Genomic DNA, 72,089 nt, shown 5'->3' with positions numbered 1-72,089 from the left:
TAAGTTTTGGTCCATTGCCTTTAAAGGGGTAAACTGGGATTGGTACATCCATTTAAGAGTAGATACATGTCGCCAGAACCCATCCCTCAGCGATTTACCAAAACAGTTGCGGGGTAACAGCTTTGTGTTGTGAGAATGCTAGATTTGTTGGATCACTGTTATCATGCAGTCATCAGAATAGATCACAGTTGTGTAGAATGAAGAACATAATGTTATGACTATAACTACTGTTCTCTGAAGGAGGGAAATGATGCACAACATACTATGGGGGGAGTCGCACTCTCGCGACTTCGGTTGAAGGAGCTAAAATCACGCCTGACAAGGCCAATTAAATCCACGCCTCGCTGGAAGCCTCGACTTCCACAGGTGATAAGCGTGAGGCTCGTAGTCATTACTTCAGTTTAATAACGCTCTTCACCGAGCCCAGAAATGGGCAGTGTGAGTCCAAACAGGTGTTGTACCTCGTTTCCCTCCTTCAGGGAATAGTAGTTATAATACATTTTATGTAGCACTTTTCATTATACAGATAATTTCAAAGACACTTAAAAACAAAAAACAAAAGTACATGTAGCACAATGGTCTTCAACAGAGACTGACGCATCCAGGGTACATTCAACTTCAGTGGGCTGCACATAGGCCAAGCCTACAACACTCTCCTGAAAGTCAGTCAAGAGCCTTCACTCTCCACCCACAGCGCTCTCCTCCGCCACGCTGTTCTCATTACAGTTATAGTCATACAGTTACGTTCCCTTTCAGTTAGTCCCCAAGCCACCCCCAATGGATACTAAACGAAACGGCCCATGGCAGACCACCCAGACCAGGGTGCAGCAGTCTGGGTATTGTGCACACAGCGCGCGGTCTAGTGACTTTCCCCTGTCTCAGCTGTAAGCAGTCTCCCTAGGCAGACTAGTTGCCTCCAACAACGTATCAATGCCACGGCATACGAGTCTGCAAGTTAACAACATCAATTTGGAATAGAGGAAGAGGAGGAGGAGTTGGGATGCCTGGCTTTCCCCACGTCACTACCTATATCCGTTCCCTAGTTAAACATTCCCGTGGATAGTACGACAACTGTCTTGAAACATTTTACAAGCAAAACACAGAGGGCTGCATTACCTAATTCAGGCACTGTTCAAATGAGGGAAACTGCAGGAGTGCAAACAGACTGTTGAAGGTGATGTTGGTGTGAAATTAAGCATTTTTTGTATTCCTTTAAGTAACCTTATGAGTGGCCTTAGGCTGAGCTTGTTAAACTAAAGGGAGTGTAACTGTGCTGTTACTCACTGTCCTGTGATTGTTTCCCCAACCTCGTCACGTGGCCCCAGTGACACCGTGCCGATGATCAATGTGGCCCTGGTGGTGCAGAGGCCACTCTGGTACTGAATGACGAGAAGAGCAATCTGAAGGCTGTGCTCAGTACCATCACAAAGCTAGACCTGGCTCACCGGTACAGCCTGAACTCACTTTTCAAACCTTCTATCCTGACCTAATTCTCGTACTTCTGTCATCCTTATCTTCTCCTTTCACTCTGGTAATTTAGCTACCTCAGCAAACCAACATCGTTTTTTCTATTTCTGAAGTATGTAAATAGTAAACAAAGGTGTATAATATATATATATATTTTTCTTAATGACAAGCCAGCCTGTATATCTGTTGTATTGTATTCCTAAACATTATATGCCATTATTCACTTTATTATTATTATAAGTGTATGTCCTATATCTGAAAGATATAAGAAAGATCAGGAAACTATATATATATATTTTTTTTTTTACATGTATTATCCCCTTATTTTAGGCTCTAAACTATCTCCATATACACTGAGTGTACAAAACATTAAGAACACCTGCTTTTCCATGTCATAGACTGACCAGGTGAATCCAGGTGAAAGCTATGATCCTTTAATGACATCACTTGTTAAATCCACTTCAAATCACTGTAGATGAAGGGGAGGAGACCGGTTAAAGAAGGATTTTTAAGCATTGAGACATGGATTGTGTATGTGTACCATTCAGAGGTTGAATGGGCAAGACAAAAGATTTATGTGCCTTTGAACGGGTTATGGTAGTAGGTGAAAGGTGCACCAGTTTGTGTCAAGAACTGCAAGGCTGCTGCGTTTTTCATGGTCAACAGTTTCCCATGTGTATCAAGAATGGTTCACCACCCAAAGAGTCAACATTGGCCAGCATCCCTGTGGAATGCTTCGACACTATGTAGAGTCCATGCCCCGACGAATTGAGGCTATTTTGAGGACAAAAGGGGGGGTGCAACTCAATATTAGGAAGGTGTTCCTAATGTTTGGTATACTTAGTGTATACCACCATAATTTTTTTAAAACTGGCACCCGGCTAACTTCAGACTAGCCTTGTGAGCGTCCTAGACCAAAACAACTGACATAGGGGCGGCAGGTAGCTTAGTTGTTAAGAGCGTTGTGCCAGTAACCAAAAGGTCGCTAGTTCTAATCCCCGAGCCGACTAGGTTAAAAATCTGTCGATACAGACAAAAGATGGCAGATCGGCTGTACCAAGTTCAGACGAGTCCTGTGACGCTTGTGGGGGTCGTAGAGCAAAACAGAGAACACCATCTCATCTTTCCATTGAGGGGACATAAAGTTTGTAGACCAAACCGGTCAGACACTAAAGACGTTGTCGTGGGAAGACCGATTTTCGGGATGTTTCATGGGTTGACGAACACAGCAGATGTCAGAGCTGGCAACTCTCACGCTTTCGCCGTGTGACACACGTTTTTGCCTGTTTTCACACGCACTCACTCCACACATCCAATTTCTCATGCAAAAAAAATCGGCCGAGACTCGTTCGTTCCTTTTTTCAAACTCCCCGACGGTAGATGGTGCTGATGAGCGCCACTGAACCATATGCGCTGCACCCCGAAGTTAGCGACAGAAAAAGTCAACAGGAGAAGAAACGGTCACTACCTCAAGAAGTCTGATAAGAAGCTTAGCTGAGACTAGGTATGTAACAATGAAATGTCGTCCAATTGAGTACTCACTCTCTTAAACTTTAAATCTTGAAAGAAATTGTTTGTTTGTGCGTGTGAACATGATTTAGTGTGGTGAATGTAAACTCAGCTGATTTCGAACAGGTAAGATGTATTCCAAAGAATTTAACATAAATACAGGAAATGTGTGCAATAGAAGTAGACTTGTGCAGACATTCACTGACCCCATGACAGAAGTGTACCTGCTGTTCTTCCAAGCCACCGTACCAACTTTCACTTCTTTCAACTTACTACTTCAGAGAGAGCAGTCATCAATATTTTTGTTTCATGATGAGGTGGGATTGGATTTTGCTGTTTTTTTTCATTCTGTGTTTCTTGCTGATATCTGCAGGGATCCTCTAAAACAGGTTTCACCTACTATTTTTGTAAATGTCTGTTATAGATGGTGAAATTCGTACGCAAGCTATGTTCCAAGTTTATGGTTCCAGCAGCTCTGCAGTGCCATGAGGAGCCTTGTGAAATTGCCTTTAAAGAAAAGGCAAACCATTTACCAGGTTAGTATTTGACTATTATTATTATCAAACACTGTGATATGTGATATTTAGCCTTGTACCTTATACCGATATGCTGTATCTGTGACAGGTAGAAAGTTGAATATTGGGTTCACAACCAGGGCTAAATTTAACAGATTACTCGACGAGGGTGACATCACACCACAGCAGGTGGATTCATTCCATGAAGCTGTGTTGTGTTTCCTGACAAGTGCTGTGGACTATGCACTTAAGAAGCTGCCACTGGAAGAGCCACTGATCAAGCACGCACAATTTGTAGATGTACGGCAAAGGGCTGAAAGTGACATCGAAGATGTCCTGTACTTTGTTGAAAGGTTAGTTTTTTTTCTCTAATTATTGTCTATCATCTTAGCTAAAATACCCTGTGTTTTATGATGAGGTGAGTTCACTCCTAAACTGCACATGTGATATTCTAATGTGGCTTCTCCTCAAAGATGTGTATGAACTGCTGCTGGTTGATGACTATATACCTAAAACGTAACAACTTGTAACTCTACATTCATAAATAGGTTTCCCCATCTCCTCCCATACCATGGGCCAGAGGAGCATGACCTTCTGGGTGAGAAGTTTCTAAATTATCAGACCATGCCAATGCTATCCCTGCAGGACGAAACTGAAATGGAAAGCTTCTTGGCTGAAATGGCAACCCTGAAGAATAAGGTAAACATTTTTTCCTTTTTTGACTTTCCTTTTGGCAGGTGTGGCTTGGCTACATCTGTTGCTTAAAATTGTTGCATGCATATATGTGTCATGCATGTTGCAAATTATGCATGTTTTTATCTGAACTTTGTTAATGGATCAACCTACAGTATACTTACAGTATTATTCAATCAAAAATCAAGGTATGTTTTTCCATTGTGTTTTGGTGCATTTTCCATAGGTGACAGGAGCCAAAGAATTCGAGAGGCTTGCTGCCGTCGCCAAGCTTGTCCTGGTGTTTCCCAATGCAAACGCAGATTCTGAGAGGGTGTTTTCAGTTGTGGGACTGAACAAAACCAAGAGAAGAAACAGCCTAGCATTGGATGGCACCCTGTCCTCAATAATGACCATAAAGATGGCCAATCTGGAGCCCTGCTTCAAATGGGAGCCCCCCTCCGATATCATCAAGGCCTCCAAGAAGGCCACAGGCCAGTATAACCATGCCGACAGATCATAGACAAGAGGGTCATTTGAGATGAGCCAGGTCTGCGCAGAATCGATCACCGGCGTTCACCGCCCAATGCATGCTGGTTAGATTTGTGTCTGACTTGATCCCGACTTTCTTTGACATCATGCACACGTGGGCAACGATAACCTCATGAGATCAAGGCGGCGGCAGTTCTGAGACGCAGGCAGTGCAATTGCTTTTCACCGACTGCAGGACCCAGGCGGACCCAGGACAAAATCTCACTCCAAGGTTTTTAAAAAAGTTGGCAGGTATGGATGTGGAAGGGCGACATCGGCGGATGCGGTGGATTGAGATGCACGCCATGCATAAAAACAGATATCTCTAGCTTAAACGGACAGATTTGTTATGGGGATATTTGTATTATGCTAATTTGATTTCCGTGGGGCGTGGATATCTACTCTAGGGAGTAAGTGAGAGGGGACTAGTCTGATGAAGGACTGAGTTGAAGCAAAGAGTTGTTAGCGTTGCACATTATTTAATTACCAACTTCAGCACTTCCTTTACCACCACATCATCCAGGCCAGGGATTGCCATTAGATTTCTGGGGATAGCTGAGATACGACCCCAACCCCACACTAAATACATATAGGGTATACAGAAGATAGCCCTATTTGGTAAAATATTATGGTAAGAACAGCTCAAATAAGCAAAGACAAATTACAGTCCATCATTACTTTAAGACAGGAAGGTCAGTCAATACGGAACATTTCAAGAACTTTGAAAGTTTCTTCAAGTGCAGTCGCAAAAACCATCAAGTTCTATGATGATACTGGCTCTCATGAGGACCGCCACAGGAATGGAAGACCCAGAGTTACCTCTGCTGGAGGATAAGTTCATTTTTTACTGTTTATCCATGTATGAACAGATGATCTCTGCATGTGTATTTCCCACCGTAAAGCATCGAGGAGGAGGTGTTATGGTGTGGGGATGCTTTGCTGGTGACACTGTCTGTTATTTATTTTGAATTCAAGGCACACTTAACCAGCATGGCTACCACAGCATTCTGCAGCAATACGCTAATCCATCTGGTTTGGGCTTAGTGGGACTATCATTTGTTTTTCAACAGGACAATGACCCAACACACCTCCAGGCTGTGTAAGTGCCATTTTACCAAGAAGGAGAGTGATGGAGTGCTGCATCAGATGACCTGGCCTCCACAATCCTCCGACCTCAACCAAATTGGGACAATTTGGGATAAGTCGGACGGCAGAGTGAAGAAAAAGCAGCCAACAAGTGCTCAGCATATGTGGGAACTCCTTCAAGACTGTTGGAAAAGCATTCCAGGTGAATCTGGTTGAGAGAATGCCAATAGTGTGCAAAGCTATCATCAAGGCAAAGGGTGGCTATTTAAAAAATCTCAAATCTAAAATATATTTTGATTTGTTTAACACTTTTTTGGGTACTACATGATTCCATATGTGTCATTTCATAGTTCTGATGTCTTCACTATTATTCTACAACGTAGAAAATACTAAGAATAAAGAAAAACCCTTGAATGAGTAGGTGTGTCCAAACTTTTGACATACTGTACATTATAATAAAGTGCCAAAATATATATATTTTTTTGTATTCGTAGATTTTCCATACACACAGAGCATACAAAAGTTAAAATCATAGTGGCAGTCATTTCTCATGCCATTGATTTGTGTATCACACTCCTTTCTGAGTTGAATATTAGCTGATGTCTGGGATGCTTCTCCTCTGCCCGCTTATTTTGTTGTCAGTGTTGTAGTTGTTGTTGCTGCTGTGACAGGAACATATTTTGGTTTGGCCCCAAGTCTGCCAACTGTACTCTACAATGTGGACAGGATAAAAATAGAGGTAGAGTTGTTATAACAACACAGACGCCATTCTCCATGAATGCTGCCATTGTGTTCACATATCAGCAACACAATACTGCATTTTCATGCATCTTTTAGGAGTAATGATTGCAAATGCATAAACAAAAGAGACTGCAGTCTAACATTGACAGTCCCTGGTGAAAAGGCCACAGGAGCAAAGGGAGGCAATTGGACCAATGATGTTGACATCTGGGATGCTGCTCCTGCTCCTGTCGTTGTTGTAGTGACAGGAACATATTTTGGTTTGTCACCAACTGCACTCTACAATGTGAATAGGAGAAAAATAAATAACTTTATAGCATCACAGCTGTCATTCTCCATGGTTTAGACATACAGTATCAGACCTGTAACATAACCATGTGTATTTAAGCATATTTTTGGAGGAATGACTGCAAATGCATATACACAAACTGTAGTCTGACCTTCATGATCATAAAAAAGTTGTTATGGTGATCAATCGCTTAATAGCGATCAATTCGTCTTGTACATAACTGATCTCTATTTTCGGAGTGCACTTGTACTTTTAAGTACTATTGTAAGGCCATGTACACTTAATAAAATGTAGCTTGCTGATAAACCACCCTGGCATGTCATATCAAATCATGGAACTAGCTATGACAACTAAGATACATTGTCATTGGTCCCCAATATTGGGAAATGTAAGCTACCTAACCAGCTACCTAACTACTTTTGCCAAGACTAAGCCGCAAGTACACTGTGGCTACACTGGGAGCAGTGACAGCAAAGCGATAAAACCTCAAAGTGTGGGGTGATGCCCAACTAGCCGCAGCACAAATATACTGACGGAATAGTAGCAATAATGTTTGGAGGTAACCCTCTAGCCATCAGATTGGCCCTCTCAGGGGCCAGGCCCATAGGAACCAAATCACTGGCTTTGCGTGCCAAACCTGCCCATGTGCCAGGCAAACAGGTCCCTGCGCAAAAGGCGAATTATCTCCACGAACCAAGGTTGCTTGGGCCAACGGGGAGCCACAAGAACAACAACAAGCCCTCCAGGTGCACCATCTCCACTTGGGCTGAACCAGCTCCACAGGGGGAATGTGTAAAGGAGGGTCGGAGGCCAGTGCATCTGTTCCCAATGAAGCGCTTGGGTCCCTCATTGAGCGAAGCAGACAACAATGCGTGCTTCCTCGCGATCCGTAAAGATCTACTTCGGCCCTGTCAAACATTTCCCAATTCTGGGAAACCACTCAGGGGTGTACCCACCATTCCTAAGAGAGAGGGCCCACCTGGATAGAAGATCTGCGCCAGAGTTGAGGCAACCGGGGACATGCGTCACCCGAGGTGAGAGCATGTGCGCACTGCTCCATAGCAATAGGGAGCACCAAAGTTAGGAGGAAGAGAGACCGAGTCCCTCACCGTCTGTTGATGCCACCACCGCCATAAATATTGCTGGTTCTGACCAGCACAAGCCGCCCGACAAGGCGGAGGAAGCGCCTGAGCTCCAGATACACCTTTAGGTCATTGATATGCAGTGTGAAAAAGTGTTTGCCCCTTCCTGATTTGTTATTTGTTTGCATGTTTGTCACACTTAAATGTTTCAGATAATCAAACAAATTTAAATATTAGTCAAAGATAACACAAGTAAACACAAAATGCAGTTTTGAAATGAAGGTTGTTATTATTGAGGGAAAACAAAATCCAAACCTACATGGCCCTGTGTGAAAAAGTGTTTGCCCCCCCTGTTATAATACAACTCAACTGTGGTTTATCACACCTGAGTTCAATTCCTCTAGCCACACCCAGGCCTGATTACTGCCACACCTGTTCTCAATCAAGGAATCACTTAAATAGGACCTGCCTGACAAAGTAAAGTAGACCAAAAGATCATCCAAAGAGCTGCAGGCCTCACTTGCCTCAGTTAAGGTCAGTGTTCATGACTCCACCATAAGAAAGAGACTGGGCAAAAATGGCCTGCATGGCAGAGTTCCAAGACGAAAACCACTGCTGAGCAAAAATAACATTAAGGCTTGACTCATTTTTGCCAGAAAACATCTTGATGATCCCCAAGACCTTTGGGACAATACTCTGTGGACTGACGAGACAAAAGTTGAACTTTCTGGAAGGTGTGTGTCCCATTACATCTGGCATGAAAGTAACACCGCATTTCAGAAAAATAACATCATACCAACAGTAAAATATGGTGGTGGTAGTGTGATGGTCTGGGCCTGTTTTGCTGTTTCAGGACCTGGAAGACTTGCTGTGATAAATGGAACCATGAATTCTGCTGTCTACCAAAAAATCCTGAAGGAGAATGTCCGGCCATCTGTTCGTGACCTCAAGCTGAAGCAAACTTGGGTTCTGCAGCAGGACAATGATCCAAAACACACCAGCAAGTCCACGTCTGAATGGCTGAAGAAAAACAAAATGAAGACTTTGGAGTGGCCTAGTCAAAGTCCTGACCTGAATCCTATTGAGATGCTGTGGCATGACCTTAAAAACCCTCCAATGTGGCTGAATAACAACAATTCTGCAAAGATGAGTGGGCCAAAATATTTAACACGTTTTTGGTTACTGCATGATTCCATATGATTTATTTCATAGTTTTGATGTCTTCACTATTGTTCTACAATGTAGAAAATAGTAAAAATAAAGAAAAACCCTGGAATGAGTAGTTGTGTCCAAACTTTTGACTGCTACTGTATATATATGGCCTCCGTTCAATACAGTAAAATGGGCCAATGTACTATGTACAGTCATACTTCATTTGGATAGTCTATCTGTAGATGCTCTACAGATGGTCATACTATCAACAAACTATCTGTTGATAAGCAACTGCTTGCCAAGGTTACGGTTAGGATACGGTTTAGAATAAGGGTTAGGGTAAGTGTTAAGGTTAGAGTTAGTTCTAGGGTAATGGTTAAGTTTAGGGTTAGGATAAGGGTTAAGGTTAGCGTTAGTGCTAGGGTTAGGGTAATGGTTAAGTATAGGGTTAGGCTAAGGTTAAAGGTTAGGGTTAGAGCTAGGGTTTGTAGATAGTTAGTTGAAATGTTACTGATAGTTTGTAGATCATCTACAGACGGACTATCCAAATAAAGTTTGACCTACTGTACTTTAGATTAATTAACAACCACTGTTTTATTAAATCGATTCAATTCAGAAAACTTCTATTGAACGCTATTTTGATTGGAAAACATTTCGACAGTGAAAGTGAGATGAAAATGACCTGTTTCTGGGATTAATAATACACAGTGTGTCAGGTAATAATTTAGAAATTGCCAAAATCAGCGTTGTGTGACAGTATGGTCCTTCATTTTGATTGACAAAACCAGGAAGTGTGTGTATTGCTGTCAAATACCGCTATGGCAACTGAAGTACACTCTGAAATATGGACTAGCTGACAGCCATTGATGTGCCCTGTCAAGACTAGCAATTTTAGGTACTGCGTGAGCTCAGTTGCTCATAATAGAAATGAAGTGCTGTTTGGTGTACTAGCAATTATGTTGGTCATGACATTACCTACTGAAATCATTTTAGGAAAATGTTGACAGAACATGGAACACATTTCAGGATGGAAGGGAGGTACTGGACCATGTACAGTGGGGAAAAAAGGTATTTAGTCAGCCACCAATTGTGCAAGTTCTCCCACTTCAAAAGATGAGAGAGCCTGTAATTTTCATCATAGGTACACGTCAACTATGACAGACAAAATGAGAAAAAAATATCCAGAAAATCACATTGTAAGATTTTTTATGAATTTATTTGCAAATTATGGTGGAAAATAAGTATTTGGTCAATAACAAACAAGCAAGATTTCTGGCTCTCACAGACCTATAACTTCTTCTTTAAGAGGCTCCTCTGTCCTCCACTTGTTACCTGTATTAATGGCACCTGTTTGAACTTGTTATCAGTATAAAAGACACCTGTCCACAACTTCAAACAGTCACACTCCAAACTCCCATATGGCCAAGACCAAAGAGCTGTCAAAGGACACCAGAAACAAAATTGTAGACCTGCACCAGGCTGGGAAGACTGAATCTGCAATAGGTAAGCAGCTTGGTTTGAAGAAATCAACTGTGGGAGCAATTATTAGGAAATGGAAGACATACAAGACCACTGATAATCTCCCTCGATCTGGGGTTCCACTCAAGATCTCACCCCGTGGGGTCATAATGATCACAAGAACGGTGAGCAACAATCCCAGAACCACACGGGGGGACCTAGTGAATGACCTGCAGAGAGCTGGGACCAAAGTAACAAAGCCTACCATCAGTAACACACTACGCCGCCAGGGACTCAAATCCTGCAGTGCCAGACGTGTTCCCCTGCTTAAGCCAGTACATTTCCAGGCCCGTCTGAAGTTTGCTAGAGTGCATTTGGATGATCCAGAAGAGGATTGGGAGAATGTCATATGGTCAGATGAAACCAAAATAGAACTTTTTGGTAAAAACTCAACTCGTCGTGTTTGGAGGACAAAGAATGCTGAGTTGCATCCAAAGAACACCATACATACTGTGAAGCATGGGCTTGGAAACATCATGCTTTGGGGCTGTTTTTCTGCAAAGGGACCAGGACGACTGATCCGTGTAAAGGAAAGAATGAATGGGGCCATGTATCATGAGATTTTGAGTGAAAACCTCCTTCCATCAGCAAGGGCATTGAAGATGAAACGTGGCTGGGTCTTTCAGCATGACAATGATCCCAAACATTTCAAGGTCCTGGAGTGGCCTAGCCAGTCTCCAGATCTCAACCCCATAGAAAATCTTTGGAGGGAGTTGAAGGTCCGTGTTGCCCAGCGACAGCCCCAAAACATCACTGCTCTAGAGGAGATCTGCATGGAGGAATGGGCCAAAATACCAGCAACAGTGTGTGAAAACCTTGTGAAGACTTACAGAAAACGTTTGACCTGTGTCATTGCCAACAAAGGGTATATAAAAGTATTGAGAATCTTTTGTTATTGACCAAATACTTATTTTCCACCATAATTTGCAAATAAATTCATAAAAAATCCTACAATGTGATTTTCTGGATTTTTTTTCTCCTTTTGTCTGTCATAGTTGACGTGTACTTATGATGAAAATTACAGGCCTCTCTCATATTTTTAAGTGGGAGAAATTGCACAATTGGTGGCTGACTAAATAAATAAAAATTCCCCCACTGTATGTCACACCAAAAGTTGCTAGGTCAAAGCAGGTAGCCTGGTCTCAGGTCTGTTTGTGCTGTCTTGCAAACTCCTATGATCATGATCTGGGACCAGGCAAAAAAAAACAGGGATTCAGAAGACTAAACGCTTTCTTCTTAATCTTGAGTTAATTAATGTACAGTGAGGGAAAAAAGTATTTGATCCCGAGCTGATTTTGTACGTTTGCCCACTGACAAAGAAATGATCAGTCTATAATTTTAATGGAAGGTTTATTTGAACAGTGAGAGACAGAATAACAACAACAAAAATCCAGAACAACGCATGTCAAAAATGTTATAAATTGATTTGCATTTTAATGAGGGAAATAAGTATTTGACCCCCTCTCAATCAGAAAGATTTCTGGCTCCCAGGGAGTGCTCCTAATCTCAGCTTGTTACCTGTATAAAAGACACCTGTCCACAGAAGCAATCAATCAATCAGATTCCAAACTCTCCACCATGGCCAAGACCAAAGAGCTCTCCAAGGATGTCAGGGACAAGATTGTAGACCTACACAAGGCTGGAATGGGCTACAAGACCATCGCCAAGCAGCTTGGTGAGAAGGTGACAACAGTTGGTGTGATTATTCGCAAATGGAGGAAACACAAAATAACTGTCAATCTCCCTCGGCCTGGGTCTCCATGCAAGATCTCACCTTGTGGAGTTGCAATGATCATGAGAACGGTGAGGAATCAGCCCAGAACTACACGGGAGGATCTTGTCAATGATCTCAAGGCAGCTGGGACCATAGTCACCAAGAAAACAATTGGTAACACACTACGTCGTGAAGCACTGAAATCCTGCAGCGCACGCAAGGTCCCCCTGCTCAAGAAAGCACATATACAGAGCCATCTGAAGTTTGCCAATGAACGTCTGAATGATTCAGAGGAGAACTGGGTGAAAGTGTTGTGGTCAGATCGAGCTCTTTGGCATCAACTCAACTCGCCGTGTTTGGAGGAGGAGGAATGCTACCTATGACCCCAAGAACACCATCCCCACCGTCAAATATGGAGGTGGAAACATTATGCTTTGGGGGTGTTTTTCTGCTAAGGGGACAGGACAACTTCACCGCATCAAAGGGATGATGGACGGGGCCATGTACCGTCAAATCTTGGGTGAGAACCTCCTTCCCTCAGCCAGGGCATTGAAAATGGGTCGTGAATGGGTATTCCAGCATGACAGTGACCCAAAACACACGGCCAAGGCAACAAAGGAGTGACTCAAGAAGAAGCACATTAAGGTCCTGGAGTGGCCTAGCCAGTCTCCAGACCTTAATCCCATAGAAAATCTGTGGAGGTAGCTGAAGGTTTGAGTTGCTAAACGGCAGCCACGATACCTTAATGACTTGGAGAAGATCTGCAAAGAGGAGTGGAACAAAATCCCTCCTGAGATGTGTGCAAACCTGGTGACCAACTACAAGAAACGTCTGACCTCTATGATTGCCAAGAAGGGTTTTGCCACCAAGTACTAAATCATGTTTTGCAGAGGGGTCAAATACTTATTTCCCTCATTAAAATGCAAATCAATTTATAACATTTTTGAAATACTTTTTTCCCTCACTGTATATCTGAAGTGCGTATCTGAAGTTTGAATTCAACTGAGACTGCCATTCATTGTAAATGCATTAATCTTGTAACCTAACGCAAGAGTAATTCTGATGGAAAATCTAGCTGGTGTGATGAGAATCATCGAGGTAATTCTCACTGTCGGTATGCGTTAGAATGCATATAGATCACATACTGTATTTAGAGAGAAAATAATTGCTCCCGTGTTGTTTTCTGCACACACCTATCTATTTGAAGCATCATTTGTATTCATCACCATGTGATCAGTGTTGAAAGCAATTAATTGTTGTCAATTTTTAAAATGAATGACTCGCATGAAGGAATTACAACTAGATGTACCAAATTACCGCCATGAAAGTTGTGAAGGAGAAAATTACAGGCTCTGTATTAAGGATAACGCATATACTGTCTGCATGCCACCCACTCTCCAAGAACTCAACATCATGCTCTCTCGATGCCAGAAAATCCCAATCCAATCGGTTGACTCACAACACATTGAATAATTTGCATTCATTGAATCGCATTGAACTTGGTGACTCAGTGTACTGTTTCAAAACCCCTCATTCATTTTCTGTACAAACTGCCTTTGATACACCATGTGGATATGGTGGCCCGACAAAAAAAAAAAAAAGATTACTGGAAGAAGGTGAAGCAGGACCCCAGCAGCTTCATCATGGACAGATAATGGAGGTGGATAGGATACATACAATAGCTTATAAGTGCAAAAGATCTTGCCTATGTATTGTAAGATGACAAGTGAAACATGAGTCAGATGGAGAGGCATGGGGAAAGTCATGTGCTCTTAAGGTGGCCAAGAGGACTTAAGACAAGTAAGTTAAGTTTGGTTCTGTAGTTAGCAGCAGCATACATTGTATGGCAGTCATGTTTAATATTTTCTTAAGCTACCTTGTCTCTTTAGAGTCGGGAACAAGATCAGATTTCTAGCAGAGAAAACAGAGAAGGCAGAGCAGACACTTTCTCTCAAGGGAAGAATATGAGTTTAGGGAGATGTAAAATTAGGCTACAGCTAACCAGAACGGCTAGAATCATGCTCTCTGATGGGAAATCTCAATACAATCTGTTCACTCATGACTTGGAGTGAACTGAATTATTTGGATTTATTGAATTACATTGTACTTTGGGCTTAGTTTGCTCTTCTTGAATAAGTATTAGATAGCTCTGGGCTACTTTTATTGGAATTTCTACAGAAAACAAAAACCTTATTTTGACAGAATATGACTAAGAATAATAAAATAAGAAAACAAACAAATCAATAAATACACCTTAGGTCACTTTGATGATCCATGCAAAGCTTCTGGGGCATTATTGTACTCACGCACATACAGTAATAACTGTTCAACAATGACATAATCATGATACTTACTATTTGGCATTCAATGGATATGCGCTGTGGTCTGTATACAAAGTGCACTTTTGAACCTATTATTCAAACTACCTTCATTGATAGAAACAGTTCAAATGAGCATGGACATGATTAAGTTTATGCTTAAGTTTATTATTAAGTTCAAAAGTGCTAAAGGTGAACATTATTAAGTTCTAAATATCAGCATTGGATGTGAATATTAAAATGTGTATAAAGCAAACTGGGAATATTGTGCTCAAAGGTTAGGTCTCTATTATAATATGTCGCTATTTTAAACCTATGTTGACCTTCTGAAATGCAATCACTCCATATTACCAGAAAGAAGAATGAACATGTCATTTAATCATGGCGTCTTCAAACACATTCGGGTTTTATCTCCACTTGCAGCTGGAGCGCCACAAAGGCTTAAAAGATATTGCTTTGAAAGACACTTATTGCCACACATTTCATTCCTCCATATCTCCTACAGTATATGGCCTCACTGAGACCGGACCCAGAAATCTAGTACAAACAGTAAAACTGTAATGGGGATATATATTACTAAATAAATTAGTTTTTAAAAGTCATACACACACACTCGCCGACACACACCCATGCACACACGCACACACGCAGGTATTTGAACAACCTAGCCATGTACATGCATAAATCAGTGCCTTCCACTGAGATAAAATATTTGATTTATATTCCTTGCTGATATAGAAAACCCAAGGTATGAGAATGGTAATTATAAGTAATTTCTCTGCTTTTTTATTTGTTCTTCTGTTCAAGCATACATTGTACTATTCCAGTTCATGCTATAATGGGGAAGAAGTCTAACTAATTTGACCCACTGTGAAAGAACTTAGAACATGATTCACCGATAAGAAAGTGCTTAGTAATAGCAACTAACAGTTGGACTAAATTCATGCCAAGCCGGGCCACCTGGCATATTAGAGCTAAACAGTAGAAATGTAACACATGCCCACCTACCAGTTTTGAGTACACTTTTTTATATTGCCTTTGAAAACTGAATTGACAGTAGCCTACTGTGTTATGTAACTTATGTCAAGGCCTATCCATTCATCCATACACATACCAGATACAAGGTCGCTAAACATAGGTTGTTCTAACCCTATATTTACTTCCAACAATAGCTTTGTGAGTGCTTCCAGGACATGTACTTGTCGATGCTTCAGGTAACACCCTCCGGTATACCTTGTTCAGGGAATTGAACACAATTGTAGGCCCTACAAACACTGTTTCTTCTCAACAGCTATTGTGTAAAGGGAAATCTATGTTATATCTTCCCCCTGAGGCCCTGCAACATGATTCACTGCATGTGTTGTTGATGTAGAAGTTGGATAACTAGGTTAGGGGTCATTATGTTGCCATGGTATTCTCACCTTTTATAACTAGCCACTATCGCTGTCTAATATGTAGATTGGAGTGCACTGGCTCACCTCTTCATCTTATTGCCCAGCCGCTATGGACCCCCAATTATGGCCATTTTGACAGACTAAAAACAGATCCATGGTAACAGGTGTTTCTCCCTGTCCTAGCTCTCTCGGCGGAGGTGCACACCTGTGTCGGAAAAGTGACGTGTGGGCTATTACGCAATACAGATGGTCCCCGCGGATCAGGCAATCTCCGGCCCTGTCATAAATGTTTATACAATCTGTCACTTCTACTCTCTGCAGTGCCTCTCCCCATTTACAAAGGTACTGGCCCCCGGCCCCCTTCCAGAGTATCCTCCCCAAGCTGGTGCCACTTCCTTTAGCGTTTGCATAACGTGTCCTCTTGGGACGCTGACGATGCAGCTGTACACTCAAGTCTGGAGTACTTCAGTGTTATCCTTTGCGTTCAGGATCACCTTCCTTCCTTATTTCTCCGTGGCTAAGCAGATCTAAAACGTGTGAAGTTTGACTCTCTTTTCCACTTTAGCACTCATAGCCTCCAAAGCCCTTCCAAGATTGTTGGGGATGATGGATTTATTTTCTCTCTACCGCACCACAATGCAACGATGGGTAAATAACCTCTCGCTATACCCACAAAGAGGTGAAGCTGTGAATATGTTGGCTGCACAGTCCTCCCTATACATCCTTCGCAAATGACCCAGGTTATACCCCCCACCTTTTACCTTGTTTTTACAGTAGATTGTATAAATCATCATATTCAATTTGCCACAATGTCTATTTTGATAGGTACAGTAAGTGCATCGTTGTGGCGTTACGTAAACTAAACTAGGTTTTTGCATGCCCTTGACTGTGATGCAGTACAGGACCAACTGTTGTCTGGCATCTAGCTGAAAGCTTTGCAGCCCCAAGGGGATTGGCTTTTCCATCAAACCATCAGCATAGGGAGAAGACTAGTCTTGGTTAAACCAGAACTAAAATCTGACGTCATTTTGTCAGATGCTCGACTAGTCTGTCCACGATAGATTTGGAAAAGACTAATCTGCTAGTTGGAATTTACTCAAAGCCAATCTATTTAAATCATTTCATGTGAATTATTTCATGTGAATTATTTTATGAAAATGTTCACCAATTGAAAAGAAACAATAGCACACACGAGTCAAAGTACTCCAGCATTTTGGGATTTGTGTCACGAATTCCGCAGAGACTGCTCCTCCTCCTTGCTCGGGCAGGCTTCGGCGTTCGTCGTCCCCGGAGTACTAGCTACTACCGCTTGATGTCTCGATGTTTATTTGGTCTTGTCTTGTTAGTGCACCTGTTTCGTGTTATGTATTGATTAGGTCACCTATAAGTTTCCTTTAGTTTTGTTTGCAGTTGTGTGTGATTGTCCGCCTGTCCGTTGATGTATGGTATTTGTTCTCGTGTTGATAGTGTATTTACGCATTGTATGCGTAATCGCTCGCCTCCAGTGTTTGAGGCCCGTTATTTTGTATTGTCTTGTTGACTAGTAAAGTCGTTTTGACTGAGCTTCTGTGTCCTGCGCCTGACTCCAACACCACATCCACATCAGCTTGTGACAATTTGAGATCAAATGTTTCTAATGAGGCGACAGTACAAAATGTCACCTTTAATTTGAGAGTATTTTATATCGGTTTTACCGTTTAGAAATGAAAGCACTTTATGTATGTAGTCCCCCCCTTTTGAAGTAGTTTTTTTTTACCATAAGTATTTGGACAAATTCACTTATAATATCAAATCTAATTTTATTTGTCACTTTATTCAGGTATAAAAGGTGCAGCAAAATGCTTGTGTGCTAGCTCCCACAACATTGCAGTACAATAATCAATATCAATAATAAGAAGTCAAATAAAACATTTAAATACCATTTTTAAAGTAATAGAAGAGGTAGTATGCTTAGTAACACCCGGATATGTACACAATAGGATATACAGTATTGATTATGAATGTGCCATGTCGAGTATGAGTGTATTTACAAATATAAAGTGGGTAGTGTCTTGGTCACGCAGTTAAAAAGTAAATACTAGAGCAGCAGCATTGACTGTGTGTTTGTGTGTGTGTTTATGGGTGGGTGTGCGTGTAAGTGTTCTTGTGTGTAAGGGTTGGATGTGTGGACAGACAGTGCATATAATCTTTAAGGTGCAGATAGTCTCTAGGGTGCAAATAGTCTCTAGGTACAGGTCTGTGCAGGTAGACAGCTGGGGTTAGCTGTTCAGAAGCCTGATGGCCTGGTGGTAGAAGCTCTCTCGGAGCCTGTTGGTCCGAGACCCGAAGCTCCAATTCTGCTTGCCAGATGTAAACATTCTGGTAAATTATGTTCATTTCTTGTATTCTCACCATTGGAAATACACCAGTGGGAGGCTCCTCAGAAGAGGGAGGGGAGGACCATCCTCCTCAGTGAATTTCATAAAAATTAAAATATTAAAACATTTAAAAAGTGATCATTTTTAGATAAAACTATAGAAAATATATTCACATCAACAAATAATTTAATAAAACACGCTATTTTGCAATGAAGGTCTACAGTAGCCTCAACAGCCCTCTGTAGGTTAGCACCATGGTGTAGCCAGAGGACAGCTAGCTTCCAACCTCCTCTGGGTACATTGACTTCAATACAAAACCTAGGAGGCTCATGGTTCTCACCCCCTTCCACAGACTTACACAGTAATTATGACAACCTCCGGAGGACATCCTCCAACCTATCAGAGCACTTGTAGCATGAACTGACATGTTGTCCACCCAATCAAAGGATCAGGGAATGAATCTAGTACTTAACGCATAAGCTACAGCTAGCTAGCACTGCAGTGCGTAAAATGTGGTGAGTAGTTGAATCAAAGAGAGAGAAAGACAATAGTTTAACAGTTTCGAACAAAGTAATATAGTAAAAAATGAAGGAGGAGCAAGATAGAGAGAGAGCTTGCTATAGTTTGTCATTTTATTTTCACTTTCACTTACTTAGCTAGCAAATGCAGCTAGTTTAAACTACTCAAACACCCAGGCTCAAACAGACGGATGCTATGTTAGCTAGCTGGCTATGACTATCCAACACTGGAACTCTTCCAAGTCAAGGTAAGCTTTTGGTTTTACTAATTTATTGCCACCAGGGCCTACCGGTGTAACTGCTAAACTGCTTACTGGCTGTACACTGTACTGCATGATTGTATCGTTTACTAACCCGTTAGTTATATTAGCAATGTTGACTATGATGTTACTTTAGCTAATATGGTGACAATGTAGCGTGTGTGTAGCGATGATGATATGAAAGAATGGCTTGTAAAGTTGTTGTCACGGTTTTCAAAGCCAGAACCCAGAAGCAGACCAGGACAAGGTAAGTTGAAACAAAGGTGAGTGTTTATTTAACAGATCCACGAGTGATGCTGAATAATCCAGGGAACAGAGCGGGCGGCGTGGATGAGTTGTTGAGGGTGCAGTGGTAGGTCCAATAATGGCTCGGCAGCCGCCGACCATCAGGCAGAGGTTGGGTGAAGGTTCCGGACGAGTGACTGCAGATGGAACAAAACGGAGGTAAGTACACAACAAGCAAACAAGGTGCAAAACAACAAAACTAACGCTATATGCTCTAAGGCTGATCCACTGATAAACATACTGTTCATGGCTAACGATCCGGCAGGGAATGGATGTTAGGTCAGAGCCTAAGAAGGGTGATGATCAGGACCAGGTGTGCAGATTGCTGATGGGATGCAGGTGCGGAAATCATGAGCGCTCCCGCCTAGCAACGTCGCCCGGCAACCAGGCAGGGAGCGTTCCAGAACCCTCGGGAAACTGGAGATCCCGAGCAGAAAACTAACAACCCAGACAGGAACCGACTCAGACTGCAGGGTTCGTTACAGTTGTTGTTTTTCCGCCTGGTCACAGACAGCTGATATGCTGTGCATTGAAGTCCACAAGAGAAGGAGAGTGTGTAGATGCGAGAAGGAATACAATGAGCTGTTTATATATGCCTATGAAAGTGAACGGTTGACGCATGAACAGGGGTGTATTCATTCCGCCGATTCTGTTTAAAAACGTTTATTTTTCATGGAAGCAAACGGAACAAAACATACCTGAATTTGTCCAATAGAAACTCTTATTTGCAACTGTTGGACTAATGAAACCGGGATTCATCCGTGAAGAGCATACTTCTCCAGCGTGCCAGTGACCATCGAAGGTGAGCATTTGCCCACTGAAGTCGGTTACGACGCCGAACTGCAGTCAGGTCCAGACCCTGGCATGCAGACGAGCTTCCCTGAGATGGTTTCTGACAGTTTGTGCAGAAATTCTTTGGTTTTGCAAACCCAGATGATCCCGCAGCTGAATAAGCCGGATGTGGAGATCCTGGGCTGGCGTGGTTACACGTGGTCTGTGGTTATGAGGCCGGTTGGACATACTGTCAAATGGAGTCAACTTATGGTAGAGAAAATAACATTCAATTCTCTGGCAACAGCTCTGGTGGACATTCCTGCAGTCAGCATGCCAATTGCACATCTGTGGCATTGTGCTGTGTGACAAAACTGCACATTTTAGAGTGGCCTTTTACTGTCCCCAACACAAGGTGCACCTGTGTAATGATCATGCTGTTTAAAAAGCTTCTTGATATGCCACACTTGTCAGGAGGATGGATTATCTTGGCAAAGGAGAAATGCTTACTAACAGGGATATAAACAAATATGGAACATTTCTGGGACATTTTATTTCAGCGCATAAAACATGGAACCAACACTTTACATGTGCACTTTATATTTTTGTTCAGCACGCTTGACTATAAAGTACCACCACAAGTCTGTATACCAGACATCTTTCTCAATACAAATACTTTAAGTAAAGCTGTCGAAGATATTCAGCATTTGTTGGTGAAGAGGTACCAATCCAAACAGGAGATATGAATCCCAACTCCCAATTCAGGGAAATATCCCCTAATGACTTCAATGCATGATTTGCGAATGTATCTCAAGGGTATCAGCCAAACTGCCAACTGCAGCCCAGCTGGCATTGGATGAGGTTTTGAGATGGAAGATGAAGAGAGCGAGATCTGACAGCAAAGCAGACCAGCCTCGATGCAATCCTAAGTGAGCATGTGTCCAGTGAAGCTGGCTCACCAGACAGAATTCTAATGAGTTGCCATTGGAATGGCAAGGCATTACACAGAATACATGACTTCTCATACAGAGTGAGAGATTACAGTAAAGTAGTTGGCAGGGCCGTGCACATACCTTTGATGGGGCAGGTGTTCAAAGAAGAAAATCCCCCCCCCCCCTTTCATACATTTCACCGTTATTATTTTTTTTTTACATAGGCCTTTCTTTCAGCAAAAAACGGCTTAGTTAAAAATAACCACTACTTATTTGCTAGAACCACTCCTGGGGTGTGTAGGCTAAATCAGCTGATCATCACTAACTTAGGCTAGATAGAATCAGCTAGTTACAATGCCTTCAGAAAGTATTCACACCCCTTGACTTTTTCCACATTTTGTTGTGTTATAAAGTGAGATGAAAATGGATTTAATTGTCATTTTTTTGTCAACGATCTACACAAAATACTATCATGTCAAAGTGGAAGAAAAGTTTGAACATTTTGTAAAACATCTATGAAAAACAAAACACTAATATATCTTGATTACATAAGTATTCAACCCCCTGAGTCAATACATGTTAGAATCACCTTTGGCAGTGATTACAGCTGTGAGTCTTTCTGGGTAAGTCTCTAAAAGCTTTCCACACCTTGATTGTGGAACATTTGACCATTATTTTTATAAAGATTATTCAAGCTCTGTCAAATTGGTTGTTGATCGTTGTTAGACAAACATTTTCAGGTCTTGCTATACGTAGATTTTCAAGCAGATTTAAGTCAAAACTGTAACTCGGCCACTCAGGAACATTCACTGTCTTCTTGGTAAGCAACTCCAGTGTAGATTTGGCCTTGTGTTTTAGGTTATTGTCCTGCTGAAATGTGGATTCCTTTCCCAGTGTCTGGTGGAAAGCAGACTGAACCAGGTTTTCCTCTAGGATTTTGCCTGTGCTTAGCTCCATTCCGTTTCTTTTTATCCTGAAAAACTCCCCAGTCCTTAACTATTTCAAGCATACCCATAACATGTAGCCCCGTGTAGCTCAGTTGATAGAGCATGGCACTTGCAACGCCAGGGTTGTGGGTTCGATTCCCACGGGGGGCCAGTATGATTTAAAAAAATGTATGCACTCACTAACCGTAAGTCGCTCTGGATAAGAGTGTCTGCTAAATGACGTAAATGTAAATGATACAGCCACCACTATGCTTGAAAATATGGAGAATGGTACTCAGTAATGTATTGGATTTGCTTTGCCACATATTTTACAGTATTACTTTAGTGCCTTGTTACAAACAGGATGCATGATTTGGAATATTTTTATTATGTACAGGCTTCATTCTTTTCACTCTGTCAATTAGGTTAGTATTGTGGGGTAACTACAATGTTTTTGATCCATCCTCAATTTTCTCCTATCACAGCCATTAAACTCGAACTGTTTTAAAGTCACCATTGGCCCTGAGCGGGTTACTTCCTCTCTGGTAATTGAGTTAGGAAGGACGCCTGTATCTTTGTAGTGACTGGTATTGATACACCATCGAAAGTCTGAATAATAACTTCACCATGCTCATAGGCATTTTCAATGTCAGCTTTTGTAATATTTTACCCACCTACCCACCACCCTGGTCTTTGTGGTTGAATCTGTGTTTCACTGCTTGACTGAAGGACCTTACAGATAATTGTATGTGCGGGGTACAGAGATGAGGTACAGCAGTCATTCAAAAATCCACGCAACTTAGTATGCGAATTAAGGAAATGTTTACTCCTGAACTTATTTTAGGCTTGCCATAACAAAATGGTTGAATACTTATTAACTCAAGACATTTCAGCTTTTCACTTTTTAAATACATTTGTAAACATTTCAAAAAACATAATTCCACTTTGACATTATGGGGTTTTGTGTGTAGGCCAGTGACAAAAAAATCTCAATTTGAGCAATTTTAAATTCAGGCTGTAACACAACAGAATGTGGAAAAAGTCAAGAGGTGTAAATACTTTCTTAAACCACTGTAGCTAGGCAATGCCGTCAAAACAAGCTAACTAGTCTTCACTTGATTTGAAATTGTTCAGCTACTGAAAGAGGCAAACTGCTGTTGCCCCTTACCTATCCCTGACCATGAGGAAACACATTCTAGAAATCCGTAATTAACCTACTGGCAGTATTCATTACGAACTCACCACCCGGCATAGGTGGTAAGCTCATGCATGCGACGATGACAAGCGCAGCAACGCACTGCCGTGCTCGTGGTGTCAGAAGGGTGGGAGAGGGGACTTTTTTCTAGATAAATGAGTTCAAAAGAAATTATGTAGTTTGACAGGCAATTTGTTGCATTTAAAGTGTATTTTACAGCAAAGCATGCTGCTGAATATGTTTAATGGATATACTGTACATATAGACTTTAGGATCGGTTTATCTGTACATATAAACCTTCTCCCAGACTCATGATATATGTTAAGCTCTGTCTAATGGGAAGATTCTCCACAAACGACCTTGAACAAAATCTTGATTTTCCCACTGTGAAGATTCATCGATGGAAGCTACAGGGGACTGAGGCAAAACACATTCCTACTACGATTTCATGGGGAAAAGCATAATTCTCCACTTTGTAAGCCATTACCTATGGTGAGGAGTAAACACTTACTATTAATGTCACACCACTCACTGTAGGTGTAAAGTCTGTTATTTTCTTGCTTTCTAGTCTTAGGTTACATAAACAAAGGAAATTGTGCAGTATAAAGGAAATCGTGTGTCTCTAAAGGCGTCAGCATGCTTTGGTTTGGCTGGCGCCAAGCCGAACTCGGCTAGGCGAAATGATCGCATGTGCTCGCATACTCCCTTAAAAGACCTTGGCTTGAAAAACAAGAAATAAAAAGGCAATAGTACTGTTTGTCCATCTTGAAATACCTAGCAAAATAGATAAATCAAGAAATCTGTAATTTATTTTGACGTTTTTGCTTAGTCGTGCAATTTTACAACTAAGATGTTTGGTGCAGTATTATTTTTAAGTGAAAAAATGTGCATGAAAACTAGTCAACTAGTCATCTCTCATTAAATAAATACATGACACTTCAATTTCCTGTTTCAGCACTGACCGCCCCCAAAACACATCAGTTTTGACAACTTCCAACAAAACAAATTGGTTGCACTGTTATCCCAAGAAATCCATGCCTCTAGCTCGACTCATTGGAGATGATGCTCACCAGGTGCAGTCTGCTTCGTTTAATCTCTGTTACTGTCAAAAGGCCTACAAAGCACTTTGAAGTACATATAAAGGCATTTATTTATAATTTATCCAGGTGATCCCATTGAGATAAAAAAAAATGTCCTATGTTAAAACAATGAGTTTGTAAATGAGTGAGTCAGTAAGCAATGACAATGGCCCATTTAACAAGATGTGGGACCCAGTTCAAAGCATGGAACAGGTAATAGGGTGAAAGAGTACAAATGTGAACTATGAACTTTCTGCTGTGAACTTTTGATCTTGATTCTCTGCACTTTCTCCATTTATTATTCTTCCTCTGAAAAGTTCAGCTTTGGCATTGGATTTTCACATTGAATCTTTTGATCCATAAAAGTATAACCCATCTTTCATTAATGCAAGGAAGCTATAGAATGTTCAAAGGCAATGGATCTGAATACAAGCCTCGGCACCAGGGGCATGATTCCCTTCGAGACTGTCCCCCTCAATTGACTGTGGGCAGTCCAAGCACTGATGGAGGCGTGCTTTGAGATTTTTCCAATCAGTGGACAAAGTACTTAATGGCACGGGATATCTAGGCAACTGGAGAGCAGAGAGACTTGTATCAATAGAGGGGATGGAGGGAGATGATTGGATGATACAACTGTCGTTGCCATCTTTCAATGGTGGCTTTTCTGCAAAAATACACAGGAAAAAGTACATAAATCAGAGCGTCCTGAGCATCCTCAGTATGAATTGGATGTATCCTAGATCAGCACTCCTACTCTGTGAGGCTTTGTGAATGTGGGCCGGTATCATTGAGTGCCCTCTACTTATGTGTGGAAATGCTGCTTTACACACTGCCGATGCACTCATTTATCAAACACGCTGACTTGCCCTACACGCTGACTTGCTGCTTTAAAATGAACATTAAACATTAAATGAAGTGTAGATCCATTTTAACTTCATTGTCCCATAGTTTGAGTTAATCCTTTTTTGAAGGCATAACACTATTTTGACAGGAATTCATTTTTAAAGTTAAAGCACTTGGCTAAGGTACGGGGGAGCATAGCAAGGTTATTATATTTAAGTACAGTCTTCTTTCCAATGTCATGTCTCATGCTCAACAGACAGTAGGAAATAAAAGCTGAATGCGGATATGAAAAATAGAAACTTTGCCTTTACAAGTTCGACAAGAAAAGCATTTTGCTGAAGCATTTGATCAGTATTTGTCACGGTTCAGACAGACGACCAGAGGACCACAATTGCGTCACACCAGAAAGTTTATTAAAACTTAAGGGAAAAGGGAAGTAGGGAGTGAATGAAGGCTCCAGGGGTAACAGGGATCCCGTCCAATGTGCTGGGTCTGTGCCCCCCCCAGTGGCAGCGATGCGTCCTATGAAGCCGGTGGTGGGTGGTCCAGAAGTCCTGGGGGGGGGAGACACAGACACAACAGGGCGGAATGAAACAAGGCAGCAGTACAGTTCAAGGGAAATCCAAAATACGTAGTAGCAAGGCAGAAGGCTGGTCAGAGTTACCGGGATTGAAGAGTAGTCAGGAGTCGTTATGGCAGAAGCAGGTCTGGATCTCCTGGGGCAGAAGAGTATCCAAAAATCAGGCAGGTCCGGGGTCACAAAACCAGGGTGAGCCAGAAGCGCGAGCAAACAGGTTCCGGGTGTGAGCTTTGCAGACGATCTGACACCGGAGAGCTGAAAGACAGGGCCTTAAATACTGGGAGAGGTAGTGGGTAATGCAGCGCAGCTGGCAGAGTAATTAGAGCAGAGCAGAGCAGGGACAGGTGGAGCTAGTTAGGCTGAGTAGAGAGAGTGGTGAGCAGAGTGGAAGAAAATTAAGGTGGTAACCCGGTGGAGTGAGAGGCTCATGACAGAACCCCCCCCCCAAGGGACGGCCCCAGAAGTCCCAAGAGCAACACCACGCCGGGCGGGAGGAGGGGAGCCGGAGGAGGGCTAGAACTCCTCCGAACGGTCCGAGTGAACGTCCTCATCCTCGGAGGAAGCCGGAGGGCCGTGGTCGGGAGATGGGACAGGTCCCGAGACAGGATCAGGCACAGGACAGGAAGCCGAGCGGGCAGGACGGTTAGGGACCCCTCTGGGGCGGCCCCTACGGATTGCAGGTTGATCAGGATGCCGTTGGTGGAAAGCGGTGATGAGAGTCCTATCCACAATCCGACTAGCTGGCACCCAGGTCCTTTCCTCAGGTCCATAGCCCTCCCAGTCAATGAGGTACTGGAGACCCCTACCCCTCCGTCTGGACCGAAGCAGGCGGCGGACGGTGTAAACCAGACCACCATCGACGAGCCGTGGAGGAGGAGGACAAGGCGCAGCAGGGACCAGCGGACTCTCATGGATGGGCTTAATCTTAGACACATGGAAAGTGGGGTGCACCCTCAGGGAATTAGGCAGTTGGAGCCGGACAGCAGTTGGGCTAATCACTCTTATAATAGGGAATGGGCCAATGAACCGAGGTGCCAGCTTCTGCGACTCCACCCTGAGTGGCAGGTTCTTTGATGACAACCACACCCTTTGACCAACATGGTAGGTGGGAGCAGGAATTCTCCGACGGTTGGCCCCGGTAGTGTAGCTGGCAACGGATCTGAGGAGTGTGGCTCGGGCTTGTGACCAGGTGCGGCGACATCGACGGGCAAAAGCCAGTGCAGATGGGCAAGTAACCTCCTCTTCCTGGCTGGCAAATAGAGGAGGCTGGTATCCATAAACACATTGGAAAGGGGACATACCGATGGCAGAGCAGGTCAGAGAATTGTGTGCGTACTCCACCCATGTCAATTGCTGCGACCAGGAGTGGGGGTTGCGTGAAGTCATGCATCGCAGTGCCTTCTCGAGCTCCTGATTAGCCCGCTCTGACTGCCCATTGGATTGGGGATGGAATCCGGAAGTCAGACTGACTGTGGCTCCCAGCAGGTGACAGAACTCCTTCCAAAAAGCGGAGGAGAATTGTGGACCACGGTCAGAAACTACATCCCTTTGGCAGTCCGTGGATCCGGAAGACGTGTTCCAGGACCACCTGGGCGGTCTCCTTGGCGGTTGGGAGCTTGGGGAGGGGAATGAAGTGTGCCATCTTGCTGAAACGGTCAACTATGGTAAGAATGACGGTCATGCCACTTGAAGGGGGCAGCCCCGTGACAAAGTCAAGGGCGATGTGAGACCAGGGACGTCTGGGCACAGGCAGGGGCTGCAGCAATCCGGCTGGGGGCTGGCAGGACGACTTGTGTTGGTTGCAGATGGGGCAGGCTTGGACGAATTCCCGTACATCCTTTCTCAGAGAGGGCCACCAGAACCTCTGGGCGAGCAGGTTGTAAGTGCGGGTGGAGCCAGGGTGACAAGCTAGGCGGGAGTCATGTCCCCACTGAACGACCTGGGACCTCAGGTCTTCGGGGACAAAAAGGCGGTCAGCTGGGCAAGTGCTGGGACCTGGCTGGTTACGGAGAGCCTCCAGCACCTGTTCCTCAACAGCCCAGGTCAGAGCTGCAACGATGCAGGGACTTGGCAGAATCGACACAGGGTCCTTGGAGGGGGTGTCATCCTTCTGGAATTGACGGGAGAGGGCGTCTGGCTTGGTGTTGCGTGATCCAGGCCGGTATGACAGAGTGAAATTAAACCTGGTGAAGAACAGGGCCCAGCGGGACTGCCTGGAGTTCAACCGTTTGGCCGTGCGGATGTACTCCAAGTTCTTATGATCGGTCCAAACGAGAAATGGAATGGTGGACCCCTCCAGCCAGTGACGCCACTCCTCCAAGGCAAGCTTCACAGCCAGCAGCTCACGGTTCCCTATGTCGTAATTGCACTCAGAGGGGGACAACCGACGTGAGAAAAAGGCACAGGGATGGAGCTTCCTATCCTCCGCAGCCCACTGAGAAATCACAGCACCAACTCCCACATCCGAGGCGTCCACCTCCACAATGAATTGCCGGTCCACATCAGGCATCTGGAGGATGGGAGCGGAGGTGAACCTCACCTTGAGGGTACTGAAGGCCTTGTCGGCTGCTGGGGTCCAGGTGAAGGGTTGCTTGGTGCTGGTTAGAGCAGTGAGAGGGGCAGCAACGGTACTGTAGTTCCGGATAAACTTTCTATAGAAGTTAGCAAACCCCAGAAACTGTTGCAGCTTCTTTCTGTTCTCCGGAACTGGCCATGAAGTGACTGCTGATACTTTGGCAGGATCCATTTGGATACTTCCCTCTGCCACTATGTACCCCAGGAAGGCCACTGTCTTGACGTGAAACTCACATTTCTCTGCCTTGGCGTAGAGGGAATTCTCCAGAAGACGATGAAGGACTTGCTGGACATGGCGGGTGTGTTCAGACAGGTTTCTGGAGTAGATTAAGATGTCATCCAGGTAAACGAAGACAAACTTGTTTAACATGTCCCGCAGTACATCATTCACTAGAGCCTGGAACACAGCAGGAGCATTGGTGAGACCAAAAGGCATAACCAGATACTCGTAGTGGCCTGTTGGTGTATTGAATGCGGTTTTCCATTCATCTCCCTCCCGGATCCGCACTAGGTGGTAAGCGTTTCTGAGATCCAACTTGGTAAAAACAGTGGCTCCCTGGAGCAACTCAAAAGCAGAGGTGAGCAGAGGCAGAGGGTAACGGTTTTTCACCGTGATGTCGTTGAGTCCCCTGTAGTCGATGCAGGGGCGAAGAGATCCGTCCTTCTTCCCCACAAAGAAGAAGCCAGCACCAGCAGGAGATGAAGATGAACGGATTAATCCTGCGGACAGAGAGCCATTGATGTAGTCCTCCATGGACTTTCTTTCAGGAGCAGACAACGAATAAAGACGACCCTTTGGAGGGGCTGTTCCAGGGAGGAGGTCGATGGCACAGTCGTACGGTCGGTGAGGGGGCAGAGATGTGGCTCTTGCTTTGTTAAACACCTCTCTGAGACCATGGTAGCATTCTGGGACATTGGAGAGGTCAGGAGCGGAGTTAGTAGGTACTGGCCGAGGGGGTAGTGCGGCAGCAAGCAGGCAGGTTCGGTGGCAGTCCTCTCCCCACTCCCTGATCACCCCGGTCACCCAGTCGAGCTGAGGGTTGTGCCGGCGGAGCCATGGGTAACCCAGGATGAGGGGTTGGCCTGGAGAGGGGAGCAGGTGAAACTGGATAGTTTCTTGATGGTTTCCGGACAGACCCATCGAGACCGGGGCCGTGACATGAGTGACCGATCCGAGTAAGTGTCCGTCCAGTGCCCGGGCAGGAATAGGAGGTGTCAAACGGAGGTTCTCCAGTCCCAGTTGGCGTGCCAGCTTGATGTCCATTATGTTGGCTTCGGCGCCAGAATCCACCAGAGCAGCCAGGGTGTGAGTTGAGTCAGAGAGGCGGAGGTGAACTTGCAGCAGGGGTTTGCGGTCGGAGGACTGGATGGTCATTGAACTCAACCGGACTCCCCCTATGCCCGGTGAGCTTCGGCCCTTTAAAGGGCAGGTTACCACACGATGTCCATCACCTCCACAATAGAGGCAGAGGTTTGAGGTGAAGCGGCGCTGGCGCTCTGCAGGAGTGAGAGAGGCTCGCCCAATCTCCATAGGCTCAGACTGATCAAGCTGACCTGGGTGAGTGGCAGTAGATGACAGGAGCCCAGTCGGATCTCTCCGAATGCCGGTAGTAGGTGGACCTTGGCGCCCCCTCTCACGACGACGGGTCTGTATCCTTCTGTCGATCCTGACAGTCAGTGCGATGGCTTCATCAAGAGTGGAAGGCAGTTCATGGGAGACCAACTCGTCCTTGATATAGTCAGCCAAACTATGGAAGAACGCGTCCACCAACGATGGTGTGTTCCAAGAACTTCGTCTAGCCAGGGTTCGGAAGTCGATGGAATGGTCTGCGACTGTACGTCTGCCTTGTCGAATACTGAACAGTTCACGAGACGCCTCTGCGGTTGGTGAATCCAGGTCAAACACCTTCAGCATCTCCTCAGCAAACAGGTCGAAGGTTGCACATGCGGGGGTTTGACGTTCGAACTCTGCTGTTCCCCAGAGTCGAGCTCGGCCCGTCAGGTGAGTGATGGCATACCCAACTTTAGCCCCCTCCGTGGCGAAGGTCCTTGGCTGCAAGGAGAACTGAAGTCGGCAGCTAGTCAGGAATGGCCGGACCTGGGTTGAATCGCCGTTGAACCGCTCGGGGTTTCCAATCTTGGGTTCCGGAGCAGCGGCTGCAATGACCGGGGCAGGTAACTCGGGGGCAGGGCTGGTGGGCAGACTGGCTGGGGTAAGGTTGGTGAGGAGTTGAATGATCATGGCGAGTTGTTGTTGCTGCTGCTGGAACTGCTGCTCATGCTCATCGGTTTCCATGTCGGGGAAAGTGTGCGCTGAGTCCATAATGGTCAGATCGTACTGTCACGGTTCAGACAGACGACCAGAGGACCACAATTGCGTCACACCAGAAAGTTTATTAAAACTTAAGGGAAAAGGGAAGTAGGGAGTGAATGAAGGCTCCAGGGGTAACAGGGATCCCGTCCAATGTGCTGGGTCTGTGCCCCCCCCAGTGGCAGCGATGCGTCCTATGAAGCCGGTGGTGGGTGGTCCAGAAGTCCTGGGGGGGGGAGACACAGACACAACAGGGCGGAATGAAACAAGGCAGCAGTACAGTTCAAGGGAAATCCAAAATACGTAGTAGCAAGGCAGAAGGCTGGTCAGAGTTACCGGGATTGAAGAGTAGTCAGGAGTCGTTATGGCAGAAGCAGGTCTGGATCTCCTGGGGCAGAAGAGTATCCAAAAATCAGGCAGGTCCGGGGTCACAAAACCAGGGTGAGCCAGAAGCGCGAGCAAACAGGTTCCGGGTGTGAGCTTTGCAGACGATCTGACACCGGAGAGCTGAAAGACAGGGCCTTAAATACTGGGAGAGGTAGTGGGTAATGCAGCGCAGCTGGCAGAGTAATTAGAGCAGAGCAGAGCAGGGACAGGTGGAGCTAGTTAGGCTGAGTAGAGAGAGTGGTGAGCAGAGTGGAAGAAAATTAAGGTGGTAACCCGGTGGAGTGAGAGGCTCATGACAGTATTATGTAATCACTGGGGATTTTAGCATGTAAATCTTGGTGGGGCAAAACATTTTTTTTTGTTAATGCATGCCAGCAAAGCCACTACACAACACAACATTAAACAATACATTAATTGCATTATAGCAGTGACAAACTGGGCACCCAAACTGTTAGTGCCTACATAAAGCTGTCCCAACAGCAGAGCCTTCTTTTCAGCACCATGGAGTGAATCCTTACCACTGCTACACCTGGCTATCAGCGGATCCTTGTCTGGCAGCGAAACAGTTAATACAGCCTCATTTACTGCCTTTTTTTTAACATAGCTGATATGGTTGACTTGCTTAAACAAATGTGGTTTCTACTGACAATTGAGATGTACAAACTATGGCATAAGGGAACGACGAGCGGATAAGAGGCAATCCAAGCTAGGACAGACGTAGTCAATATAACTATTTGTTCAGCACTTTTGAAATGTACAGCGAAGGAATTCAGAACATGGGCCATTCTTTCAGTATTCTCCCTGTACACCAAGTCATAACTGTAGGATAAATAAAGGGGGCATATATGAAGACAATGAAAGCTCTTACAATATTCAATGGTTACATTTCTCTAAAACAGGCTATAGGCTACATGCGCACCACCAAGTCAGAACAGTAGGTTATGAGCGGGAAAGGGACCAAATTATTAGGGTGAGGTGCCTGGGCTACTACCAGCTTACTACACAACATACACTTAGTATTACTTTGTTGGCTACAGTATAGATATCTCCCTGGCATATTACATAATTAATGCAGCAGCATACAATACATTTTTGGACTCACATTGTTGTGCTGTGCTCACTTGAACAGGAAGGTGGCGCGGCGGTCCTTCTTGTGGACTCTAGAAAGAGGCCCGAGTTCCCGACTTCGAATTCCGAGTTGGATGACCGTTCAAAATTATTTTCCGTATTTTCCCAGTCGGAGCTAGTTTTTAGAGTTGTCTTGAACTCACTGATGTCTGAGATTTCCCAGTTCCGAGTTTCCAGTTGTTTTGAACGCGGCAGAAGTCATGCTGGATTGACAGTATGGCCAATGTATTCAAACTTTACCAATTGGATATCCAAAATTGGGTAGAAAAAGGGGGTAAAAAAAAAAGATTAAACATTCACATGCAATGCAATGGGCCAGAAGATATGATCTTGTCTCATCGCTGCAACTCCCCTACGGACTCGGCGAAGGTCGAGAGCCAAGCCGCACTGCTTCTTGACACATTGCTCGCTTAACCCGGAAGCCAGTAGTACCAATGTGTCGGAGGAAACAACTTCGAATTGATGACCGAAGTCAGCTTGAAGGCGCCCGGCCCGCCACAAGGAGTCGCTAGACCACGATGAGTCAAGGAAATCCCGGCCGGCCAAACCCTCCACTAATCCGGACAATGCTGGGCCAATTGTGCACCGTCCCATGGGTCTCCCGGTCACGGCCGGCTGTGACACAGCCTGGGATCGAACCCGGGTCTGTAGCGATGCCTCTAGCACTGCGATGCAGCCTGGGATCGAACCCAAGACTGCAGTCGAGCCTCAGCACTCATTGTTGAATTTGCAATTTCGAACTTGTGTAATGTTTGTCAAATGGCCGATGAACACCGATACGTTTTATCTATATTTTATCTTCATATGACAAGGATTGAAAAGGATTTGCCAGTAGGTTGTCGACTTGATTCATGATTATGACTACTTGTCTAGCTTGCTAGCTAAGATTTTGAAAGTATGACGTTGACATGATCAGTCCAATCAAAGCTATGGTAGATATAACGTGATTTGACGTCATTTTATCTGTGGCCAATGACCTTGAGCCTTCTTGGATGGGCACTTCTAATCTAAGTCCATGGCAGCACCCAAGGGTCTTGAATTTTCTAGCTCTACCTGTAGATTTTGCTGTGACGTAGTGTCACCATGAGTGACAGAACACTGAGCCAAACACGGCGCAACTAGAGAGCATTACCAACTCCTACGCTCATTATTCTCCGCTGGCTGCCCCACCACCACAGAAAGTACTGAGCTAGGCTGAAACACCTGCATATATATGTTTATATGCGGCTTTATTAACTCAATTATTTATTTTTTGTACATTGTTTGCAAACTGATATGTGACACGTATTAATGCCAAAATACAATATAAAACAGGCATTTTTATTTTATTTTTTAAGCTAAACAGATGGGGCTCTGCCCCACCTGCCCTGAATGATGCGTCGACACTGTATGTAATGTCCATTAATTGTGGTCAACATGCCAGTTGAGTGCAGTGGTTTCTAGAACCTGAGAGGGGATAAAAATGTTATCCCCTCTCAGGTTCTTGAAACCATTGCACTCAACTGGCATGTTGACCAAAATTACAATTTTAGAAACTTTAGATGGATTTATTGGTACAGCTCAATAGGATTCTGCCTTCATTGTCCAATCCTACAGTAGTATCATTATATCCCAAAAAGCACGAGAGAAACCCATCAGAACTGAACTACGCCTTTGTCCCGGAAGTAAAGCATCCACAATGTCTGCTGTCCTGACATACACAACATATCACGATTAGCTGGGAGGTTTTGAAAGTGCAGGGTCATGCAAGTACTTCTCAAACTATTGTGCCTCATTACTAAAGTTATTTACATAATACAAAAGGAGGGGACTTTAATCCTAGGATTGAACCCGAGTAACAATAGTTTGTCCCTGTGGTCCTCCTATTCAAAAGTAGCCTAGACGAGATAATATAATAATAATATAATATGCCATTTAGCAGACGCTTTTATCCAAAGCGACTTACAGTCATGTGTGCATAAATTTTTACGTATGGGTGGTCCCGGGGATCGAACCCACTACCCTGGCGTTACAAGCGCCGTGCTCTACCAGCTGAGCTACAGAGGACCACCAGATAGCTGCTATAGCTACACAGATTCTGAAGTGAGTTATTCCTCGATTCGTCAGTCTAACAAAAGTACAAAAAATACCCATTGCCATATACCCTCAAAAGAAATGACAAAAATTCTCATTAGTACTAATTTCCTGTTTGTTTACATGTTAATAAAAAGTGAATTTTGTGGATTCAGAAGCAAAGAGCGAAAATAGCACAATTCACCTTTCATTAAGCTTGAACAACTATTACATATTGCCATGGGAGAAATAATCAGGTTCACTCTCCCAAGTTTCAATTCAAACTACACTGCTCAAAAAAATAAAGGGAACACTTAATCAACACATCCTAGATCTGAATGAATGAAATAATCTTATTAAATAGTTTTTTCTTTACATAGTTGAATGTGCTGACAACAAAATCACACAGAAATTATCAATGGAAATCAAATTCATCAACCCATGGAGGTCTGGATTTGGAGTCACACTCAAAATTAAAGTGGAAAACCACACTACAGGCTGATCCAACTTTGATGTAATGTCCTTAAAACAAGTCAAAATGAGGCTCAGTAGTGTGTGTGGCATCCACCCAGACCTGGACTAAAGCATCCGCCAACTCCTGGACAGTCTGTGGTGCAACGTGGCGTTGGTGGATGGAGCGAGACATGATGTCCCAGATGTGCTCAATTGGATTCAGGTCTGGGGAACGGGCGGGCCAGTCCATAGCATCAATGTCTTCCTCTTGCAGGAACTGCTGACACACTCCAGCCACATGAGGTCTAGCATTGTCTTGCATTAGGAGGAACCCAGGGCCAACCGCACCAGCATATGTTCTCACAAGGGAAGGGGTCTGAGGATCTCATCTCGGTACCTAATGGCAGTCAGGCTACCTCTGGCGAGCACATGGAGGGCTGTGCGGCTCCCCAAAGAAATGCCACCCCACACCATGACTGACCCACCACCAAACCGGTCATGCAGGAGGATGTTGCAGGCAGCAGAACGTTCTCCACGGCGTCTCCAGACTCTGTCACGTCTGTCACATGTGCTCAGTGTGAACCTGCTTTCATCTGTGAAGAGCACAGGGCGCCAGTGGCGAATTTGCCAATCTTGGTGTTCTCTGGCAAATGCCAAACGTCCTGCACGGTGTTGGGCTGTAAGCACAACCCCCACCTGTGGACGTCGGGCCCTCATACCACACTCATGGAGTCTGTTTCTGACCGTTTGAGCAGAAACATGCACATTTGTGGCCTGCTGGAGGTCATTTTGCAGGGCTCTGGCAGTGCTCCTCCTGCTCCTCCTTGCACAAAGGCGGAGGTAGCGGTCCTGCTGCTGGGTTGTTGCCCTCCTACGGCCTCCTCCACGTCTCCTGATGTACTGGCCTGTCTCCTGGTAGCACCTCCATGCTCTGGACACTACGCTGACAGACACAGCAAACCTTCTTGCCACAGCTCGCACTGATGTGCCATCCTGGATGAGCTGCACTACCTGAGCCACTTGTGTGGGTTGTAGACTCCGTCTCATGCTACCACTAGAGTGAAAGCACCGCCATCATTCAAAAGTGCCCAACACATCAGCCAGGAAGCATAGGAACTGAGAAGTGGTCTGTGGTCACCACCTGCAGAACCACTTCTTTATTGGGGGTGTCTTGCTAATTGCCTATAATTTCCACCTGTTGTCTATTCCATTTGCACAACAGCATGTGAAATGTATTGTCAATCAGTGTTGCTTCCTAAGTGGACAGTTTGATTTCACAGAAGTGTGATTGACTTGGAGTTACATTGTGTTGTTTAAGTGTTCCCTTTATTTTTTTGAGCAGTGTATATATAGACACACTGAACAAAAATATAAACTACATTTTCAATTATTTAACTGAGTTACAGTTCATAAGGAAATCAGTCAATTGAAATAAATAAATTATGCCCTAATCTACGGATTTCACACAGCTGGGCAGGGTTACAGCCATAGGTGAGCCTAGGAGTTCATAGGCCCACCCATTGGCGAGCCCGGCCCAACCAATCAGAATGAGTTTATTACAAAAGTGATTTATTACAGACAGAAATACTCCTCAGTTTCATCAGCTGTCCGGGTGGCTGGTCTCAGACGATCTGCAGGTGAAGAAGCCGGATGTGGGATCCTGGGCTAGCGTGGTTACACGCGGTTGTGAGGCCGGTTGGATGTACTGCCAAATTCTCTAAAATGACGTTGGAGGCAGCCTATGGTGGAGAAATGAGCTGTGCACTTTGGGTTGTTGTGCAGTTGGAAGGTGAACCTTCACGCCAGTCTGAGGTCCTGAGCAGGTTTTCATCAAGGAGCTCGCTGTACTTTTGCTCTGTTCATCTTTGCCTCAAACCTGACTAGTCTCCCAGTCTCAAGGATGGCCAATTCTTGGGCCGACTCTTTTCTCCGTGTATATCAATAATCAATGATGTCGCTCTTGCTGCTGATGACTCTCAGATCCACCTCTAAGCAGACAACACCATTTTGTATACATCTGGCCCTTCATTGGACACTGTGTTAACAAACCTCCAAACGAGTTTCAATGCCATACAACACTCCTTCAGTAGCCTCCAACTGCTCTAAAACACTAGTAAAACTAAATGTATGCTCTTCAATCAAATGCTGCTGGCACCCGCCCACCCGACTAGAATCACTACTCTCGACGGGTCTGACCTAGAGTATGTGGACAACTACAAATACCTAGGTGTCTGGTTAGACTGTAAACTCTCCTTCCAGACTCACATTAAGAATCACAATCCAAAGATAAATCTAGAATCGGCTTCCTATTTCGCAACAAAGCCTCCTTCACTCATGCTGCCAAACATGCCCTCGTAAAACTGACTATCCTACCGATCCTTGACTTCAGCGATGTCATTTACAAAATAGCCTCCAACACTCTACTCAGCAAATTGGATGTAATCACAGTGCCATCCGTTTTGTCACCAAAGCCCCATATACTACCCACCACTGTGACCTGTACGCTCTTGTTGGCTGGTCCTCACTACATATTCGTCGCCAAACCCACTGGCTCCAGGCCATCTATAAATCACTGCGAGGCAAATCCCCGCCTTATCTTAGCTCATTGGTCACCATAGCAACACCCACCCGTAGTATGCGCTCCAGCAGGTATATCTCACTGGTCATCCCCAAAGCCAACACCTCCTTTGGCCGCCATTCCTTCCAGTTCTCTGCTGCCAATGACTGGAACGAACTGCAAAAATCTCTGAAGCTGGAGACTTATCTCCCTCACTAACTTTAAGCATCAGTTGTCAGAGCACCTTACCAATCACTGCACCTGTACACAGCCCATTTGAAATTAGCCCACCCAACTACCTCATCCCCATATTATTTATTTCGCTCATTTGCACCCCTAGTATCTCGATTTGCACATCATCTCTTGCACATCTATCATTCCAGTGTTAATACTAATTGTAATTATTTTGCACTATAGCCTATTTATTGCCTTACCTCCATAACTTGCTACATTTGCACACACTGTATGTATATTATTTCTGTTGTATTTTTGACTATGTTTTGTTTTACCCCATATGTAACTCTTGTTTTTATCGCACTGCTTTGCTTTATCTTGGCCAGGTTGCAGTTGTAAATGAGAACTTGTTCAACTGGCTGCCCTGGTTAAATAAAGGTGAAAAAAAATAAAAAAAATAAATGGAAACAGGTTGCACCTGAGATCAATTTCAAGTCTCATAGCAAATGGTCTGAATACTTACGTAAATAAGGTATGTTTAATTTAATACGTTTGCTAATATTTCTAAAAAAAACATTTTCGCTTTATGAGGTATTGTGTGTAGATTGCTGAGGATTTAAATATTTAATCCATTTTAGAATTAGGCTTTAACGTAACATGTGGAAACAGTCAAGTGGTCTGAATACTTTCCGAAGGCACTGAAATTGTTTATTCAGTATAGATAATCTGAAGAGGTACACACTCACCATTTGATTTTCAGGTAAAACCATTAAGACTGAAAGGCAGCAGTTTTTCCTCAAATTATGCAGTAGATTACCACACCATTTAAGGTTCCTGCTTTCCCCACTAGGTTCCTTTCAAAGTTAAGTGCTCAAAAACTTGTGGTTGTCAGGTATTTTATTCAAACATGTTCCAAATAAAGATGAACATTAAGATGACATTTTCATAAAAATCTAACTCACACATTCATGGCAGAGTGCCACAGACGACAACACCATAAATATTTATTTTCAGTACCGTATAAACATTGTGCAAATTATAAATACATCTTCCCTCTATAACATTCAGAATGCCCTTGAATTTGTAAACTATTGAACAAGAGCTGAATCCTCATTAACCAGGTGATGAGGTGCTCCATTAGATGTACGGACAAAACAGAAGGACTATCAGAGACAAACATACTTCATCATCCAGGGCCCTGTTCAGGAGGGTGTAACATTACAGAATGTTCAGATAATATATTCCTATCTAGAACAGATATTGTCTGAGATAGAATAGGTGCTCGTGAATCAGCTCTGTCCATTACCTTTCCATCGGCAACATTCAGAACATGTCACCTCACTGAATACACCCCAGGTCTCCTCCAGGAGGGCCATTCCTGTATAACGCTGCCACCTAGGGGGTACATTGATTCTCTGTTCCACTACACATTGGAGAAGGCCGTCAGCAGTGATCCAGTCAGGACAACACAGGAGGCTAATATGAAGATTAAACAGTTTACCAAGCCCTGAAAAGACAAGCATTAGTTAATACAAATATATGATGGCATGTCACACTGGAAACAGTGTCAAATTGGGTTGGCACAGGGTATCCATGATGCGAGCTGAATGGTGTTGTAAAAGGGGGCGTGCATAATTAGAGCAATGCGATGTAAAATATCCGACATGGGGTAAGCTAATCAGAATTAAATTAGATGATACACTGAATCAGCTGGTGTCAAAAAGGGATGGGATGAGCAGATACTTCAGAGTAAATGGGCAAAATCAGCACAGCAAGATTTGTTTTACATTTGGAAATTCTAGGGCAAAATCTTAATATTTAGAAAATTAAAAGCAGAGCTTGATTTTGTCTGCCTGCAAAATTACATAAAAAGGTTGAGAGAGTTCATACTTCAATTTCAGTAATTGTCAAGTGTGCCTTGTTCCCAGAAGCTGAGGCTGTTTCTTAGACTAATCAATCCACTAAATTTGCCGGGATACTTACTTTGACTTCTTTGAAAACCAGACTTCCCCACAGAGCTGCGACTAAACCATTACCCTAGAGGGAAAGAGGAAAACATTTTGAATTATGTTAATTGAATTATGTTTATTGAATGATAGGATGACTTACACCTTCTCATGTTTACAAAGCACCATTGTCCGGTTCTCTCCATTTAGAATTACTAGGAATGGTAGCACATTCAAGAAACTGACAAATGGCACAAATTATATTCCGTAAGAGGATATGACCGAATCTCAATCTCATAACCTATACACAGACATAAGCATGTGTGCTACACAAAGTATGAGTAATCTAGCAATGATACACAACATGACCAAAAGTATGTGGACACCTGCTTGTTGAACATCTCGTTCCAAAATCATGGACATTAATATGGAGTTGGTCCCCCCTTTGCTGCTATAACAGCCTCCACTCTTCTGGGAAGGCTTTCCACTAGATGTTGGAACATTGCTGTGGGGACTTGCTTCCATTCAGCCACAAGAGCATTATTGAGGTTGGGCACTGAGGTTGGGTGATTAGGCCTGGCTCACAGTCGGCGTTCCAATTCATCCCAAAGGTATTCGGTGGGTTTGAGGTCAGGACTCTATGCATTCCAGTCAAGTTCTTCACAACCTATTTTTGTATGGATCTTGCTTTGTCCACAGAGGCATTTGTCATGCTGAAACAGGAAAGGGCCTTCCCCAAACTGTTGCCACAAAGTTGGAAGCACAGAATCGTCTAGAATGTCATTGTATCCTGTAGCGTTAATATTTCCCGTCACTGGAACAAAGGGGCCTAGCCCGAACCATGAAGAACAGCCCCAGACCATTATTCCTCCTCCAACACACTTTACAATTGGCACTATGCATTCGGGCAGGTAGCATTTCCTGGTATCCGCCAAACCCAGATTAGTCCGTCAGGCTGCCAGGTGAAGCGTGATTCATCACTCCACAGAACGCGCTTCCACTGCTGCAGAGTCCAATGGCAGTGAGCTTTACACCACTCTAGCCGACGCTTGGCATTGCGCATGGTGATCTTAGGTTTGTGTGCGGCTGCTCGGCCATGGAAACCCATTTCATTAAGCTCCCAACTAACAGTTGTGCTGACGTTGCTTCCAGAGGCAGTTTGGAACTCGGTAGTGCGTGTTGCAACGCGCTACAGCACTCTGCGGTCCCGTTCGGTGAGCTTGTGTGGCCTACCACTTAGCGGCTGAGCCATTGTTGCTCCTAGACAATTCCACTTCACAATAACAGCATTTACAGTTGACCGGGGCAGCACTAGCAGGGCAGAAATTTGACCAACTTACTTTTTGGAAAGGTGTCATCCTATGACAGTGCCACGCTGAATGTCACTGAGCCTTAAGGCAATTTGACTGCCAATGTTTGTCTATGGAGATTGCATGGCTGTGCACTACATTCTATATACTTGTTAGCAACTGGTGTGGCTGAAATAGCAGAATCCACTAATTTGAAGGGGTGTCCACATACTTTCGTATATATAGTTTATGTCAGGAGGCATCCCAGAAGTGTACTTACTGCACTGACAATGGGATAGGTGACCACGGCACTAAGGTAGTTGTTAGCCAGAAACCAGCAGTAACTGGCCAACGTCCACATCAGACCTGACAAAAAGCCTGAACATAGGAGGAGATTTAGCGACACCCTACTTAACATTCTTTACAAAATCATATCATATTGTACATGGCATTATCAATCCCAGCCCAATTCTTTAACCAAGTGTTTCCCAACTCCGTTCCTCAAGTACCCCCAACAGTACATATTTATGTTGTGGCCCCGGACAAGCACACCTGATTCTACTTGTCAACTTATCATCAAGCCCTTGACAAGTTGAATCAGGAGTTTTTGTGTGCAGCTACAACAAAAATGTGTGCAGAGTTCAGGAAAGGGAGAGAATTAGAATGCATGGTGGTATGATTTTTGAGTGGAGAGTGAGCACCTGGCAGGATGGCTCTGGAGAACACCCTGGGTCTGTTCCTCATGGCTGCACAGTAGATGGAGAAATACACCATGCTGGTGAGGAAGATGCCACAGCACGTGGCAAACACATAGTCAAGATCTAGGGGGGGAAAGGACATTAGGTTGACGACAGAATTTATGTAAACTTAGCACATTGTTGTTGAGACCAAACCCTCTTCAGCATTACACATAGGCTACTGAGTTTAATGTGTGACTGGGTACTGTCTGTAGGACCCGCTAACCTAGCACCTCACCGTATAGACTGGCTCCGTAGTAGATGCTGTCGTGGACCGACACATGGCTTTTGATGTAGAGGATTGGAACAAAGGACGCCCCATACAACAGGCCTGCTACAACGGACAACAAGCAGCCTCTAAAGATGTCAAAAGGGTGGTAAGTGAGTTTCTATGACCACATAGAAAATTGCAAGACATGTAACTAAGTTATCTGTAATTTTCCATGTCTTGAGTAAGCCCATGTCCAAAAGGCCAAGAACTTGTCAAGTCAAAAGGAGTAAGCATGTCCAAACATGTAACTAGAGCCAAAATCAATTGACTTAAGCCCAGCTCCAACTATTCAATTGTAAAAGCAAAGAGAGCATGAGTGATTAAGAGGTGTACTCACACACAGCGTTTTCTCTTTTCTCCTATGACATCCACCCAGCACTCCGAAGGCCCATAGCCACCAGAATTCACAGTCTTAAGTAGACACCAAAATAGTCATTAGTCAGTTGAGTACACGATATGTCAGCACAGCTGTTACCCACTGACATCTCAATGCAAACGCTAAAAGACATCTCTGGAGTTGTGACAAGTCTATCCTGTCTAACTTTCACCTCACTGTTATTTCTAGAGAGCTGTTACAATAAGTGTCATGAATGACAACATACTTTTTTAGAAAAACCAGTCATTAGCTGCTATGTGTGGTAATGTCTTGGGCATTATAGCTGTTGTCTCGCTGTGAAGTTGCTGTGGTATGTCGTTTGTGGTATGTGTTGTGGTATGCTTTCATGTAATCGTTCCTGCTGCTGCTGTCTGACATGTATCCAAAATGATTGCCCCTCTGAGATAAGTTAATTTATTGAACTGAAGCAAAAGCATTTAGACTACGAAAACGTCAAGCACACTTACCCTGTTAATCAGTAAGGTGGTTGATTCTGAATGTGGAAGTTCTCCAACATTAGTCTTCACAAAGAAATAGATGAGTCCACTGGAAACAAAATAAGAAATTGTAAATGCCATTTGATTGTCATGAGAGCTTCAAATACTAAAATAATGACCAAATTGACCAATGACAAGAATATTATTCTGAGGTATTGGATTAAGTGCTTTCATGATTAATTACCTCAACAAGCACAAACCAACACCACAGTAGTTCAATACCGGTCTGGCAACATCCTGGGCTTCAATACCAAACCATCCAAACCTGTTGAAAAAAAGATTTCAATTACCTCTGTCTGACGCAATTGCTGTTCTAAGAACATATTCCCCTTTGAAATGGTATTGCTTGGAGACTAAATATGAATTGCCGTTTCAAAGTGGAAAATGAGAACTTACTGAAAATGTTTGTTTTCAGAAGTCTTTCATATAAGAATCAGTGCGATTAACTTACCTTGAACTTACCCAGCCCATCAGCAAACTGCTGGATCCCGAAATACAAATTCCAAGTCCAAGTCCAATGGATTTTACTATGGGGACGACTGTTATACTGCCTGTAAACAACATTGATGAGAACATTTCAGTAGTTCGGAGTGTAGGCCCAATCCATTTCTCTGTGTGAAGGTTACAGTGCAGCTTGAAAGTTGCCGTCATACCTGTGGCCCAGATTGCTCCTCCCAGCATTGCCAACGGATGGAATTTGGGAGAGCCGAGTATCAAGTCGCCGATCATCGAAACTACCCATATGGATGCGCAGTACACCCACTGGAAAAACATACCTGAAGATTTTTTTTTAAGAATGCTAAATCTTACAAGATGGTCAAAAGAGAGAAATGTCCAAATATGCACAATTATGATTTTTTTCATGGATCTCTTACCATCACCAGTGTCTATCCTTTTGACAGGGACAAAGTTGCTGCCATACAAGATCACAGCGATAATGTTTGCAACAAAGCCATAGGCCATTTCAGTCATGTTTGATGAACCAGGTAAGGGTAATCTTCTTGTTACGTCCATGGTAATACTTTCGACATGCACATCTGAAGAATGTTACTGAATTTAGTCAAGAGCCATTTTATCAGTGTCAAGTACTCCAGTAATATCCATTGACAAAAACATTGAGTGACAAGTTACATTAAAGAAACTACTTCAGATACATTTGTTTGGCCATTGTAGGCTGGTTTTGAAAATGTTATTCTAGAATTGTAATCACATCATATGCCGCTGTTTAAATTAATCTGTAACAATTATGAGCCTTTAGCTACATACAGCAACATGAAGTAAACAGGAGCAAACTATTATTGTGTGGAAGATTGTTTAAGCCCTACATTTTCTTTCAAGGAAGCATGCATTGTGGATTTTCACCATCTCAGGCATATGTTTGCTAGCGCGTTGATGTAGGGTGCGTAGGTGCCATACCTTGTTCAACTTTCTCTGCTTCTGAGAAATTCCCCAGAGACCACATTGTGACAGCAATTAAGACTAAAAGTTTAAACATGTTTACATCTAGCATTTCTGCCACCATCAACACTAACTGGTTTCAAAACCTGCACAGATGATCATGTATTAAGGACAATTCTTGCCGTTCCACAACAGGGACTAATGCTGCAACAGCTGATACTAATTAGGATATGCAATCAATTATGCTGCTGGCCTTAACTTTGGGTGTGTTCTTCAGTGGTGATACTGATGATTTGTCGGCACAGATGGTTTGTTTACATAGCAGGTTAGGATAATTAACGTGGCAGTTTAGGATAATTAACATGGCAGGTAAGGTTAATTAATGTGGCAGGTTAGGAGAACTAACGCAGCAGGTTAGGTGAATGAGGTTAAGGTTAGGAAAAGAGTAAGGGTTAGGCTTAGCGACAATGCTACAGTTGTCAACAACTGTTGTCCCCGACACTAGTTGGAGCTGTAGGCCTACTCCATCTAGCCACAACGGTAGAAATGTAAACAAACCATCTGTGGCTACAAATCATCAGTGAGCACGGTTACTTGCACACAATAATACGATTATTGTGGATAGTCAGATTAATATAATAGTTTTTTTTTTTTACATTTATATGCTTTGCAAGAACAATGATTTCCCTAATAAGTTTACATGGTCACATCTGAAATCAGGGTACCTGATGGGACTTTAAAAAATGCAGAATATCGCCAATGAAAATAAACGTTCTACTACAGTGACCATGTTATTTATGCGTATGAAGTTTGTATGTGAAAACTATTTCTAAGATGCATACTTTCAGTTTTTCCGAACTCACTTCACTTCAGAATAAGAGGGAATCTGTCAGACTGTTAAATAGCCATCACTAGCCGGCCTCCACCCATTACCCTGCCCTGAATTTAGTCACTGTTAGTAGCCGGCTACCACCTGGTTACTCAACCCTGCACCTTAGAGGCTGCTGCCCTATGTACATAGACATGGAATCACTGGTCACTTTAATAATGGAACACTGGTTACTTTAATAATGTTTACATACTGTTTTACTCATTTCATATGTATATACTGTATTCTAATTTATTCTAGTCAATGCCACTCCAACATTGCTCGTCCTAATATTTATATATTGCTTAATTCCATTATTTTACTTTTAGATTTCTGTATATTGTTGTAGATTGTTAGATACTACTGCACTGTTGGAGCTAGGAACACAAACATTTTTCTACACCCGCAATAACATCTGATAAATATGTGTATATGACCAATAACATTTTATTTTATTTGATTAAGATGAAAATATGTGATAAGGATTGGTTAGGCTATTATTGTGACAAAAAAGAAAGTATCTTTGGGCCTACATGTATGACAGTGTTTATTACATGCACGAATGTACATGTATCAATTCTTGCAATATAAGTCTGTTTTCTCATCTGATTCATCTGTTTTGGCAGAAGTCCCTGTTCATTCTCTACTGCAGCAAAGCCACCCCTTCCTCTCTTGCAATGACACACTGACATAAGGGATAACCACAGACTCTCTATATTGCGTTCTGATTTTGGACCACACTTTTTTCCTGTTGAAAATGAGTATCGGAAGTTAGCCTATGCGTCGCCGCTGTCCTTATCCTTACCTGAGCTCGGTGCAAAGACGAACAGATAACCATGTCGGATCATAAGTTCTAATGTTAAATGTTTACGTCCCGGAGACATCAAAAAGTCTCTCATTCTTTGGTCGTGTTATTCTTTTCTGAGGATACCAAACTACGGACTACTTCGGAAGTATCCCCAGTGAAAAGGAATTTGATAAAAGTTGGATATTCGTTGCTGCACCAGGATAAACAGTTGGACAGACTCCGGTACAAGAGGAATCGGGGACTATACACTCTGATGTTTGATGATGATGAACGATCGCAAACAGCCGACTCACCAACCGGTGCCAACGGCGAATCTGTATTACCGTCGGTGGTTCCGACGTGGTCCAATGTGGTGTACATAACACTGTCAAGGCACATTAAACCAGCTATTATAAGGGGAACAGTGAGACCAAAACTAAGGAGAAAAGCCAGGAGAACCAAACCCAAAGACGGATTTAAGCAGGTAAAATTAAGAAAAATTGGCACTTTGGAGTGGGAGGAATGGAGACAAAAGCATACTAATGGAATTGAAATATCTTGAAAACAAATTAACACCATAAATAATGCAACACGGGATGTAAGCTAAAATGTAAAGATGCAAACAGAACCTCACATCAGTTCTATCTGAATACACAGTGTGAGGGCACTGCCGTGGTTCAGCAAAGAGGACATTAGTGCCATACACTTTCTTGCTGATGGTAAAGATACACACATTCGTGAGGTGTCCCATAAGGAATCTATCCCCCTCTTGCTGTTTTCGCTTTCCATTTTGATAGGATCCTGGGACTGAATCGGAGCGTACCCGCTGACAGCAGGAAGTTTCCGTTTGTACAAGATAGGCCCATTGTCCACCGACTGAGTGACCTGCATTCATATCTCAACATATTGGCCTCTAGCCTATGTCAAAATACATGTGCTATCATTCCGTAACCTTTGGAATAATTAATACGTAGGCTATTGGGCATTCAATGCCTTCGGAAAGTATTCAGACGCCTTGACTTCTTCCACATTTTGTTAGGTTACAGCCTTACTCTAAAATTGATGAATTAAATAAAACTCCTCAGTAATATACACAGAATACCCCATAATGACAAAGCGAAAACAAGTTTTTAGACATTGTATTACAAATAAAAAACAGAAATGCCTTATTTACATAAGTATTCAGACCCTTTGCTATGAGACTTGAAATTGAGCTCAGGTGCATCCTGTTTCCATTGGTCATCCTTGAGATATTTCTAAAACTTGATTGGAGTCCTCCTGTGGTAAATTCAATTGATTAGACATGATTTGGAAAGGCACACACCTGTCTATATAAGTCCCACAGTTGACAGTGCATGTCAGAGCAAAAACCAAGCCATGAGGTCGAAGGAATTGTCCGTAGAGCTCCGAGACAGGATTTTGTTGAGGCACAGATCTGGGGAAGGGTACCAAAAAATGTCTGCAGCATTGAAGGTCCCCAAGAACACAGTGGCCTCCATCATTCTTAAATGGAAGAAGTTTGGAACCACCAAGACTCTTCCTAGAGCTGGCTGCCAGGCCAAACTGAGCAATCCGGGGAAAAGGGCCTTGGTCAGGGACGTGACCAAGAACCTGAAGGTCACTCTGACAGAGCTCTAGCGTTCCTCTGTGGAGACGGGAGAAACTTCCAGAAGGACAACCATCTCTGCAGCACTCCACCAATCAGGCCTTTATGGTAGAGTGGCCAGACGGAAGCCACTTCTCAGTAAAAGGCACATGACAGCCCGCTTGGAGTTTGCCAAAAGGCACCTAAAGACTCTCAGACCATGAGAAACAAGATTCTCTGGTCTGATGAAACGAAGATTGAACTCTTTGTCCTGAATGCCAAGCGTCACGTCTGGAGTAAACCTGGCACCATCCCTACGGTGAAGCATGGTGGTGGCAGCATCATGCTTTGGGGATGTCTTTCCATGGCAGGGACTGGGAGACTAGTCAGGATCGAGGCAAAGATGAACGGAGCAAAGTACAGAGAGATCCTGGATGAAAACCTGCTCCAGAGCTCTCAGGACCTCAGACTGGGGCGAATGTTCACCTTCCAACAAGACAACGACCCTAAGAACACAGCCAAGACAACGCAGAAGTGGCTTCGGGACAAGTCTCTGAATGTCCTTGAGTGGCCCAGACAGAGCCCGGACTAGAACCCGATCAAACATCGCTGGAGAGACCTTAAAATAGCTGTGCAGCGACGCTCCCCATCCAACCTGACAGCTTGAGAGGATCTGCAGAGAAGAATGGGAGAAACTCCCCAAATACAGATGTGCCAAACTTGTAGCGTCATACCGAAGAAGACTCGATGCTGTAATCACTGCCAAAGCTGCTTCAACAAAGTACTGAGTAAAAGGTCTGAATACTTATGTAAATGTAATATTTCAGATTTACTTTCTATATAAATTAGCATAAATGTCTAAAAACCTGTTTTTGCTCTGCCATTATGGGATATTGTTAGTAGATTGATGAGGGGAAAAATGATTTAATCCATTTTAGAATAAGGATGTAACGTATCTGTCAAGGTAGATGTAGGTGGGTGTGGGTGGAATCAGGCGCAGGACGCAGTACGTTAGTCCAACAGACTTTAGTGATGCACAGCAAAAACAAACACGAAAGAAATGCCCTGAGGCAAAAGCTCCGCACGTAGGCGAAAACACAAGCGCACAAACAGGTGCGACAAAATACTCCCAAAACTAAGGAGCAAAGTAGCTCAACCGAGCAAACAGTAATAATCCAGCCTACTGGCACGACAGTAAAACAATCACACACAACACTAGACAAACACAACGAGAACTTAAAGGACACTAATTACACTAAACGATAACAGGTGTACAACAATCAGACAAAAGCAAACGAACATAGAAACATGCAACGGTGGCAGCTAGTATTCCGGAGACGACGAACGCCGAAGCCTGCCCGAGCAAGGGAGAGAGGCAGCCTCGGCCGAAACCGTGACAGTACCCCCCCCTTGACTCGCGGCTCCAGACGTGCGCCGACTCCGGCCTCGGGGACGACCAGGAGGACGCGGAGCAGGGTGCGTCGGGTGCCCCCGATGGAATTCCGTCAGGAGAGACGGGTCCAAAATGTCTCTCCTCGGCACCCAGCACCATTCCTCCGGGCCGTACCCCTCCCACTCCACTAGATAATCTCGAGGACGCAGGGGAAGTGGAAGGCCGTATGTATCCTTGTCTCAGAGATTCGTCTATGTACGTCTCCATAGCTCTCTTCTCCTCCTGAGACAGAGGATACACATGGCTCCGTGGGAGCGCAGCTCCTGCCTGGAGGTCTATCGCACAATCTCCCTGCCTATGGGGAGGCAACTGCGTCGCCCTCGACTTACTGAACACAATAGCCAAATCCCCATACTCAGGGGGAACGTGCAATGCGGGCACCTGGTTTGGACTCTCCACCGAGGTAGCCCCTATGGAAACGCCTAAACATCGACCCACACACTGGGCAGACCACTCCATCAGAGCCCTCTCCTGCCACGAAATCGATGGGTTATGGGTACTCAACCAGGGCATGCCCAGCACCACCGGATACGCAGGCGAGTCGATCAGAAATAGCTGGATCATCTCCTGATGACCCCCCTGCGCACACATCCTAAGTGGCGCAGTGACCTCCCTGATCAAGCCCGCACCCAACGGACGGCTATCTAGGGCATGAACGGGGAAGGGAACGTCCACAGGGAGAAGGGGAATCCCTAAGGCTAAACAAAACTTTTTATCAACAAAATTCCCAGCCGCGCCTGAATCTACCAGCGCCTTATGCTGGGAATGAGGTGCTACCTGTGGAAAACGCACAGATATACAGAAATGTGCAACAGAGAGCTCTGGGTGAGTGGGGCGCCTACTCACCTGGAAGGACTCCCCAGTGCGGGACCTGTCATTCTCTCCCCGAGGAGGCCATCCCCAGCACCTAGCTGTGTGTCCTCCCCGACCACAGTTGTTGCAGGAGATGGACCCCCTTGTAAGCCGACCCCTCCTCTCTCTAGCGCCAGCGCCCCCGAGCTCCATGGGGCACGGCTCGGAGGCGCTGGAGGGTGAAATGGACGGACCCCCCTCGGAACGTCCGCGGGAAGCTAGCAGGGTATCCAGCCTGATGGACATGTCGACCAACTGGTCAAACGAGAGGCTGGTGTCCCTACAGGCCAGCTCCCTACGGACGTCCTCGTGTAGACTACATCTGTAGTGATCGATGAGAGCCCGCTCATTCCACCCTGCATCCGCCGCTAGGGTACGGAACTCCAAGGCGAACTCCTGGGCACTCCTCTTCCCTTGCCGGAGGCCGACCAGACGCTCCCCCGCCGCTTTCCCCTCCGGGGGATGGTCAAACACTGCCCTGAAGCGGCGGGAGAACTCGTCGTAGGTGATGGTGTTAGCGTCGATCCTCCTCCACTCTGCGTTGGCCCATTCCAACGCCTTCCCGGAAAGGCAGGAGATCAGGGCGGACACACTCTCGTGTCCCGAGGGCGCCGGGTAAAGCTCCACCTGGAGAAGGAATCCCTGACACCCGGCCGTGGTCCCATCGTAGGCCCTCGGGAGCGAGAGTCGAACTCCTCGGGGTTCCGGAGCGGGAATGGGCTGAGTGGCCGATGGTGCGGGCAGGGAGGATGGCGGTGGAGGAGTCCCTCAGGTCTCCCAGCCTCGGATGGTGGTGATCACCTCCTGCAGTGCGGACCCCATCCGCAGGATCTGGTCATTCTGCTCACGGACCCTGTCCTCCAACGTCGCCTGTGCTGCTGCGGCTCCTGCTGATTCCATCGAGTAGGTGTGTGATTCTGTCAAGGTAGATGTAGGTGGGTGTGGGTGGAATCAGGCGCAGGACGCAGTACGTTAGTCCAACAGACTTTAGTGATGCACAGCAAAAACAAACACGAAAGAAATGCCCTGAGGCAAAAGCTCAGCACGTAGGCGAAAATACAAGCGCACAAACAGGTGCGACAAAATACTCCCAAAACTAAGGAGCAAAGTAGCTCAACCGAGCAAACAGTAATAATCCAGCCTACTGGCACGACAGTAAAACAATCACACACAACACTAGACAAACACAACGAGAACTTAAAGGACACTAATTACACTAAACGATAACAGGTGTACAACAATCAGACAAAAGCAAACGAACATAGAAACATGCAACGGTGGCAGCTAGTATTCCGGAGACGACGAATGCCGAAGCCTGCCCGAGCAAGGGAGAGAGGCAGCCTCGGCCGAAACCGTGACAGTATCAAAATGTGGAAAAGGTCAAGGGGTCTGAATAGTTTCCGAAGGCACAGAAATTGGCACTTGACATGAAAAACTGTCAGATAATAAACCATTGTAATATTATACTGGCAAAGAGTTGGCCCTCACCTTTGCAGAATACTTATGTGAGCCTTTTATAGTCTTATAAGGCATTAATTATTGTTATTTCATTAACACATTTTCAATCATATCATATATTTTATTGGACCACTCTGTCAATTTGGTTATCTTGCTGTATAACTTACCTTTTTGAACAAAGAAGTACACTGTGCTACTACTAGACTTATTTACACTTCAATGTTAAGGTGACATTTTTATAGCATGTAGGCTATGTCATATCTATCTCTCCCCAAATCAGTATTCCAGGAATTGTGTAGCCAATGTAATATTATTAGGCCATGCATATATGTAAGCAGAAGTATCAGCCCTGGAGCTATAAAGCCTGCGAGTGCTAGCTCCTTTAGCCAGCAGAGCATGCAGCGGTCTGTGTCCTCATAAGTCTGTGGGAGAGACTAAGTATACAGAAACAGATGCAAATGCATAACACCATGATGTCAATCGTCAAAGAGTAGGATCTTATTCGTAGCCTTACACTGGCTATGTTTGGGTGTCAGCTGATGTTCTTTGTTCGGCCACCCTTGACCTGAATGATATCTGTAGTCCACATACGTACATTGTTTCCCTTTTGTGTTTTTGTAGTGTTTGTAATCTCCTCAACAACATTTACATTTACATTTTAGTCATTTAGCAGACGCTCTTATCCAGAGCGACTTACAGTTAGTGAGTGCATACATCATTTTTTTATACTGGCCCCCCATGGGAATCGAACCCACATCCCTGGTGTTGCAAACGCCATGCTCTACCAACTGAGCTACATCCCTGCCGGTCATTCCCTCCCCTACCCTGGACGACGGTGAGCCAATTGTGCGCCCATGACCCTTCATCCTCCTCATCATCAGTGTTGTATGCTAGTGTAGCAGTGGTGAATCAGTGCCCGTGTGATTACTAACCTTGTCGGATATGTGAAGATGCTCTTTAGCTCAACGGACTAACTGTGTAGACTTGAGATCAAAAGACTAACATAGACTTGGGTTGCACATACAACCTGGGTTCGACCTGGGATCCCCTCCTCATCCCACAGGTGGCCAGCCCTGCCCCGTGGTGCTGTGGGATGTTTCCCTCTTCCCAGGGAACAATGCAGTAGGCCAGTCCACTGTGAAGATGACGTGGGGGGAGTACCAGAACTCCCTCAAACAGAGGTGTTGACACAGAAACGTCACGCCCAAGCCTGACTCAGGCTGATCCAGCATTCACCATTACGAGTGGAGCAAACTGGCCCTGTTTGAATTCCTGTTGCAGGTACTGTATGATCACACACTTGTATGGTCTTTCAAATTAACTACAGTATTTAATGTCTCCAGAAGGAAGCTTGTCAAACTAGGAGCCTGTTGGGTTGAGGTACTTGGCATAGGACATCACTCCTTTGAGACAATTGAATCATGTTTGTTTACCTCCTATATACAGACGGCTGGACTGGAACAGGCCACCACCTGATGTGTGGAGACAAGGACTGTGTGGCACTGGCCAACATCATCCACAGGGGTCACAAACCCAGGCACTTGGTCTTTGTCAACAACAAGTGCTTTTTCTACCGTGACGAGGTCAACCTGGACTACAGACTACTGGAGGGAATGAAGGAGTGAGTAAACGTCAAAATAAAATGGAAGCATAGTGAATTCATTCAAATTGGCTCATTCATCCCCCTCCTCTCCCCTGTAACTATTCCCCAGGTCATTGCTGTAAATGAGAATGTGTTCTCAGTCAACTTAACTGGTAAAATAAAAATAAATGTCCAGAGAGGACATGTTATTAAAATAATTATTCCTTCATTATGTCAAGATCACAAGGTATTTATCTCATGATAACTAACTAACAAAAGTTGTTTTGTCGAGATCACAAGATAATTTTCTCATGATCACGACATAACAAAAATTACTTTGTCGAGATCATGAGATAAACTCTATAAATATTGATGATAGATTGACAGTATGGTTGATCACCGGTGGATCCGCGCATACATTTTTATTGATTGCTACACTAAGGGTGGTACATTTCATGCTGACATCATGCTTTAATTTGTGTTTGGAGCTCATTATCAGTTTATAAATTAGAATTTTAGCATGCTAAATGTCCATTACCTTGAGATAAGAGCTTGTGGGGGAGGTAATGAGGGAGATTTTTTAGTGGACTATGAGATAAAACTGAGTTAATCACAAACATATAGTTATAATTCTCTGTTGCTAGGCAAGAACTTAATTGGGTCATTTCACTGTGTGTGTGGGTGAAGTGGGAATCTGACCTAGGGTCGAATTGCTCGCTCTTACTTAAATCCATGGCTGTCCTACCTTATCAGAGACTGAAACCAGAATGTGGCCAACAAAGTGGAGGGAGAGCCAGGGTTGAACAGAGTTTAAACTAAACATGAGTGTTTTTGCAAGACAAGGGATTGATTGTATTACTATTGATTCTGAACTGAATGAAAGTCGAATTTAGCCGCCATCATAGACAAAGGAAGTGGGCGGAGCGATAAAGAGCGGGAAACTGAAGAGGGAGGGATTTTTAGTTAGGATGTGTGTGAATGGGACTATATAGAGGGAGAGAGAGAGAGAGAGAGGGGGGGGCTAATCTTGTCACGCCCTGGCTCTGGGGAGGCTTGTATGTTGAGCCAGGGTGTGAGTGTTCTTTGTTTTTCTAGTTCATGTATGTCTATGTTGGCCAGAGTGGTTCTCAATCAGAGGCAACGAGTGTCAGCTGTTGCTGGTTGTCTCTGATTGGGAACCATATTTAGACAGGCTGTGTTCCCACAGTTTTTGTGGGATCTTGTTCCAGTGTGGTTTGTGTTAGACCGAGGACGTCACGTTATCGTTTGTTGTTTTTGTTCGTGTAATCATAAAAAAAAAGTATGTTCGCCTTCAACGCTGCGCCTTGGTCCTCTGTATCCGACGATCGTGACAGAAGATCCCACCAAGACTGGACCAAGCAGCGTGTCCAGGAGCCATCGCCAGGGAGATCTCTAGCGGATCTCCTTCGGCTCCTCGACTGGGTCAAGCCGTGTGAGGAAGAGAGAGGCTGGACCTGGAAGCAGAAGGGCGAAAGTCTGGCGAGAGACATGGAGACCTGGTCCACGGGTAGGAGAGATGCCCAGAACATTTTTAGGGGGGGGCTCACGCCGTGGACGACGGGGCAGCAGGAGGCCGCCAGGTTACGGGAGTCACTGGTCACCAGGGGGAAAGAGGATGTAGAGGCACGGCGAGAGGTACTGGGGTGTGTTGCCAGTCCGGTCCGGTCTGTTCCTGATCCCCGCGTAGAGCCAGTGGTGTGTGTTCCCAGTACGGTCCGGCCTGCTCCTGCTCCCCGCACCAAGTCAGTGGTGCGCTTCGTCAGCCCGGTCCGGCCCGCTCCTGCTCCCCGCACCAAGTCAGTGGTGCGCTTCGTCAGCCCGGCTCGGCCCGTTCCTGCTCCCCACACCAAGTCAGTGGTGCGCTTCGTCAGCCCGGCTCGGCCCGTTCCTGCTCCCCGCACCAAGTCAGTGGTGCGCTTCGTCAGCCCGGCTCGGCCCGCTCCTGCTCCCTGCACCAAGTCAGTGGTGCGTTTCGTCAGCCCGGCTCGGCCCGCTCCTGCTCCCCGCACCAAGTCAGTGGTGCGCTTCGTCAGCCCGGCTCGGCCCGTTCCTGCTCCCCGCACCAAGACAGTGGTGCGCTTCGTCAGCCCGGCTCGGCCCGCTCCTGCTCCCTGCACCAAGTCAGTGGTGCGTTTCGTCAGCCCGGCTCGGCCCGCTCCTGCTCCCCGCACCAAGTCAGTGGTGCGCTTCGTCAGCCCGGCTCGGCCCGTTCCTGCTCCCCGCACCAAGTCAGTGGTGCGCTTCGTCAGCCCGGTCCGGCCCGTTCCTGCTCCCCGCACCAAGTCAGTGGTGCGCTTCATCAGCCCGGTCCGGCCCGCTCCTGCTCCCCGCACCAAGCCAGTGGTGTGCGTCGTCAGTCCGGCACAGCCCGTGCCTGTTCCACCGGTGCCTGGTTCGGCACGGGTCAGCTGCTTCACGCCGGAGCTAGAGCAATCCGCTCCACCAGTGTGCAGTCCGGTCAGCAGGGCCAGACCGGACCAGGGGTACTTTGGGGGGATAGAGAGGGAGTGGGGATCATGCCCGGAGCCGGATCCGCCGCCAAGGCGGAGTGCCCACCCGGTCCCTCCCCTGTGGTATTTTGTTGGCACGGTCGGAGTTCGCCCTGGCTCTGGGGAGGCTTGTATGTTGAGCCAGGGTGTGAGTGTTCTTTGTTTTTCTAGTTCATGTATGTCTATGTTGGCCAGAGTGGTTCTCAATCAGAGGCAACGAGTGTCAGCTGTTGCTGGTTGTCTCTGATTGGGAACCATATTTAGACAGGCTGTGTTCCCACAGTGTTTGTGGGATCTTGTTCCAGTGTGGTTTGTGTTAGACCGAGGACGTCACGTTATCGTTTGTTGTTTTTGTTCGTGTAATCATTTAAAAAAAAGTATGTTCGCCTTCAACGCTGCGCCTTGGTCCTCTGTATCCGACGATCGTGACAAATCTGCAGACTAACCTGGCTTTGTTGAAATTGTAAATAAAGTCAATCTCGATTCTACAAAAAACTCTGGAAGAACTTTGATTTTTAATAAAGTATAGTGATTATTTTCCACAACAGTAAGCCCTCTTGGGGCATTTAAGACAGGCAGCGCTGTCTCCCAGGCTTTGTGCCACCCCCAAGACCACAGCCAATTGCATGCAAACAACAACGCAGCTAAGTACAGCCTCATTTTAAACTGATACTACTCCCTAACCGTAACCTTTCTTCACCTTGGACCTTAGTGGGGAAGCTGACGCTGTATAGTTGTGTGATGACCAATCAAGGCTCGCTATAGCTTTCAGCCGTGCCGGATGGGCTGTTGAAACTAGCATTACCTAGCATGCGGTGGGCTTGCTAAACACCACATTGTGATCAGCTGTTGGCGATCAAGCGTTCATTGCCTCTAATGGAAACGTCTGTTAGAGCGCTATTTTAGACACTCTTATATGCAGCCTTATTCTAGTAATCTATGGGGTCTATTTCTCTCGTTAACAGGTCATCATTTATTCTTCCCTCATGGCTTACTGGCATATACCTTTAGACATAAGCCTTCCGCTCAGGTAGACTACATCGTAGGTCTAGGTTTTAGATTATCATGTCACTCTCACTGTGCACGCTGTGCATGCTGCAGATGCGTCAGCTACTGCTGAGAAGTATCAGTAGGACTTAAGGCAATTTAGATAGCTACGTAACCACCTGTACTTACGTTTAGTTGCGGTTTGGGGGGGTTGTTAGTTTATTGAGTGTTGTTTTATGCTATGTGTGTATTTCATGGCTGAGCTGTGCCGTTCTGCAACAGCCTACCGTCTGCTATTCTCTCCGTATAATGTCTTCTGTTTATATAACCATGTACAGTGCCTTCAGAAGGTATTAATACCATTTGACTTATTCCAGATTTTGTTGTGTTACAGCCAAAATTCAAAATGGATGAAAAAATAATAATTCTCACCCATATACACACAATATCAATGATACAGTGAGGGAAAAAAGTATTTGATCCCCTGCTGATTTTGTACGTTTGCCCACTGACAAAGAAATGGTCAGTCTATAATTTTAATGGTAGGTTTATTTAAACAGTGAGAGACAGAATACCACAGAAGCAATCAATCAATCAGATTCCAAACTCTCCACCATGGCCAAGACCAAAGAGCTCTCCAAGGATGTCAGGGGCAAGATTGTAGACCTAAACAAGGCTGGAATGGGCTACAAGACCATCGCCAAGCAACTTGGTGAGAAGGTGACAACAGTTGGTACGATTATTCGCAAATGGAAGAAACACAAAATAACTGTCAATCTCCCTCGGCCTGGGGCTCCATGCAAGATCTCACCTCGTGGAGTTGCAATGATCATGAGAACGGTGAGGAATCAGCCCAGAACTACACGGGAGGATCTTGTCAATGATCTCAAGGCAGCTGGGACCATAGTCACCAAGAAAACAATTGGTAACACACTACGCCGTGAAGGACTGAAATCCTGCAGCGCCAGCAAGGTCCCCCTGCTCAAGAAAGCACATATACATGCCCGTCTGAAGTTTGCCAATGAACATCTGAATGATTCAGAGAAGAACTGGGTGAAAGTGTTGTGGTCAGATGAGACCTAAATGGAGCTCTTTGGCATCAACTCAACTCGCCGTGTTTGGAGGAGGAGGAATGCTGCCTATGACCCCAAGAACACCATCCCCACCGTCAAACATGGAGGTGGAAACATTATGCTTTGGAGGTGTTTTTCTGCTAAGGGGACAGGACAACTTCACCGCATCAAAGGGACGATGGACGGGGCCATGTACCGTCAAATCTTGGGTGAGAACCTCCTTCCCTCAGCCAGGGCATTGAAAATGGGTTGTGAGTGGGTATTCCAGCATGACAATGACCCAAAACACATGGCCAAGGCTACAAAGGAGTGGCTCTAGAAGAAGCACATTAAGGTCCCGGAGTGGCCTAGCCAGTCTCTAGACCTTAATCCCACAGAAAATCTGTGGAGGGTGCTGAAGGTTCGAGTTGCCAAACGTCAGCCTCGAAACCTTAATGACTTGGAGAAGATCTGCAAAGAGGAGTGGGACAAAATCCCTCCTGAGATGTGTGCAAACCTGGTGGCCAACTACAAGAAACGTCTGACCTCTGTGATTGCCAACAAGGGTGTTGCAACCAAGTACTAAGTCATGTTTTGCAGAGGGGTCAAATACTTATTTCCCTCACTGTATCTCATCCTGCCTCAGTGCGATGCATCTATATTGCAGGCAGTTGGCTAGGTTCATGGCAAGCGGGTTCATAATACTTACAGTTGACTAGTTACATGGGTATAGTATTTCCCATGTACCAAAATTACATCTCATCTTGCCTCATCAAGGGTACCCGGCGGTGCATCATATGACAAAAATAGACATACTTTATTAGCTCATGGTATACATAGTTAGTATTCACACACAGCCTTAGTAGACAGTCATGTAATGGTAGAATGACCTTCGCTGGTCTATTGAGAGCTATAAACAATTATGCGTTTACCTGCCAGTACCATACCTCATTAAAGTTTGCTATGATGGCATCAGCCATTGCCAATAGCCTACATGTTGCCGTCTTTGCTGGCTACTTGATATGAAGTACATTGCATAAAGCTGGTGGTTGGCAGGGTCATATTGCTTAAGGTTGCTTGTTAGATAAGGATATAGTTTATGTAGACCCACCAGATGATTTCTCATTTAGTTTCATCGAGAGCACCAAGTGGTGCGTCTCCAGGGTTGCTGGGTTCGTACTGCTTACGGTTGCTAGTTAGGGTCGAATATTCCCATATACCAAGATGACAGCTCATCTTGCCTCAAGCAAGGGTGCCTGGCGGTGCATCATATGAGAAATATAAGACATACATTGCACAGCTAATGCAACACATGGTTAATAGTCACACATATAAATTTGACAGAGATCTTATGATCACTGGACCCCAACAGGGCCTGATGCACCATATTTTTCTGTCTTCTTCTCTCTCTCTCTCTCTCTCTCTCTCTCTCTCTCTCTCTCTCTCTCTCTCTCTCTCTCTCTCTCTCTCTCTCTCTCTCTCTCTCTCTCTCTCTCTCTCTCTCTCTCTCTCTCTCTCTCTCTCTCTCTCTCTCACACACACGCATACACACACACACACACACTTTTCTATGGCTATTTTTGCATTAATTATTACTTTGTTGCTCAGAATGTTTGTGCAATAATTATCTACGACCGACAAACACTTCTGGATCATGAATCGGAAGCTACACACTTACCTCCCAGCCTCCCAGATCTGGAATGCTACAATCGCTCCTTTGTTCCCCGCACAGCAGGCTTAATTGTAGCTGCTGACCAAAGGCAACACTGGCAATAAATAAGAGGAAGGAAGGGGGACTCCAAGCTAAGCTGAAAAGACCAGCTACACAGCCTTTTCTCCCTAGTATCCTGATGGCTAATGTCCAATAAACTCTGTGAACTCAGTGTAAGGCTTCAATCGCAGAGAGACATCATAGAATGCGGTCTCTTTGTTTTTATAGAGACGTGGCTTTCGGATGATACACTCGACACTGCTATTCAACCAGACAGCTTTTTCATTTTCCGTATGGAAACGGTGGCTTCTAGTAAAAGTAGGGGGGAGAGGTATGTTTCCTCATCAACAATTCCTGGTGTACCGAAGTGGAAAACATATCGAGCTCCTATTCACCCGATCTGGAGTTCATGATGCTAAATTGCCGACCCCACTATATGCCGAGGGAATTCACGTGTGTTATTATCACAGCTGTGTACATATTGCCACAAGCAAACACCAAGACAGCACTCAGCGAACTGCACAAGATCTTTAGCCAGCAACAATCCTCTCACTCGGAAGCAGTCTTTATTGTCAAGGGTGATTTTAAAACACATTTAAAACAAACTTTTCCAAAATATTACCAACATGTATCCTGCCCCACAAGAGGAAACAACGTGGTGGACCATGTATACTGAACAAAAAAATTAACGCGGCATGTAAATTGTTGGTCCCATGTTTCATGAGCTGAGATAGAAGATACCAGAAAATGTCTATATGCACAAAAAGCTTATTTCCCTCAAATGTTGAGCACAAATGTGTTTACATCCCTGGTAATGTGCATTTCTCCATCCACCTGACAGGTGTGAAATAAGTCTTAAGTTTTGAGGGAGCGTACAGTTGGCATGCTGACTGCAGGAATGTCCACCAAAGCTGTTGCCAGATAATTGAATGTTAATTTTTCTACCATAAGCTGCCTCCAATATTGTTTTAGAGAATTTGGCAGTACGTCCAACCGGCCACACAACCGCAGACCACGTGAAACCATGCCAAACCAAGACCTCCACATCCGGCTTCTTCACATGCGGAATCGTCTAAAACCAGCCACCCAGACAGCTGATGAAACTGTAGCTTTGCACAACCGAAGAATGTCTGCACAAACTGTCAGAAATCGTCTCAGGGAAGCTCATCTCCTCACCAGGGTCTTGACCTGTCTGCAGTTTGGCGTTGTAACCAACTTCAGTGGGCAAATGCTCACCTGTGATGGCCACTGGCACGATGGAGAAATGTGCTCTTCACGGATTAATCCCGGTTTCAAATGTAGATGGCAGACAGCGTGTATGGCATCGTGTGGGCGAGCGGTTTGCTGATGTCAATGTTGTGAACAGAGTGCCCCCACTATGGCGGTGGGGTTATGGTATGGGCAGGCATAAGCTACGGACAATGAACACAATTGCATTTTATCGATGGCAATTTGAATGCACAGAGATACCGTCACAAGAACCTGAGGCCCATTGTCATGCCATTCATTTGCCGCCATGTCGCAAGGATTTGTACACAATTCCTGGAAGCTGAAAATGTCCCAGTTCTTCCATGGCCTGCATACTCACCAGACATGAAACCCATTGAGTATGTTTTGGATGCTCTGGATTGACGTGTTTGACAGCGTGTTCCAGTTCCCGCCAATATCCAGCAACTTCGCACAGCCATTGAAGAGGAGTGGGACAACATTCCACAGGCCACAGTCAACAGCCTGATCAACTCTATGCGCAGGAGATGTGTCGCGCTGCATGAGGCCAATGGTGGTCACACTAGATACTGACTGGTTTTCTGATCCATGCCTCTACCTTTTTTTAAAGGTATCTGTGACCAACAGATGCATATCTGTATTCCCAGTCATGTGAAATCCATAGATAATGGCCTAATGAATTTATTTTAATTGACTGATTCCCTTATGAACTGTAGCTCTGTAAAATCTTTGAAATTGTTGCATGTTGCGTTTATATATTTTTTCAGTGTATATACAAACATCGGCGACGCGTACAAAGCCATCCCCCGCCCCCACTTCGGCCAATCAGATCAACGTCTCTCTGTTCCTACTTCCCGTCTATAAGCAACAACTCAAGAGGGAGCCAACAACACAGTGACTAGTGAGGCGCTGGACAGAGGAGGCAGACTCAATGCTGCAGGACTGTTTTGAGAATACTGATTGGAATATGTTCAAAGATTCATCCACCCAGGATTCCCCCATCAACATTGAGGAATATACACTGAGTGTACAAAACATTGAGAACACCTTCCTTAATATTGAGTAGCACACCCCCATTACCCTCAGAACAGCCTCAATTCGCTCAACACCAAGCTCAGAGCCCTGGATCTGGACCCCAACCTCTGCAACTGGAGTCTGGACTTCCTGACGGGCAGACCACAGGCAGTGAGGATTGGTATCAACACCTCCTCCACACTGACTCTTAATACAGGGACTCCCCAGTGGTGTGTCCTCAGCCCTCTGCTGTTCTCCCTGCTCACCCACGACTGCATGGCTTTGCACGACACCAACACCATCATTCTGATGACACCACGGTTGTAGGCCTGATAACCAACAACGACGAGTCAGCCTATAGGGAGGAGGTAAATGAACTGGCATTGTGGTGCTAGGCCAACAACCGCTCCCTCAACGTCAGCAAAACAAATGAATTGATTGTTGATTTCCGAAAGCATAGGAGGGAACCAGCCACGATCAACATCAATGGGACTGCAGTAGAGAGAGTCAGCAGTTTTAAGTTCCTCGGTGTCCACATCACTGAAGACTTGACATGGACCAACAACATCTCCACTCTTGTCAAGAGGGCGCAACAGCGTCTCTACTTCCTAAGGCGGCTGAAGAAATTTAGCCTGCCACCCCAGATCCTATCCAAATACTACTGCTGCACCATCAAGAGCATCCTGACCGGTTACATTAAGGCCTGGTACGGGAATGGCTCCTTCCATGACCACAAGGCCCTGCAGCGGTGGTGAAGACGGCCCATACATCACTGGGACTGTGCTCCCACCTATCCAGGACATCTACTCAAAACGGTGCATGAGGAAGGCTCGCTGCATCATCAAGGACCCCACACACCCCAGCCACGAGCTGGTGACTCACTTACCGTCGGGCAGACGGTATCGGAGCATTGGGGTCTGATACCAACAGACTCAGAGACAGTTTCTATCTACAACCCATCAGACTGCTGAACACTTGACCACCTGCTCTGATTCTCTGCACTTTAGCACACATGTACTCACTCATGCACACACAGACATACACACACAAGACATACACACACACACACACATAACAACTTGTCACGTCTCCACCCGTTGCTCCCCTCCGGCACTCTGAATCGCCGGTCTACTGAGCCAGCGGTCTGAGCGCACCACCTCGGCAACACCGGAATGGAAACCCAACGCACCATAATCACCTCCAGCGCACCTGCACCTCATCATCTCATCACCACCCCTATTTAGCCCTGGACTGTTCTGGATGATGTTGTGTGTGATTGTTAAGCTTCGTGTCGTTTACTCTATCTTTGAAGGATTACTTTATCCTATCCCAGGTATTTCTTAAAGAGGTGGGGTTTCAAATGTCTCCGGAAGGTGGTGAGTGACTCCGCTGTCCTGGCGTCGTGAGGGAGCTTGTTCCACCATTGGGGTGCCAGGGCAGGGAATAGTTTTGACTGGGCTGAGCGGGAACTATGCTTCCGCAGAGGTAGGGGAGCCAGCAGGCCAGAGGTGGATGAATGCAGTGCCCTCGTTTGGGTGTAGGGACTGATCAGAGCCTGAAGGTACGGAGGTGCCGTTCCCCTCACAGCTCCGTAGGCAAGCACCATGGTCTTGTAGCAGATGCGAGCTTCAACTGGAAGCCAGTGGAGTGTGCGGAGGAGCGGGGTGACGTGAGAGAACTTGGGAAGGTTGAACACCAGACGGGCTGCGGCATTCTGGATGAGTTGTAGGGGTTTAATGGCACAGGCAGGGAGCCCAGCCAACAGCGAGTTGCAGTAATCCAGACGGGAGATGATAAGTGCCTGGATTAGGACCTGTGCCGCTTCCTGTGTAAGGCAGGGTCGTACTCTCCGAATGTTGTAGAGCATGAACCTACAGGATCGGGTCACCGCCTTGATGTTAGCGGAGAACAACAGGGTGTTGTCCAGGGTCACGCCAAGGCTCTTCGCACTCTGGGAGGAGGACACAACGGAGTTGTCAACCGTGATGGCGAGATCATGGAACGGGCAGTCCTTCCCCGGGAGGAAGAGCAGCTCCGTCTTGCCGAGGTTCAGCTTGAGGTGGTGATCCGTCATCCATACTGATATGTCTGCCAGACATGCAGAGATGCGATTCGCCACCTGGTTATCAGAAGGGGGAAAGGAGAAGATTAGTTGTGTGTCATCAGCGTAGCAATGATAGGAGAGGCCATGTGAGGATATGACAGAGCCAAGTGACTTGGTGTATAGCGAGAATAGGAGAGGGCCTAGAACTGAGCCCTGGGGGACACCAGTAGTGAGAGCACGTGGTGCGGAGACAGCTTCTCGCCACGCCACTTGGTAGGAGCGACCGGTCAGGTAGGACGCAATCCAAGAGTGAGCCGCGCCGGAGATGCCCAGCTCAGAGAGGGTGGAGAGGAGGATCTGATGGTTCACAGTATCAAAGGCAGCAGACAGGTCTAGAAGGACAAGAGCAGAGGAGAGAGAGTTAGCTTTAGCAGTGCGGAAAGCCTCTGTGACACAGAGAAGAGCAGTCTCAGTTGAATGACCAGTCTTGAAACCTGACTGGTTTAGATCAAGAAGGTCATTCTGAGAGAGATAGCAAGAGAGTTGGCTAAAGACGGCACGCTCAATAGTTTTGGAGAGAAAAGAAAGAAGGGATACTGGTCTGTCGTTGTTGACATCAGAGGGATCGAGTGTTGGTTTTTTGAGAAGGGGTGCAACTCTCGCTCTCTTGAAGACGGAAGGGACATAGCCAGCGGTCAAGGATGAGTTGATCAGCGAGGTGAGGTAAGGGAGAAGGTCACCGGAGATGGTCTGGAGAAGAGAGGAGGGGACAGGGTCAAGCGGGCAGGTTGTTGGGCGGCCTGCCGTCACAAGTCGCAAGATTTTATCTGGAGAGAGATGGGAGAAAGAAGTCAAAGCATAGGGTAGGGCAGTGTGAGCAGGACCGGCAGTGTCATTTGACTTAACAAACGAGGATCGGATGTCGTCAACCTTCTTTTAAAAATGGTTGACGAAGTCATCCACAGAGAGGGAGGAGGGAGGGGGGGATTCAGCAGGGAGGAGAATGTGGCAAAGAGCTTCCTAGGGTTAGAGGCGGATGCTTGGAATTTAGAGTGATAGAAAGTGGCCTTAGCAGCAGAAACAGATGAAGAAAATGTAGAGAGGAGGGAGTGAAAAGATGCCAGGTCTGCAGGGAGTCTAGTTTTCTTCCATTTCCGCTCAGCTGCCCGGAGCTCTGTTCTGTGAGCTCACAATGAGTCATCAAGCCACGAAGCTGGAGTGGAGGACCGAGCCGGCCGGGAGGATAGGGGACATAGAGAGTCAAAGGATGCAGAAAGGGAGGAGAGGAGGGTTGAGGAGGCAGAATCAGGAGATTGGAGGGAGAAGGATTGAGCAGAGGGAAGAGATGATAGGATGGAAGAGGAGAGAGTAGCGGGAGAGAGAGAGTGAAGGTTGCGACGGCGCATTACCATCTGTGTAGGGGCAGTGTGAGTAGTGTTGGAGGAGAGGGAGAGAGAAAAGGATACAAAGTAGTGGTCGGAGACTTGGAGGGGAGTTGCAGTGAGATTAGTAGAAGAACAGCATCTAGTAAAGATGAGGTCAAGCGTATTGCCTGCCTTGTGAGTAGGGGGGGATGGTGAGAGGGTGAGGTCAAAAGAGGAGAGGAGTGGAAAGAAGGAGGCAGAGAGAAATGAGTCAAATGTAGACGTAGGGAGGTTGAAATCCCCCAGAACTGTGAGGGGTGAGCCATCCTCAGGAAAGGAACTTATCAAGGCGTCAAGCTCATTGATGAACTCTCCAAGGGAACCTGGAGGGCGATAGATGACAAGGATATTAAGCTTAAATGGGCTAGTGACTGTGACTGCATGGAATTCAAATGAGGAGATAAACAGATTGGTCAGGGGAAAAATTGAGAATGTCCACTTGGGAGAGATGAGGATTCCTGTGCCACCACCCCGCTGACCAGATGCTCTCGGGGTATGCGAGAACACATGGTCAGACGAGGAGAGAGCAGCAGGAGTAGCAGTGTTTTCAGTGGTAATCAATGTTTCCGTCAGCGCCAAGAAGTCGAGGGACTGGAGGGTAGCATAGGCTGGGATGAAGTCTGCCTTGTTGGCAGCAGAACGGCAGTTCCAGAGGCTGCCTGAGACCTGGAACTCCACATGGGTCGTGCGTGCAGGGACCACCAGGTTAGAGAGGCAGCAGCTACGCGGTGTGAGGCGTTTGTGTAGCCTGTGCGGAGAGGAGAGAACAGGGATAGGCAGAGGCATAGTTGACAGGCTGCAGCAGATGGCTACAATAATTCAGAGGAGATCGGAATAAAATGAACTAAACATCTGGGAAGGGAGAGAGCCACAACTCCCAAATATAACTCTCCCAACTTCCACCTCAGAAACTATAATTGTTGTAAACTACAGCGGTTCAATGTTTTCTACGAATAGACTAACCTAGTTTATTCAGCTAGCTAACTAGGTGCAGTATTATTCCGTGAAAAACGTCCGGGCACCTCGTCATAACACACGGCACGAACACACAGAGAGAGCCAAACTAACGTTAGCTAGTCACCCATGTCCCGTATTCCTTGAGCGACTCGGGCTATCAATATGAAAAAAACAAAACACAAGTGTAGGTTATGACTTACCCCTAGCAGCTACTGTTAGCTAGCCAAGTGCAAAGCTAGCCACTGAATTGACTCAGCCAGTTCGCGTCTGTTCGCTCGGTCGTTCCAGCTATTGTTTACAAGTAGCTATCCAGGTTGCAACAAGCTTGCTAATTTTCAAGCACAGTAGCCACTTGCTACCTAACGTTAACGGTTCAGACAATGAGGTTAGAAAACAGCTGAATGGTAGGCAATTATTGTATGTAACTATTGTAGGCAGCAGCTGGCGTAATTACAGGCACTCTCAGGCGTGAAACAACTATACCGTTGCTAATAGCCACTCGCCAGCTAGTCCAGGTGGTGAGTTAGCTAGCTAGCTAGCTTCGTGCTACACCCGGCACCGCCGAATACAATACTTAACCTACAATAATTACATACAATAACTACCTACAACAACCCACGATACCTACCTACAATACCTAAATACAATCTAAATACATAGTTTTAAGCCTTACTCGACAAAGCCAAAGCTATGTATAAAGCCAAAGCTATGTATAAAGCCAAGCTTACCCGACGACCTCCTCCTCCTCCTGATTTACAGATCATTTTACTTCAAGATTTAAAGTTTAAGAGAGTGAGTACTCAATTGGACGACATTTCATTGTTACATACCTAGTCTCGTCTCAGCTCAGTTTATTATCAGACTTCTTGAGGCAGTCTTTCGCAGCAATAGTATCTCTTCTTCTGATCAATCCAGTTCTCTGAATTGATCAGTCCTCTGTAGGAAATATTCTTCTTCTGCTCTCCAGGTCGTTGAGGTCCTGCTCCAACAGGTCTTCCAGCATTATGGACTTCCGGAGGACATCGTCTCGGACCGTGGTCCCCAATTCACCTCCCGAGTGTGGAAGGCTTTCCTGGAGAAGATCGGGGCCACGGCCAGCCTCACTTCCGGGTATAGGCCTCAGTCGAATGGGCAGGTGGAGCGCATGAACCATGAGCTGGGGAGGTTTCGTCTTTGCCACTGTCAGGACCGGCAGAGTGAGCGTGCAAGGTTTTTTCCCTGGGAAGAATATGCCCAGAACTCCCTCGTTCACTCCTCCACGGGGCTCACTCCCTTCCAGTGCGTCCTGGGGTGTCAGCCGGCCCTGGCCCCTTGGACACCCATCCAGACCTATGCGCCCGCTGTCGGCGAGTGGTTCCACACGGCCCGACAGGTCTGGAACTTAGCCCATGTCCATCTCCAGAGGGCCATTAGTCGGCAGAAGGACCAAGCCGACCCCCACCGCAGTGAGGCCCCTGTATTCCAGCCTGGGTATCGTGGCTGGCTGTCCACAAAAAACCTCCCTCTCCGCCTGCCCTGCAAGAAACTGAGCCCTCGGTTTGTGGGGCCATTTAAGGTCCCACAAAGATAAATGAGGTATCACACCGGCTGCTCCTTCCCCCTCACTACCATGTCTCACACACTTTTCATGTGTCTCTCCTCAGGCCGGTGGTTCCTGGTCCTCTGACGGATGCCGTCCCCCGGGGTACGCCACCTCTGCAACACCGGAATGGAAACCCAACGCACCCTAATCACCTCAAGCGCACCTGCACCTCATCATCTCATCACCACCCCTATTTAGCCCTGGACTGTTCTGGATGATGTTGTGTGTGATTGGTAAGCTTCGTGTCGTTTACACTATCTTTGTTATTTGTCATTGTTAAGTAAACCTTGACCTTGTTAATTCCTGCGTCTGTGTCCGGCCTCTTCGTATACTCAGTACGCGTCACACAACTGCTGCTAACAGACTCTTATTATGATTGCTAAATACCACACAATGTAAACACTTGTCCCCCTTCCCCAAAACAAGTGTAAATATTGGACTATAAATTGTGCCTTCCTGTATTATTCTTATGCAAAACATATACACGACTGGTAAAAGTTTTAGAACACCTACTCATTCAAGAGTTTGTCTTTATTTTGACTATTTTCTGCATTGTAGAATAATAGTGAAGACATCAAAACTATGAAATAACACAAAGAATCATGTAGTAACCAAGAAAGTGTTAAACAAATCAAAATATTTGAGATTCTTCAAATAGCCACCATTTGCCTTGACAACTTTGCACACTCTTGGCATTCTCTCGACCAGCTTCTTGACGTAGTCACCAGGAATGCATTTCAATTAACAGGTGTGCCTTCTTAAAAGTAAATTTGTGGAATTTCTTTCCTTCTTAATGCGTTTCAGCCAATCAGTTGTGTTGTGACAAGAATTAATGGGGGGGTTACAGAAGAAAGACCTATTTGGTAAAAGACAAAGTCCATAATATGTCAAGAACAGCTCAAATAAGCAAAGAGAAGCGACAGTCCATCATCACTTTAAGACATGAAGGTCAGTCAATATGGAACATTTCAAGAACTTTAAAAGTTTGTTCAAGTGCAGTCGCAAAAACCCTCAAGCGCTATGATGAAACTGGCTCTCATGAGGACCGCCACAGGAATGGAAGACCCAGAGTTACCTCTGCTGCAGAGGATAAGTTCATTAGAGTTACCAGCCTCAGAAATTGCAGCCCAAATAAAATCTTCATAGAGTTCAAGTAACAGACACATCTCAACATCAACTGTTCAGAAGAGACTGTGAATCAGGCCTTCATGTTCAAATTGCTGCAAAGAAACCACTACTAAAGGACACCAATAAGAAGAGACTTGCTTGGGCAAAGAAACACGAGCAATGGACATTAGACCGGTGGAAATGTGTCCTTTGATCTGGAGTCTAAATTGGAGATGTTTGCTTCCAACCGCCATGTCTTTGTGAGACGCAGTGTGGGTGAACGGATGATCTCCGCATGTGTATTTCCCATCGTAAAGCATGGAGGAGGAGGTGTTATGGTGTGGGGGTGCTTTACTGGTGACACTGTCTGTGATTTATTTAGAATTTAAGGCACACTTAACCAGCATGGCTACCACAACATTCTGCAGCAATATGCCATCCTATCTGGTTTGGGCTTAGTGGGACTTTCATTTGTTTTTCAACAGGACAATGACCCAACACACCTCCAAATTGATGTGATGGCGCCGACGGAGATGGCAGCCTCGCGACTAGCTCTTAGGAAACTTTGCGGTATTTTGTTTTTTTATACATTATTTTGTTATATTATTAGTTCAGGAAATATTTTGTGTCATTACATACAGCCTGGAAGAACTACTGGATATCAGAGCGACGGTAACTCACCAGAACTACCAGCATTACGACCAGGAATATGACTTCCCAGAAGCAGATCCTTTGTTCGCTCTCCCCAGAGCAATTTAACTTATTACAGAGGCCGACCCACAACATCGCCGGCGGAGGAGAGGCACTCGAGGCGGTCTGCTGTTTCGACTTAGGAGGCGCGCACACCACCCACCGCTTCCGAGTATATTACTCGCAAATGTTCAGTTTTTGGATAACAAAGTTGATGAGCAAAGGATTTCTTTCCAGAGAGACATAAAACAAGCCTAAAAGCTCATCACTAAGCGTAGGACCCTGGGACTAAACACCTCCCTCTGCATCTGGATCCTGGACTTCCTGACGTAACAACACATCTGCCACGCTGATCCTCAACACCGGGGCCCCTCAGAGGTGCGTGCTCAGTCCCCTCCTGTACTCCCTGTTCAACCATGACTGCATGGCCAGGCACGACTCCAACACCATCATTAAGTTAGCTGACCACACAACAGTGGTCGTCCTGATCACCGACAATGATGAGACAGACTATAGGGAGGAGGTCAGAGACCTGGCCATGTGGTGTCAGGATAACAACCTCTCCCTCAATGTAATCAAGACAAAGGAGATGATTGTGGACTACAGGAAAAGAAGAGGACTGAGAACGCCCCCATTCTCATCGACGTGGCTGTAGTGGAACAGGTTGAGAGCTTCAAGATCATTGGTGTCCACATCACCAGTAAACGATCATGGTCCAAACACACCAAGACAGTCATGAAGAGGGCATGACACAGCCTATTCCCCCTCAGGAGACTGAAAAGATTTTGCATGGGTCCTCAGATCCTCAAAAAGTTATACAGCTCCCCTGTCGAGAGCATCCTGACTGGTTGCATCACTGCCTGGTATGGCAACTGCTTGGCCTCCGACCGCAAGGCACTACAGAGGGTAGTGCGTATGGCCCAGTACATCCCTGGGGCCAAGCTTCCTGCCATCCAGGACATCTATACCAGGCGGTGTCAGAGGAAGGCCCTACAAATTGTCAAAGACTCCAGCCACCCTAGTCATAGACGGTTCTCTCTGCTATCGCACATTAAGCGGTACCGGAGCGCCAAGTCTAGGTCCAAAAGGCTTCTTAACAGCTTCTACCCCCAAGCCATAAGACTCCTGAACAGCTAATCATGGCTACCCAGACTATATGCATTGTCCCCCACCACCCCACCCCCTCTTTTACGCTGCTGCTACTCTGTTTATTATCTGTGCATAGTCACTTTAACTCTACCCACATGTACATATTACCTAAATTACCTCGACTAACCAATGCCCCTGCACATTGACTCTGTACTGGTACCCCCTGTATATAGCCTCCCTACTGTTATTTTATTTTACTGCTGCTCTTTAATTATTTTTATTCTTATTTTTTACTTATCTATTTTTTTAATTGCATTGTTGGTTAAGGGCTTGTAAGTAGGCATTTCACTGTAAGGTCTACACCTGTTGAATTGATTTTATTTGTAACATACTTTGTTTCTGTCACGCGACGTGTATGCGGTAGCGAAGTCAAAAGCAGGACACAGAGTGGCTGGCAACGTATTTTACTGAACACAGTAAAATCAACGTACAAAACAACAAACCTCCAAACAGGGAGGAAAGCACAAAGACCCGTACATACAAGAACTGCCGGAATGACAACAAACAATAACACACAAAATAACCAATGTGAGACAGGGGTTAATATAGGGAATACAATCCAACATAATGGGAAACAGGTGTAAACAATAAAGACCAAACAAGACAAACACCGAAACATCGATCGGCAGCAGCTAGTACTCCGGGGACGACGAATGCCGAAGCCTGCCCGAGCAAGGAGGAGGAGCAGAAAGTACCCCCCCCCCCCCCCCCGTGAAAGTACCCCCCCCCCCTTGACGCGCGGCTCCAGCCGTGCACCGACCCCGGCCTCAGGGACGGCCAGGAGGACGCGGAGCAGGGCGAGTCGGATGAATCCGGTGGAAATCCATCAACAGGGAGGGATCTAGGATGTCCCTCCTAGGGACGCAGCACCGTTCCTCCGGACCGTACCCCTCCCACTCCACAAGATACTGCAGACCCCCCATCCGACGCCTCGAATCCACGATGGAACGGACTGAGTACGCCGGAGCCCCCTCGATGTCTAGTGGGGGCGGAGGAGCCTCTCGTATCTCATTCTCCTGGAGTGGACCAGCTACCACCGGCCTGAGGAGAGACACATGGAACGAGGGGTTAATGCGGTAATTAATGGGCAGTTGTAACCTATAACATACCTCGTTCAATCTCCTCAGGACTTTAAATGGCCCCACAAACCGCCGACCCAGCTTCCGGCAGGGCAGGCGAAGGGGCAGGTTTCAGGTCGAGAGCCAGACCCGATCTCCCGGTGCATAAACCGGACCCTCACTGCGGTGGCGATCGGCGCTCGCCTTTTGCCGTCTGATAGCCCGCTGCAGATGGACATGCGCAGCGTTCCATGTTTCCTCAGAGCGCCGAAACCACTCATCCACCGCAGGGGCTTCGATCTGGCTCTGATGCCAGGGTGCCAGGACCGGCTGATAACCCAGCACACACTGAAAAGGCGTAAGATTAGTGGAGGAGTGGCGGAGTGAGTTTTGGGCTATCTCTGCCCAGGGGATATACCCCGACCACTCCTCCTGCCGGTCCTGGCAATAGGACCTCAGAAACCTACCCATATCCTGGTTTACTCTCTCCACCTGCCCATTACTCTCAGGGTGAAAACCCGAGGTAAGGCTAATCGAGACCTCCAAACGTTCCATAAACGCCCTCCAGACCACCCCGTAGTGCCGGAAGACGTGAATAAACAGGGCGTCTGCCATTTGTAGGGCTGTAGGAAGACCTGGCATAGGAATGAGACGCAGGCCTTAGAAAACCGATCCACAACGACCAAGATCGTGGTATTCCCCTGGGAGGGGGGAAGGTCCGTGACAAATTCCACCGATAGGTGAGACCACGGCCGTTGTGGAACAGGTAGAGGTTGTAACTTCCCGCTGGGCAGGTGTCTAGGCGCCTTACACTGGGCGCACACCGAGCAGGAAGAAACGTAAACCCTCACGTCCCTAGCTAAGGTGGGCCAACAGTACTTCCCACTAAGGCAGTGCACTGTCCGACCAAAACCAGGATGACCAGAGGAGGGTGACGTGTGAGCCCAATATATCAGTCGATCACGGACCTCGAGCGGCACGTACCTCCGCCCCTCTGGACACTCTGGGGGAGTAGGGTCAGCACGTAACGCCCGCTCGATTTCCGCATCGACCTCACACACCACCGGTGCCACCAGACAAGACTCCGGAAGTATGGGAGTGGGCTCAA

At 45.7% G+C, this 72,089-nt stretch overlaps 1 protein-coding gene and 1 pseudogene across 2 annotated transcripts; one reads left to right on the top strand and one right to left on the bottom strand.

The window, feature by feature from the left end:
• Nucleotides 1–38,793: 38,793 nt before the first annotated feature.
• LOC311104906 (transmembrane protein 144-like) lies at nt 38,794–44,008 on the bottom strand (the record flags this gene model as incomplete). Its single annotated transcript, XM_084146878.1, has 12 exons — nt 38,794–38,877; nt 39,354–39,407; nt 40,886–40,983; nt 41,307–41,426; nt 41,581–41,699; nt 41,951–42,024; nt 42,457–42,535; nt 42,671–42,751; nt 42,938–43,037; nt 43,140–43,262; nt 43,362–43,523; nt 43,903–44,008. 12 exons carry the CDS (start codon nt 44,006–44,008, stop codon nt 38,794–38,796), a joined length of 1,200 nt encoding a protein of 399 aa, XP_084003004.1.
• Nucleotides 44,009–45,314: 1,306 nt separating this feature from the next.
• On the top strand, nt 45,315–52,512 carry LOC311104628 (Golgi-associated kinase 1B-like; annotated as a pseudogene). Its single transcript has 4 exons — nt 45,315–45,322; nt 45,604–46,419; nt 51,951–52,168; nt 52,281–52,512. The product of its transcript is annotated as a Golgi-associated kinase 1B-like (transcript).
• The last annotated feature ends 19,577 nt before the right edge of the window (nt 52,513–72,089 follow it).

This window comes from Coregonus lavaretus (genome assembly GCF_964263955.1).
Source record: "Coregonus lavaretus genome assembly, chromosome: 29".
NCBI lineage: Eukaryota > Metazoa > Chordata > Actinopteri > Salmoniformes > Salmonidae > Coregonus > Coregonus lavaretus.
The sequence above is the reverse complement of the archived record's forward strand: the minus strand, read 5'-3'. Positions and strand labels throughout refer to the sequence as shown.